Below are 72,089 nucleotides of genomic sequence, written 5' to 3'. Positions count from 1 at the left end.
CTAGTGCAAAAGTGTCCAGGCCTGTCTATTAGCCAATAACTTCTTTGTGAGAGAGATTTACAAACTATCAATTACTTCTGGAAAAATAGCCCCCCTTGATTTAAGTAATTTTTTATTCTTCACGTTTTATGACACAAAAAGTAGCCAAGAGACAACTTGGTCTTGCAACATTGCTTTCATTGTGGGAGAAAAAGCATACTTGTTTAAATTCAGGATTATGAAACTTATTTATTTTTATAACATGGGATGTGTCAGGCTTAATCTATCTTGAGTGTTGGAAGTCTGATTGCAAAAAGACTCTGCTTTCTTCAGCCCACATAACTTTTCACTTTGAGCCAAGTAGTTCTACAGTAGAGTTGATTCCTCACTCCCCAAGCACCATTTAAATGTTCAGTGTAAAGCAGGAGACTGACCTATTTTCACAAGCATTTCTTCTTTCTGGGATCTCACATTTGTTTTTAGATTTTCTTTTCCTTGGTATGATCATTCCCAAGTATGTCAGTTCAGGTCCCTGGGAAGGACACCAAGATGGTGTTAGAATGGTGAGCAATTTATGGAGCAGACTGCCTGTGAGACAGGAAGAAAGAAGAAGAGGAACAGGTCAGACAAGATCCGGGTCACAGTGTATGTATGGAATCCATTAAAAAGAGGGAGAAGGAGAACTGATCTATTGGGAAGAGCTTCAGACTATGGTATAACAATGGGAAAGTCTAGACCAGTTCAACAGGGGAATCCAGATACAAGGATTGCCCTGCAATGATTAGAAGTAACCAAATCCAATGCTTCACTGCACTATACAATGTCTGGGAGCTTCCCAATGACAGAGTATACTTGGATAAAATGTTGGGGCAAATTTGAAGATGGTTGGCAATTATCACCTAAGTCTTCTCCTCAGAGAAGGTTTTCTGAAGGTAGATCTGAACCATTCACCTCCATAGATTCTGAGGTTCATCACTTGGATGCAGCTGATACCCTCATGCAGGTTTGAGTGCCATCTCTTTCTTGGCTTCCATCCAGCTCTTCCTGAGTGGAAATTTATCAGGGTACAGTTATTGTGATAAATGAAGTCCTCTTCATGGCACACTTACACAACTGATGCTAAATACCTCCCTCTTCCATCATTCGTACTTCACATTGTCTATTTCAACACCTCAGATGGCCTCACTGGCTTACTTGGTGGTGGGACTCATCTTTATTTCAAGAGAAATTGCTAACCATAATCTTCTTGACCCAGGGTTTCTGTATGTAACCTTTCAAAGCCACAATTGGTTACAAGAATATCAAGGGACACCCAAGTGGATCACCTTGATTCCATACATATTTCTCTCTGCTCCATTTAGTAACAGTCCTTCCTCTTTCTACAGAACAAGGTTAATGGTATTGTCCACTTGATGACCCCTCTGCTAGCTTGCTGTTCTCTGTACAAAGGAAGTCCAAATTGCCTCAGAGGTAGCTATATGTTTCTGTTCATTGAATCCTTGCTATGTCTTTTGTAACAAATGTGTCTCCTATGGGGACCAGGACCTTTAACCCTTTAGATCCCACAATTGTAAGGATAGTATCCATTTTTTGTTACTATGAAAGAGTACCACAAACAGAGTAATTTATGAACAATAGAAATTCATTTGTAAACAATAGTTGAGGACACAGAGGAGATGTGTAGAGAGAACAACAATACAAGGGGCATGCAGTAAAAAGATTTTAAGCAAGCCAACTGTGAAGAAAATTGAAAGATGGAAAGAAATAGTAGAATTTTGAGAAAATCCATAGGTCAAAGTAAAGAGGTACAATTAACATGATTTTGTGACTTTGTGTTAATACACTTTTTATGCATTAATATATGATTTGTTGTTTGGGGGACAAGGAGTTTTGCTTTGGAATATATAAATAAAAATATCTTACTAGGAAAAAAAAAGGAATTCATTTGGCTCAGTATTCTGGAGGCTGGGAAGTCTAAGAACAAAGGGCTGCACCTGGTGAGGTCTTCCTGCTTCATAGAACATGCTGGAAGTCAAAAGAGGATAAGAGAGCAAGAGATTGAATTCAAAGCCTCAAGCTCTTCTATAATCAGCATTGATCAATTCATAAGGGCGGAACTCTCATGACCAAAACACTTCACACTAGGTCCTACCTCCTGGCTCTGATACAGCAGGTAGTAAGTTCTCAATGCATGCTTTTGAGGGGATCCATCAAAACCATAGCAGACTGGAAACACAAAGTACTCTGATGGGTCACTGGTAGTCTTGTCAGCTAACTTCATCACCTCATTCCTCATGGTGAGTTCTCTCATACAGAGAAATTTCATTAACACTAGAGTTGACAAACCAGGTATTTGGTCTCACACCTGTGAGAGGTGCATGCACACCCATGTATCATCATGTCACTGGCATTACTTTGCTGTTAGAGGAAAATGTCTCCACCATTGTCTTGAAGCCTTGCTGTAAGATTGGTTTCAGTTGGTGAAATGTGGCTTTCCACAGAGCACTGGGAATCTCAGCCAGGATATCACATGATTTTATTCTTAAAGACCAGGCAGCCATAGTTGAGAGTCAAAACACACATGAACCGCACATTGTAGACCTCAATGGGCCTGGCTTGATGTGACCTTATGGCCACTCTTGGGAAGCGTTGCCTCTGAGTGTTTCTTCAGAGCTTTCATTGAAATGAGCTTTCTCACCATTTAATGGTTCCTGAATGAATAGAAACCCACAGTGCCTCCAACTTCATCCTTGAAAAATGGCTTGATAAATACCATGAAATTTTTGAAATTCCCATGACCAGGTGGCACTGGAGAACGTTTGGACGTCCTGTTGCTGATCATGACTGTACCAGACAGTGCCTCAATTGACTGGGTTTCATGAAAATGGTGTAGAACAAAGATGCCAGTAAGTTTGAGCCTGCTGATTAGTGGGCCTAGAGCAGTGGTGCTCAGGTGTATGATAAAACATCTGTGGTGGGGCCATGTGGATTTGAAATTGGCTTTCAAATGGCTTGTGACTGACATGGTGCAGCCAGCAGACCCTTATATGTAAAGACATCTTGATATATGGAGAAGTTTCAGGGAAATGTTCAGAATCAGGTTGCTATGGTCAAGGGGGCAAGCTCTGTGGGATAGAAGCCTGGTTGGTGAATTCTCCTAACACCCTGAGTCAGCAAACGTGACAGAACTCCCTATAGCACTGTGACCCATTTGAACTCCTTTTATTTCATGAAGCAAATAGGAAACTCCCAGTGAATAAACAAGAAACACCACAAAAGTGGAGGATGACCAAAGGGCCTCACAGTCCACATGGGGAGACACTTAGCCCCCAGTGGCCACAGTTTACCTACAAAGAGAGAATTCAGCACTTCTGCCTCATGTTCATTGGAAAATCAGAAACCATGTCCTCCAGGTCACATAGATGCAGACCCAGCTTTGATGGTCTCACTACAAAGGAAGCTAAAGCTCCTGACAACAACATATATTTCAAGAGCCCAACCTCAGAGGCAGTTTCTCAAGAAGTCCTTAGGCCAGCAGAGCTCCATGTTTGTGGAGTGTTTATCCTGTCCCTTATTTATGGAAACTCCTCTACCATTTCCAAGGTTGGGAACTCCTGAGCATTTTCCATTTCACATACGTATTCACAGATTTTCTAAGTCTTCTCCTCGAATTTTATCTTACTTGGGGCAAAAGTAATGTCAAGGCATTGTTCTGGATGAAGGTGGGAAGATTTTTGTGTAGCACATATTTGCATACACATTGGATTCATTTTCCTATTTTCCATTCCAAATACTGAATCCCTGACACTAACCCATACCCTACTAGACTCTGACTACGAATCCTGATATGATGGAGGAAAATAACCCAAACAGAATAGAAATACAAGCAGTTCAGAGGAGGCATGGTGTATAGTTAGACATGCCTTTTGCATTATAAAGAGTAGGTGTTAGGAATGTAGTCTAATGTAATAGTTCTCCATGTGTTTTTAAAGTTAACAAATATGTGAATTTCTGTCTCCCTTTCTCTGTAGCCTATTCAGCACATGTATTTTTACATGCAAATGTAGAATCCTACCTGGTTTCCCAGCTACATTCTTGTGAGGTGGCTGACTTGGCAGATACAAACTGTGAGAAGAGATCACTCCTCCTAAATGCCATTGAAACTGAAAATTCAACCTATGGGTGAGCTTCCTACTTGAACAAATTGATACATAAATCCCTGTTCAGTAAAATAAATATTTTTGGATCTGTGGATGATATATATTTCATGATGAATTTCAATTTGCGTATATATTTCTACTTTTTAATGTCTCTGTGTGTGTTTTGTGTGTATATATACATATATATATATATATATATATATATATATATATATGTATATATACACACACACACTCTCCAGATTTTTCAAAATATAAAATATGTGTGTCTTATTTTATACTCCCTAAATTCATGTTCATGTATGTGGATTTATAATCAACTTTTCACAAGATTATTCTCAGAAATATTCATCCACCTGAAATACATATTTGTTTCCTAGTACTGAAAACTAACTTCAGTAAATGGTGGATAGAAATCCTAACATTTCTACAGTAATTGACCCTGTTTAACATCAATGCAAGTAGACTCCTATGGGACATGATGTGTATTTTGACATTCATTTTTATTCAACACTGATACATTACTATTTCTTCAGTTGATGCTCATCATAGGATATATATTTCATCTTCAAGTTCACAAATTTCTTGGCATTTGGTTCACTTTCAATCACTTCCTGCTTCACAACACATGTACTGCTGTATATTTCTGGACTGGTATTTTCATGAGACTTCTTTGCAAACACATTATTTTCGATTTCCATAATCACTTTTGAAGCAAAACTCACACACCCTTCATGGTAAACAATAACCCTAATATTACCATTAGATGTATAACTCGTTGGAATGAATGATTGTGTATCAATATAAGATTTCCTATATATTTTCAGATATCAATTCAATCCATTTTTTAAATCGAAACCAGTTATATTATTTATTCACAGTATGGTCTGTTCATGCATTATCTCTATATTCATAGACCCAGGGTACACGTATTTGTGCCCCCAAATGCTAATTTATATGTCTTCAACATATTGCTCCCAGAAAATGGTGAAAGATATACTCATGTCACCTCATCTACATAAATATTTTATCACAATGATATTCTGGACACAAAATGCAAAGGTCACACTTATGATTGTACCAAAGCCTAATTGGAAAGTGAGCATGGATTACTAAAATCATCCTTTTCCAGGTTTCCTAATGCTCTTAAATGTCAATCCTATTGGTGACTACACATTTGTTTCTTCCTAAGATTCTATATTCAACCTCAACCCTGTTGAAAATGTCTAATCCTATTACTCACTTTATACTTTGCCTGATTTCCTAATGTCTATATTCATATCTGCTTTCCTACATATTTTTCCCAGTTCATCATTGTGACTGACTCTTCACATGTGCTGACATTTACATTCACTCTCTAACTGACATTCTATTGCTAAAATCTTTTGGTCCAAATTTTATACTCACTCTTCTTTCTATACCTACTTACTAGCTTCCTAATCCTACCTACTATCCCTTTTTGACTGGATGTTCTCTTCTACATTCAATCATCCAAGGTACAAGGTCCTATGCCATTGTATATCAATTTATCTGAGACAACTGTGCAGAATGTAATTCAAAGTTAAGTATCCCAATCAAGGGCCCAATGCCTTTCTGAGCTTCAAATCTTACTTAGATTTCTGTTTTCATGCAAATATCTCACCTATATATTATTATAAATATTGCAGGTTCCCAATACCATTCTTCATCCAGCAGAATGATTCCTAACCCAAATTGAACATGATCTTACCCCTAACCATACACTGTTCCATCAATCCAACTTTACAGAAGAGCAGGGACAGAGTTGATCTTACAATACAGGAATTAAGAAGATCTTCCATCTGCTGAGAACCTCAAAGGTCCATGCAGAAATCATCCCTGGAGAAGATGTAGGCAGCTATGAAGGACCTGAGAGAGCAAAAGTCATCTTCCATAGCAAACAACCTGGTCCGGATGAAGTGATGTGTCTGAATGAGCCTCTCTCTTCTTAATGTAGACAAGATGGACCAAACCAGGCCTGTGTGGAGAGCTGTTCCTGGGTGCTTATGGTGGATATACCATTCTAACTTGTGAAAGTGTCACAGGAAGCAGGGGCAGCCTCCATCTCATGGGACCCATGGAAGCAACTGTTAGGACAATGTGGTTGCCAAGGCAGTGACCTCATTCAGCTCCTGAGGGAAGTGACCTCACCTCACTTCCTTGGTGATGGAACTCTCTGAACTTGAGATCCAGGAAGCCAGGCACTCAGAGCCAGTCCCAGTGCCAGTCCCAGTGGGCTCACTTGTTTGGATTTACCAAGGACAGAGTCAGTCTTTCTTGGTACCTACTGATGTGAGGATGGCCAAATGCCAGGAAATCTCCGAAGAGGGGACTTTCCTGAGAAAGCAGGTAGTGAGTGGCTCACACACTGGCTCCTGACACCTTCACAGAACTGGCGAAAGAGGCCAGATCTGAGACAGGACAGGTAATTTCAGGGGAACATAGTATGGCCCCCCCAGTCAGAGGACACTCCTTGTAGTCACAGACTTACTTGGGGGAAGGAGGTGTCTTTGTGTGTGTGGGTGTGACTTTGTGGTTTTGTCTCATGTTCTGAGAATAGGTAGGAAAGGCAGGTTGTTTGGTTTGGAGTGGACTGTTTCTAGTAAATCTTTTCACAAGGTGAGTGTTTCTATGTTTGTGTATCCCACTGTGGTTGTAAACATTAGAAAAGATAATGTATCAATGGATGTGTCCTGTCTAGTAGAAATCTTCCCATCATTCATCCTGCCCAATTTATGAATGAACTGTGGCTTGCCTTATGGATGGGCAGCACCTACTATCTTCCTAAGTTCCTGTTTTCTTCCTGAATTCTGGCCACTCTCCAGAATAGGCTCATGGTTTCGTGTCCAAGATATGTACCATTTCCAAGATTGGTGACATGGGCATGTACTGGATAGGTGAAGGGAATGGTGAGCATCTCAGAAAACTCAGATGTCAGTGTGATCATTAAAGTCTCAGTGGAGAAACCCTGCTTTGGTCCTTTTGCTTAACTATTGTTCTATTGCCCTAATGTCAGGAAATACTTTGCCTCAGAGCAGCCCTTTGTGAAGCCTGAAGAAAACAGTTTTCAAATGGAAATGAATGGGCATCACCTGTGGCTCTTTGCTTAATTGCTTTGCAAAGGGATGTGTCTGAATCAGCCTCTTGGCCCTGTGTGAGGCTGTGCCTTAGATTGTCAGTGTCAGCACCTGATGGATCTAAAGAAAGATCCCATGTGTGCATCCAAAGCCAAAATACCAAAAAAGCAGTCATTGAGGATGAAGTGTCTCGCCTTCCTCTGTAAGGTTCCTGACCTCAGTGAATTGAGAATAGGGATCCTTTGGGTCAAGTGAGTTCTTCAGAACCCTGCAGAGGCTAGCCCATAGGTGCTTGGGTTTTCTCATGACTCCAATTCACACAAAGAATCTATACCCTACAGTCAGTAGGCCTCAAAATGGACAAGCTGAGCAGTATTAATGGCAGGCCTATTTGATCAGTCCTGGTTCACAGGACGGGTGTCCAGGCCACCCTGACATTAGGCAAATGACTGGCAAGGGAGCTAATTGTGGACACTGTGTTGGGCTGCGCTTCTCATGGAAACCTCCAGGCAGAGGTTATGAGACATGTCTATATGGAAGAAGATGAGGGCCATGTGGCAGTGTTTTGGTTTGAATTTGATCATTTGTGTGGCGGTTGGAATAGATGACTGGGTCCACCTGGGCTTGAACTCTAGTGTGATTCCCCTTGGAGACTGAGATCTGGAAGTGACCTCAGAGAATTATTGCCATGAATTGTGTTAAGATTTAAGGAGGCAACGCATGAGAGTCGCCCTTGAAAACTGAGATCTAGGTCCAGGATGGCTTTTCACAGAGCACTGGGAATCTCAGCTAGGATATCACATGATTTTATTCTTAAAGACCTGGCAGCCATAGTTGAGAGTCAAAATACACATGGATCTCACATTGTAGACCTAAATGGGCCTGGCTTCATGTGACCATTTGGCCACTCTTTGGGAAGCCTTGTTTGTGAGAGTTCTCCAGAGCTTTCAATGAAATGAGCTTTCTCACCATTTAATGGTTCCTGAATGAATGGAACCCACAGGGACTCCAACTTCATCCTTTAAAATTGGCTAGATAAATACCATGAAATTTTTGAAGTTCCCATGACCAGGTGGCACTGGAGAACCTTTGGATATCCTATTGCTGATCATGAGTGTACCAGACAGTGCCTTGATTGAATGGGTTTCATGAAAATGGTGTAAAACAGAGATGCCAGTAAGTTGGAGCCTGCTGAGTAGTGGACCTAGAGCAGTAGTGTGCAGGTGTGTGATAAAACATCTGTGGTGGGGCCATATGGATCTGCCATTGGCTTCCAAATGGCTTGTGACTGACATGGTGCAGCCAGCAGACCCTTATATGTAAAGGCATCTTGTTATATTTAGAGGTTTCAGGGCAATATTCAGAATCAGTTTGCTATGGTCAAGGGGGAAAGCTCTGTAGGATAAAAACCTGGTTGGTGCATTCTCCTAGGACCATGAGTCAGCACACATGACAGAACTCCTTCCAGCACTGTGTTTCAGTTGAACTCCTTGTATTTCATGAAGCAGATAGTAAACTCCCAGTGAAGCAGCAAGAAACACCACAAAAAGTGTAGAATGTCCAAATGGATTCACATTTCACACGGAAAGACACTTAGCCCCCAGTGGCCACAGTTTACCTACAAAGAGTGGATTCAGCACTTCTGCCTCATGTTGATGGAAAAATCAGAAACCATGTTCTTCAGGACACATAGATGCAGACCCAGCTTTGATGGTCTCACTACAAAGGAAGCTAAAGCTCCTGACAACAACATATATTTCAAATGCCCAACCTCAGAGGCAGTTTCTCAAGAAGTCTTTAGGCCAGCAGGGCTCCATGTTTGCGGAGAGTTTACCCTGTTCCTTACTTATGGAAACTCCTCTACCACATCCAAGGTTGTGAACTCCTGAGCATTTTCCATTCCACATATATATTCACAGCTTTTCTAACTCTTCTCCTTGAATTGTGTCTTTCTTGTCAAGGTATTGTTCTGGATGAGAGTGGGAAGATTTTTGTGTAGCAGATAATTGCATACACATTGGATTCATTTTCCTATTTCCTGTTCGAAATACTGAATCCCTGACACTAACCCATATTCTTGTAGACTCTGAGTATGAATCCTAATATGATGGAGAAAAATAACCCAAACAGAATAGAAATACAAGCAGTTCGGAGGAGGCATGGTGTATAGTTGGACTTGCCTTCTGCATTATAAAGTTTAGGTGTTCTAAATCTAGTCCAATTTAATAGAAATAGTTCTCCATGTGTTTTGAAAGTTAACAAATATGTGAATTCCTGTCTCCCTTTCTCTGTAGCCTATTCAGCACATGTATTTTTACATGCACATATAGAATCCTACCTGGTATCCCAAGTATATTCTTGTGAAGTGGCTGACTTGTCAGATACAAATTGTGAGAAGAGATCACTCCTCCTAAATGCTGTTGGAACTGAAAATCAACCTACAGGTGAGCTTCCTACTTGAACAACATGATACATAAATCCATGTTCAGTAAAATAAATATTTTTGGTTCTGTTAATGATATATATTTCATGATGAATTTCAATTGGCATATATATTTCTACTTTTTAATGTCTGTGTTTGTGTTTTGTGTGTGTGTGTGTGTGCGTATATATATACACACACATACACTATATATATATATATATATATATATATATATATATATACACACACACACACACACACACACACACACACTCCAGATTTTTCAAAATATGAAATATATGTGTCTTATTATACACTCCCTAAATTCATTCATGTTTATGTATGTGGATTTATTATCAACTTTTCACAAGAGTGTTCTCGGAAATATTCATCCACCTGAAATACATATTTGTTTTCTAGCAGTGAAAACTAACTTCAGTGAATGGTGCATTGAAATTCTTATATTTCCACAGTAACTGACCTAGTTTAACATCAATGCTAGTAGATTCCTATGGGACATGATGTCCATTTTGACATTTATTTTTATTCAACACTGGTACATTACTATTTCTTCAGTTGATGCACATCATAAGATGTATATTTCATCCACAAGTTCACAAATTTCCAGGCATTTGGTTCACTTTCAATCACTTCCTGCTTCACAACACATGTACTGCTGTATATTTCTGGACTGGTATTTTCATGAGACTTCTTTGCAAACACATTATTTTCGATTTCCATAATCACTTTTGAAGCAAAACTCACACACCCTTCATGGTAAACAATAACCCTAATATTACCATTAGATGTATAACTCGTTGGAATGAATGATTGTGTATCAATATAAGATTTCCTATATATTTTCAGATATCAATTCAATCCATTTTTTAAATCGAAACCAGTTATATTATTTATTCACAGTATGGTCTGTTCATGCATTATCTCTATATTCATAGACCCAGGGTACACGTATTTGTGCCCCCAAATGCTAATTTATATGTCTTCAACATATTGCTCCCAGAAAATGGTGAAAGATATACTCATGTCACCTCATCTACATAAATATTTTATCACAATGATATTCTGGACACAAAATGCAAAGGTCACACTTATGATTGTACCAAAGCCTAATTGGAAAGTGAGCATGGATTACTAAAATCATCCTTTTCCAGGTTTCCTAATGCTCTTAAATGTCAATCCTATTGGTGACTACACATTTGTTTCTTCCTAAGATTCTATATTCAACCTCAACCCTGTTGAAAATGTCTAATCCTATTACTCACTTTATACTTTGCCTGATTTCCTAATGTCTATATTCATATCTGCTTTCCTACATATTTTTCCCAGTTCATCATTGTGACTGACTCTTCACATGTGCTGACATTTACATTCACTCTCTAACTGACATTCTATTGCTAAAATCTTTTGGTCCAAATTTTATACTCACTCTTCTTTCTATACCTACTTACTAGCTTCCTAATCCTACCTACTATCCCTTTTTGACTGGATGTTCTCTTCTACATTCAATCATCCAAGGTACAAGGTCCTATGCCATTGTATATCAATTTATCTGAGACAACTGTGCAGAATGTAATTCAAAGTTAAGTATCCCAATCAAGGGCCCAATGCCTTTCTGAGCTTCAAATCTTACTTAGATTTCTGTTTTCATGCAAATATCTCACCTATATATTATTATAAATATTGCAGGTTCCCAATACCATTCTTCATCCAGCAGAATGATTCCTAACCCAAATTGAACATGATCTTACCCCTAACCATACACTGTTCCATCAATCCAACTTTACAGAAGAGCAGGGACAGAGTTGATCTTACAATACAGGAATTAAGAAGATCTTCCATCTGCTGAGAACCTCAAAGGTCCATGCAGAAATCATCCCTGGAGAAGATGTAGGCAGCTATGAAGGACCTGAGAGAGCAAAAGTCATCTTCCATAGCAAACAACCTGGTCCGGATGAAGTGATGTGTCTGAATGAGCCTCTCTCTTCTTAATGTAGACAAGATGGACCAAACCAGGCCTGTGTGGAGAGCTGTTCCTGGGTGCTTATGGTGGATATACCATTCTAACTTGTGAAAGTGTCACAGGAAGCAGGGGCAGCCTCCATCTCATGGGACCCATGGAAGCAACTGTTAGGACAATGTGGTTGCCAAGGCAGTGACCTCATTCAGCTCCTGAGGGAAGTGACCTCACCTCACTTCCTTGGTGATGGAACTCTCTGAACTTGAGATCCAGGAAGCCAGGCACTCAGAGCCAGTCCCAGTGCCAGTCCCAGTGGGCTCACTTGTTTGGATTTACCAAGGACAGAGTCAGTCTTTCTTGGTACCTACTGATGTGAGGATGGCCAAATGCCAGGAAATCTCCGAAGAGGGGACTTTCCTGAGAAAGCAGGTAGTGAGTGGCTCACACACTGGCTCCTGACACCTTCACAGAACTGGCGAAAGAGGCCAGATCTGAGACAGGACAGGTAATTTCAGGGGAACATAGTATGCCCCCCCCAGTCAGAGGACACTCCTTGTAGTCACAGACTTACTTGGGGGAAGGAGGTGTCTTTGTGTGTGTGGGTGTGACTTTGTGGTTTTGTCTCATGTTCTGAGAATAGGTAGGAAAGGCAGGTTGTTTGGTTTGGAGTGGACTGTTTCTAGTAAATCTTTTCACAAGGTGAGTGTTTCTATGTTTGTGTATCCCACTGTGGTTGTAAACATTAGAAAAGATAATGTATCAATGGATGTGTCCTGTCTAGTAGAAATCTTCCCATCATTCATCCTGCCCAATTTATGAATGAACTGTGGCTTGCCTTATGGATGGGCAGCACCTACTATCTTCCTAAGTTCCTGTTTTCTTCCTGAATTCTGGCCACTCTCCAGAATAGGCTCATGGTTTCGTGTCCAAGATATGTACCATTTCCAAGATTGGTGACATGGGCATGTACTGGATAGGTGAAGGGAATGGTGAGCATCTCAGAAAACTCAGATGTCAGTGTGATCATTAAAGTCTCAGTGGAGAAACCCTGCTTTGGTCCTTTTGCTTAACTATTGTTCTATTGCCCTAATGTCAGGAAATACTTTGCCTCAGAGCAGCCCTTTGTGAAGCCTGAAGAAAACAGTTTTCAAATGGAAATGAATGGGCATCACCTGTGGCTCTTTGCTTAATTGCTTTGCAAAGGGATGTGTCTGAATCAGCCTCTTGGCCCTGTGTGAGGCTGTGCCTTAGATTGTCAGTGTCAGCACCTGATGGATCTAAAGAAAGATCCCATGTGTGCATCCAAAGCCAAAATACCAAAAAAGCAGTCATTGAGGATGAAGTGTCTCGCCTTCCTCTGTAAGGTTCCTGACCTCAGTGAATTGAGAATAGGGATCCTTTGGGTCAAGTGAGTTCTTCAGAACCCTGCAGAGGCTAGCCCATAGGTGCTTGGGTTTTCTCATGACTCCAATTCACACAAAGAATCTATACCCTACAGTCAGTAGGCCTCAAAATGGACAAGCTGAGCAGTATTAATGGCAGGCCTATTTGATCAGTCCTGGTTCACAGGACGGGTGTCCAGGCCACCCTGACATTAGGCAAATGACTGGCAAGGGAGCTAATTGTGGACACTGTGTTGGGCTGCGCTTCTCATGGAAACCTCCAGGCAGAGGTTATGAGACATGTCTATATGGAAGAAGATGAGGGCCATGTGGCAGTGTTTTGGTTTGAATTTGATCATTTGTGTGGCGGTTGGAATAGATGACTGGGTCCACCTGGGCTTGAACTCTAGTGTGATTCCCCTTGGAGACTGAGATCTGGAAGTGACCTCAGAGAATTATTGCCATGAATTGTGTTAAGATTTAAGGAGGCAACGCATGAGAGTCGCCCTTGAAAACTGAGATCTAGGTCCAGGATGGCTTTTCACAGAGCACTGGGAATCTCAGCTAGGATATCACATGATTTTATTCTTAAAGACCTGGCAGCCATAGTTGAGAGTCAAAATACACATGGATCTCACATTGTAGACCTAAATGGGCCTGGCTTCATGTGACCATTTGGCCACTCTTTGGGAAGCCTTGTTTGTGAGAGTTCTCCAGAGCTTTCAATGAAATGAGCTTTCTCACCATTTAATGGTTCCTGAATGAATGGAACCCACAGGGACTCCAACTTCATCCTTTAAAATTGGCTAGATAAATACCATGAAATTTTTGAAGTTCCCATGACCAGGTGGCACTGGAGAACCTTTGGATATCCTATTGCTGATCATGAGTGTACCAGACAGTGCCTTGATTGAATGGGTTTCATGAAAATGGTGTAAAACAGAGATGCCAGTAAGTTGGAGCCTGCTGAGTAGTGGACCTAGAGCAGTAGTGTGCAGGTGTGTGATAAAACATCTGTGGTGGGGCCATATGGATCTGCCATTGGCTTCCAAATGGCTTGTGACTGACATGGTGCAGCCAGCAGACCCTTATATGTAAAGGCATCTTGTTATATTTAGAGGTTTCAGGGCAATATTCAGAATCAGTTTGCTATGGTCAAGGGGGAAAGCTCTGTAGGATAAAAACCTGGTTGGTGCATTCTCCTAGGACCATGAGTCAGCACACATGACAGAACTCCTTCCAGCACTGTGTTTCAGTTGAACTCCTTGTATTTCATGAAGCAGATAGTAAACTCCCAGTGAAGCAGCAAGAAACACCACAAAAAGTGTAGAATGTCCAAATGGATTCACATTTCACACGGAAAGACACTTAGCCCCCAGTGGCCACAGTTTACCTACAAAGAGTGGATTCAGCACTTCTGCCTCATGTTGATGGAAAAATCAGAAACCATGTTCTTCAGGACACATAGATGCAGACCCAGCTTTGATGGTCTCACTACAAAGGAAGCTAAAGCTCCTGACAACAACATATATTTCAAATGCCCAACCTCAGAGGCAGTTTCTCAAGAAGTCTTTAGGCCAGCAGGGCTCCATGTTTGCGGAGAGTTTACCCTGTTCCTTACTTATGGAAACTCCTCTACCACATCCAAGGTTGTGAACTCCTGAGCATTTTCCATTCCACATATATATTCACAGCTTTTCTAACTCTTCTCCTTGAATTGTGTCTTTCTTGTCAAGGTATTGTTCTGGATGAGAGTGGGAAGATTTTTGTGTAGCAGATAATTGCATACACATTGGATTCATTTTCCTATTTCCTGTTCGAAATACTGAATCCCTGACACTAACCCATATTCTTGTAGACTCTGAGTATGAATCCTAATATGATGGAGAAAAATAACCCAAACAGAATAGAAATACAAGCAGTTCGGAGGAGGCATGGTGTATAGTTGGACTTGCCTTCTGCATTATAAAGTTTAGGTGTTCTAAATCTAGTCCAATTTAATAGAAATAGTTCTCCATGTGTTTTGAAAGTTAACAAATATGTGAATTCCTGTCTCCCTTTCTCTGTAGCCTATTCAGCACATGTATTTTTACATGCACATATAGAATCCTACCTGGTATCCCAAGTATATTCTTGTGAAGTGGCTGACTTGTCAGATACAAATTGTGAGAAGAGATCACTCCTCCTAAATGCTGTTGGAACTGAAAATCAACCTACAGGTGAGCTTCCTACTTGAACAACATGATACATAAATCCATGTTCAGTAAAATAAATATTTTTGGTTCTGTTAATGATATATATTTCATGATGAATTTCAATTGGCATATATATTTCTACTTTTTAATGTCTGTGTTTGTGTTTTGTGTGTGTGTGTGTGTGCGTATATATATACACACACATACACTATATATATATATATATATATATATATATATATATATATATATATATACACACACACACACACACACACACACACACACTCCAGATTTTTCAAAATATGAAATATATGTGTCTTATTATACACTCCCTAAATTCATTCATGTTTATGTATGTGGATTTATTATCAACTTTTCACAAGAGTGTTCTCGGAAATATTCATCCACCTGAAATACATATTTGTTTTCTAGCAGTGAAAACTAACTTCAGTGAATGGTGCATTGAAATTCTTATATTTCCACAGTAACTGACCTAGTTTAACATCAATGCTAGTAGATTCCTATGGGACATGATGTCCATTTTGACATTTATTTTTATTCAACACTGGTACATTACTATTTCTTCAGTTGATGCACATCATAAGATGTATATTTCATCCACAAGTTCACAAATTTCCAGGCATTTGGTTCACTTTCAATCACTTCCTGCTTCACAACACATGTACTGCTGTATATTTCTGGACTGGTATTTTCATGAGACTTCTTTGCAAACACATTATTTTCGATTTCCATAATCACTTTTGAAGCAAAACTCACACACCCTTCATGGTAAACAATAACCCTAATATTACCATTAGATGTATAACTCGTTGGAATGAATGATTGTGTATCAATATAAGATTTCCTATATATTTTCAGATATCAATTCAATCCATTTTTTAAATCGAAACCAGTTATATTATTTATTCACAGTATGGTCTGTTCATGCATTATCTCTATATTCATAGACCCAGGGTACACGTATTTGTGCCCCCAAATGCTAATTTATATGTCTTCAACATATTGCTCCCAGAAAATGGTGAAAGATATACTCATGTCACCTCATCTACATAAATATTTTATCACAATGATATTCTGGACACAAAATGCAAAGGTCACACTTATGATTGTACCAAAGCCTAATTGGAAAGTGAGCATGGATTACTAAAATCATCCTTTTCCAGGTTTCCTAATGCTCTTAAATGTCAATCCTATTGGTGACTACACATTTGTTTCTTCCTAAGATTCTATATTCAACCTCAACCCTGTTGAAAATGTCTAATCCTATCACTCACTTTATACTTTGCCTGATTTCCTAATGTCTCTATTGATATCTGCTTTCCCACATATTTTTCCCAGTTCATCATTGTGACTGACTCTTCACATGGGTTGACTTTACATTCACTCTCTAACCGACACCCAATTTCTAAATACCTTTTGCTCCAAGTTTTATACTCACTCTTCTTTCTAAACCTACTGACTCTCTTCCTTATCCTACCTACTATCCCTTTTTTACAGGGAGCAGTAGAGGCCCCACCCTCCCCTGCTGCTTGCTGGCTTAGGATCTATCTTGTCCCCTGAGAGCCTGTGTATGACATACCACCTCACACCTACCCTCATTGATGATATCACATGGCCAACAGGAAGAGTCACCAAAGATTTGGGAACAATTGGAACTTGCCTCCTTTTTTTGGTAAAAATTTCAGATAGTATAGTCTCTTTAGCAAATTACCTGTTAGTTCCTCAAAATGACAAACATGGAGTTACCCTATGGGCCAGCAATTCTACTTCCAGAAATCAGTACAAGAAAAAAAAAAGAAGAAGAAAGAAAGAAAAGAAAAACGTACATCAGCACAAAAGCTTGTGTTAATGGCAATAGTCAAAGAGCAGGAAGTTGTGAGTGTGTCAATGAAATGTGGCATATCCATACCATGCAAGATCATTTGACAATGGAAATAAATGAAATCGTGATGCTTGCTATATTGTGAAAGAAAACATTATGTGCAGTAAATGAAGCAGCCATGAAGAGCACATGTTATATGATTACATGACTAAATTTATATGAAGTGTCCAGAACAGTCACATCTACAGAGATTGGAAGCAGACTGATAATTTTCCTAGACCACAGGTAGGAGGGAGGGGATGGATTGTGTTGGTGGGAAGAATGGAAAGCTACTAATAATGGGGACAGGGCTTCGTTTGTTGTTGAAGAAGATGCCAATATTGATTTGGGTGATGATGTACAACCTTGGGCATATATTGAAAATTGTTCAGTTGCACCTTTTAAATGAGTAAGTGGTATATAACATGAATTGTACCTTCAAAAAAACTGTCAAAAATTGAATTGCATGTAAAAAGAATGGTATCTTGATATGAGAAAATCTAGGGACTGAGATGATTTTCACTAAGGTAAAAATAAGAGCATCTGGGCATGGTGGTAATTACAGCAGCTGGGGGGACTGAGGCAAGAGGACCATGAGTTTAAAGCCAGCCTCAGAAAAGTGAGGTACTAAGCAACTCAGTGAGGCTCTGTCTCTAAATAAAATACAAAATAGGGCTGGGGATGTGGCTCAGTGGTAGTGCCTCTGAGTTCAATACCTGGTACCTGCCCCACCCCAAAAAGCAAAACTATCTCCCAATTCAGTAATTATTTATTTACAAAGAGTAACCAGTCCAGCAAATGATAGTTACCTATAGAACAGATAAGGGGGAGAAGTTATTTTTTAATGTCTTTCCCCACCCCTTTTCATCTCTAGTGGTTAGGATGGTGCATGACAAATATAAGATCCTCAATAATTGTTTGCTGACTTAAATTTTATTAGAAACAAGAAATCAGGAGTGTACAGAGGAGACTTGACTTGCTCTGAGCCACTCACAAGAACAGGAACAGAGACTGGAATATTCTCCCTGCTTTCTGACCTCTTTCAGGGTACTCATGGCTGGGTCTACACAAATGTGGTGGTAACTGTGTCCACTTTATGATTTGTATATAGCCCTTGCTGTTCTGCTACTGTAACTTATTTTTTTAATGGGCATATTTCTTTCTCTTCTTCTCTCCCTGCTCCTCCCTAATCGATCCAGGTCCCTAATCCCAGGGGAAACAGGATTATCTTTCTTCCCATCGAGGGCAGAGTTATCTGTCCCTGAGTACAAACCCACCATAGGAACTAAGTCATCCAGACTTTGGAGATGGCACCAGAAGATCTCAGAAATGACTTTCTCCCAAATTAACAAGTGAATGTTGACTGCACTGGAGAACTCTTGGAATGTACCTTTAAATCACCTCCTTAAAACTCCCTGTTCCTGCTGATAGAAAGAATCACAGCCTTTGGGACAGAAGTCCCTTGTGTTTCTCCTCTGCTAGCAAAGCAATGAAACTTCTTTTTCCTTTTTCTCAAAACTATGTACTCATTATTGGATTGGCATTAGGGACAAGGACCAAGCTTTCAGCAACATGGTCAGAGTTCAAACATAATCCTTGGTCTCTAAGAAACTTTTCTTTGTTTTTGTTTTGGCTCAGAATCTCACCAGCAAAAAGAAGGGTGGAAAAAACCAGAAGGAAGGCCATCCCTCATGTCCCTAGTAGATAACAAACCACTTTTAATCTGCTCAATGGGGATTGGCTGGGGGACACCATCCAGAGCAGATTGTTCCTCTTGCTACATTCTGTGGCATAGTGGCAACTGGGTGGGTAGGACTAGGAGGTGAGACTCACAGGGCTGGACGGATCCGTCCAGGTGTTGTCAATCATAATTAACTTACCTTCCTAAGACAAGTCACACCTGCGATGAATTGCGTCCCCATTTGATTTGTATGAAAGTACAGAGGATGGAGTCCTGACCATGCTGGATTCTCCTTTGTGTGCCAATAAAATTTTGTTATCTCACTAGTTTTGAAGTTGGGTATTCTTTTACTTGCAATCCAAATCATCCAAAGAGGGGTGAAAGAGGTGAAAAATGACAATTTTGCATTCTAATACTAAAAGGCACAATGTCGATTTTATAGCAAAAGCGTGTGGCATTAAATTTTGGATAGAAATGGTGAAACCCTCACAGAAGGTCCTGCCTTCTAGGAGAAAGGGAACCCTCCCTTTCCTCAGGCCCCCCAACCCAGATAAAAGGGAAGAGGAAGAAAGCAAACATGGTCTCCAAGGGCAACCAAAGAAGAAAAGGAGAAGCACCTCAGGAGAGGCCCTTCCTGGAGTGCTGGCTCACGGGAGAAACGGAAGTGTAAGAGGGCCACAGAGATGTCAGACTCCCCCTCCTAGGACTGCCCCTTGGGCTCACCACGTCCTGAAGACTCCCTCTGGGACCTGCAGAAGTGAATGGAGTCATTGCTCCTCCTTGGCTTTCCCAGTTTTGGAGTTGGTGGGTGGTGGATATGGGTGGTATGGAGATGAGGGTAAAGAGAGACCAGCTGGAAGTCAGGACATGCCTTGTCAGAGTGAGAAGACTACATGAACCCACTGTTCATGGGGGCAGTGAGGAGCTCAACACCCCCCCACCCACCGTGGAGGGCCCTCAACCTCTCCCCAGAAGGGGAGAGAATCCTGGATGTTGTGCCCAGTTTCATGAGGGAGCAGAGACCAAGTGGTCAATGCAACTCCAGCTGAGCCCATCCCTCCTTCTCCTGCTCAAAGTCTGTAGAAAATGAGGTGTGAACCCTCTACGAGGTGTGAACCATCTACGAGGTGTGAACCCTCAATGGCAACACAGAAAAGGAGAAGGAAACAAGATCCAACAGAACAGAGCCAAACAGGACAGAGCCAAGGGGAGTCTAGATCTGCCAAGTGCAGAGGAGATACAACCCAGGGAGCGAGCCGTGTATGTGAACTTGACCCAAATGTGCAAGCAAAACACAAACACAGTGTGAAAGAAATTTTAAGTGTACATAATTAAAATGATTCAGTAAGAATATAAATTTGATTTTTAAAAGTCTCAAAGATCAACTGAATAAACCAAAGAAAATAATAACTAGTGAATGAGATGGAGAGAAGTCAGATGTAAGTAAATAACTTGAGGATCAATAAGCCCATCTCCAGGTAAGATAGAAAGGGCAAGCCATGAAGCAGACCCTGCTGAACAGCTAACTACTGATTAAAAAGGGAAAGAAAGTCACTATAAACACAGAAGTAAAAAGAGATGATAGCAATCCAACAGAAAATAATAGATATGGATGACAAAAGGTTAATCCACATTCTTGAAGATGAGGACCCAGCAAATGGAAAGGTATTCAAAATAACACACAACGAATGTCCTGAGCCAATAAAGAGCACATTGTGTTAAAAAAAAACAGAAGATACAGATTGATCCATGGCCATACATGTCCTTGTTAAGTCTCTTAATTGCAGAATAATAAGAAGTATCCTCTAGGAATCCAGGAGGACGAGGAAGAGCTGTAGTTTGGATTGGTTTGTCCTCCACAGTTTCATTCCTGGCAGCTTGGTCCCCAGGGTGGTGGCACTGAGGAGGGAAGACCTTGAGGAGTTTGATGGGGCCTAGTGCAAGGTGGCTACGTCATGGGGGGCTCAGCCTTAGGAATGGATTAACGTAGTTCCTTTGGAACCCAGTTCGTTTCTGTGATAGCAGGATGTTATAAGAAGAGCAAGCCTGGTCCAAATCTCTCTGTGGCCTCCTGCCTCACCATATGACTCCTTATGTACATGTTCCCACCATTGTGATGTTGTTCAGCATGAACCAAAGCAATGGGGCCACCCAATCTTGAACTTCCTGTCTACAAAACTGTGAGCTAAATAAATTTTCTTTCTTTATAGAGTTCCTAACCTTGGGCACTTTGTTATAGCAACAGAAAACAGACTAAGACAGCAAGTCATCCAAAATTAGAGCAGGGGACTGGCTACTCTGATTTTTCCCCAAGCAACTTTTCCTGCCAAACGATAAGGGAGTTAAATCTACCTAATCTTAGTTGAGAGGATAGAGGACCAAGGAGCAATGTGGCCACACTTGATATTATTCCCATGTAGTAATAATGGTAATAGACTTGTACCCTCAGTTTTGGGAGAACTGATAGATTCAATATGTGCTATCACTTGTTGAAACCAATAGAGAAGTTAGGAATGGCAGAGAGCTGGTTAAGAAGGCCTGGGTGTGATGTGGAATCCTTTCAAATGCAGAAGTAAGGATAAACAACCAAGGGGTGATGGCTACAACAAAATGAAGTAAAATTTAAAACACTCGACAACTTCAAACTTCTATGAGTAACTCAACTTGGAGGATGAGGGAAACACAGTATGAAGGAATTAGCTCATGACAGCAGGGTTAACCAACACTGTCCAAAATTAAACCTTACTGTTTAAAAAATGACTAAAACTGCTTATTTTCACTTGTCTCTGGCCTTATTCAGTGACATCATTCCAGAAATGACACACATTTTTGGTCAAGTCATTTCCACAGAGTCAGTAACTCTTCATTTCTCACACTAGGATTTTTGTTCTATTAAATCTAAGTAGAATCGTATTTTATATGGACATAAATGTATGATGGAGGCATCATCTTTGAGAGGAAGCCATGTTCATCCCCTCCACGGTCTTGTGTGAATATGGAAAGAGAGAATTCTGTCATGGTCACCTGAGGTTCCTGATGGAATTTTCTATTTTCTTTGTATTGTTCTTCATGTCAAGAATATCCTATTATTATTTGCCACTGTGATGAAAATAAAGTTAATTTTTTAAAAATTAAAGACTTTATTTATTTCATTTCTTTTTTTTTAGGTAAGCTTTAGCTTCACAGCAAAACTGAGGTCCTGGTAACATTTGTGTGCAGGCTTATCCTTTAGTTGGCTTGTTACTTGCAGTTTTGGGGGTCAAACCCAGGGCCTTGATAATGCTGGGAAAGCACTCTACCACTGAGCTACACCCTGTGCCCAAGTGGAGATAGAAGTTTTCAGGTCCTTTAGGTAGATACCAAGTAGCATAGTTGGTGGAGCATCGTATCCTAGGAGGGGTTGGGATCCTAGGTGACCACTGCAACTTGCACTCCCCCCAGCAGGGTAAGAGAAGCTTGAATCCTCGAAGCATGTGGTATTGTCAGTGTTCTGGATTTTGGCCAATCTAATAGGGGTGTAGTGGGATCTCGCTGTCATTTTAATTTGCATTTCCCAGTGAAAAATGAGGTGGAATATTATCTCATGAGCTGCTTTGCCATCTGTACGTCTCTCTCTGGCAAGGTGTCGGGTAAGATCTCGGGCCCATTTTTAATTGGATGATTTGTTATGGTTGAGTTTTAAAAGTTCTTTTGTAGATTCTGAATGATAATCTACCAGATGTGTCTTCTACAAATAATGTCTCCCAGTTTGTGGCCTGGCTTCTCATTCTCTTGATGATTTTTAAAAACGATGGGTTTTGATTCAAAGACAGGCAAACTGGTCAATGGAACAAGATTAGAGTCCAGAAAGAGGAACAACGTTTGATGACTGCTATGATCATTCAGTGAGAAAGTTGACATTTCATTTCAGTGGAAAAAGAATTGCTTATCAAAACTGGTATCATTGTTCATTTGGGAAAAACCAGGTGAATTTCACATAACACGGTATATACAAGGTTATACAGATCTCAGAGGGAAGCAAGAATATTAAAAGTTAAAAATTAGAAATATTAGAAGAAAGTGTAGGAAATTGGTAAGGTTTGGTGCCATATTTTATTTTTAAAAAATTTCCAGATTTATTAAAGTATAATTGACATATAAAAATTGCATTTACTGTGTACAATGAGATGTTTGATATATGTATACATTATGAAATGATTATCACAATGAAGCTAATTGGTATCTGTCAGTTCAAAGGATCCTAGTGTGTGTGTGTGTGTGTGTGTGCATTTTTGTGCATATGTGTGTGCCGTGAGGACACTAAAGATCTTAGCGATTTTTAAGTGGGCATTATTAAAAAGGAGTTTAGAAAATAGATGGATTTTTGCTGGGCGCAGTGGTGCAGCCTGTAATGCCAGTGGCTTGGGAGGCTGAGATAGGAGGATCGGGAGTTCAAAGCCAGCCTGAGCAATTTATGGAGGCTGTAAGCAACCTAGCAAGAATCTGTCTCTAAATAAAATATAAAAAGAGGTGGAGATGTGGCTCAGTGGATGAATGCTCCTGGGTTCAATCCCCAGTACCAAAAAAATAAATAAAATAAAATAAAAATAGATGGATTTTAAAATCAAATGCATTTAATTTCAGAAAATCACAAAGATTAGGTAAGTCATAAAAGTAAAAGAGAAAAGTAAAAATGAGGACCATATATACAAGTATGATAAAAAGATTGTTAATATTTTTTACATTTAAAAAATTTCCTTAAAAAAAGAGAAAAATAATTTTCTATAAACCAGGCATGTGGTGTATGCTTGTAATCCCAGCAGCTCAGAAGATGGAGGCAGGAGGATTGCAAGTTCTAAGCCAGCCTTAGCAATTTAGTGAGGCCCTGTCTTAAAAAAAATTAAAAGGGCTGGGCATGTGGCTTCATGGTTAAGTGCCTTGGGTCCAATCCGGGGTGGGGGTGGGGCGGCAGGAGAGGGGCAGTTCTTATAAATGAGTCAGAAATCAATTAACCACTCAGTAGAAAAATGGACGCAGGATATTAAGCAAGCACATTATAAGAATAGTGCAAATGTCAAAAAACTCAGTCTTCCTAGAGAATAGGAAAATGCAAATAGATGCCAGAGATATCATCAGGCATCCTTGATACCACAAAAATGGAAAGCATGAAGAAATGAGATTCTCCACAAGGGAAAGAGAAAATTGTTTAAATATGTTGAAAATTAATTTTTTAAATGTACATAATATTTGGCCCAGACATCCCAATTTTAAGATGCTATACTACAAAAATAACAGTATAAGCACATAAGAATGTATCACAAAGAATCCAGCATGCAAATATAACACTTCCAAAAAGAAAAAAAAAGAAAAAAAATGAGGGTAAAAGATCATTGACAAAATAATTGAATAAATTTTTCCATAAATAAAATTTTTTCTAGATCTATAATAAAACTGAAATGTATTTAAAAGTATGTTTGCACTGTATTTGTGATGAAGAATAAATTGATCCTAGGAAAATCCACATTTTCATCATACATTATCAAACACTGGGGACATATAGCAAATGCTACAATCTTCAAAGGGATGATCAGAAGTTATAATTAAAGATACAGAATAAGAATGGTTTGGATCTATCAATAACACTTGAAGCAAGAAGGTAATAAAATTGTGAAGAAAAAATAATTGAAAGACTAGAAAACTATACAACCCAAAGCATCTATCAAACATGAGGGCAGAAACATTTTGGATATGTATGGTCTTAAAAAGATCTAGTTCCATTTTTAAAAAAAAAAAAAACCTACTGTGTGTGAGAGGAATATGAGACACACAGATTCCAATGCAAAAGAAAGGTAAGAGGAAGCAGGAAACAGAAAAAAAAATTCTTAAGAAACTGTAACCATGAATTGATAAAAATCGTACTCCAACTTATAGCTCAAAGTCATATTACTTGTGTGGTCCAAAACACTTAAACTGAGTATTTACCTTAAAATGTCCAAAGACTAGTTGTGTCCTGTGTTTCTAACAGAAGCAAAGGCAAATTCTCTTTCAAAGAAAACACTTTCTTCTTAGATATCAACGAATCCCCACAAATACTTTTTCAAGACAACAAATGGCTCCCAGTCAGCTATCACCAAGTATCCAAGGAAAATACTGGGTACCCAGAAGCAGTAGAAGCAGTGAGTCAATATAGACAGATGAGGAGAGACCTCATGTGTTGGGATTAAGCCAGCAGAAACAGAAAACAAATATATCATATATACTATTTTTAAAGAAATGTAAAACATAATAATCTGCAAGAAAAGGGACAGGAGATTTTAAAAAGTGGTTGTGTTGGAGACCTGAGTCTGGAAATAACTTAGATATATTACAGTGAGAGATTGGAAAACAAAATCTACAAAGGGGAGAAGAAAGGGCGGAAGAAATGGACTGATGTGTAGGAAGATTGTTTTCTAGCTATTTGGGAGATGACTTTAATTTTTTTTTCTAAAGCCACTGCAAGCATAGTAATCAACACGGAAGATGTCTCGACGTGGGGAAAGACTACAGCAGTGCTGAAGGGGCGCTGGCAGATGAGTCTAGAACTTCACCTCACCTCCACCAGGTGAAGCCCTAAAGAAGCCCTTGATCTAAAGCAAAATCTCGGTTAGCTCTTTACAGGCTGATCCAAGGCAGGACTCCTAGAGCTGGTGTCCAGCAACACTACCAGCTCTGAAAACCTCCTGTGGACAACCGAGATTTTTGCTGACTTGTCAAAGCAACATTCAGTCTAATGAATTTACAGATAGAGACATAATAAAATCCTCCATACAGGTTTAGAAAAATGAATGGAAGAGCCATTCCAACAAGATTTGAAGTGGAAAAGACTAAGGGGCCCAACTGAAGGTCAACACTCCACATCCCTTTATTGCTCTCCACAGTGATTATAATCTGACATACTGTGTATTTTATTTGGATTATTGTGTTTGGGCTCAGGGTACAGATTTTTTAAAAACAGGAATTGGCAAATAAGTGTTATCAAGAAGACTTGGACACTGTTTCATGGGAACATTTAATGTCCTGTCAAAACCCACATAATATAGAGATTCTCCAAAAAGAGCACAGTTATTTGGGAGTAGCAGATTTTGCAATGGGAATACATGAGCCATAGGAAGCTATAAGCATATTCAAGGAGGTTTAGAAAAAAGGTGAAGATTCAAAGGCAAGATGAAGAGAACTGTTTTTATTAGTACATTTGGATTAAGCATGAGAGTGGGATTCATTGTGATGTTCATGCATGCACATAATAATTTGATCAATTTCACTTTCTAGTCCCAGCCCTCTCTGTCCCTCCCCACCCCCAGAGCCCCTTCCTCAATTCTATGGGTCTCCCATCTGTTTCCATGGGATCCCTTTTCAAAAATATTTTTCTCTCTAGCTTCCATATATGAGAGAGGACACTCATTCAACTCTTGACTTTCTGGGTCTGGCTTATTTCATTCAATGGTTCCATTCATTTTTCTGCAAATGACATAATTTCAGTCTTCTTTAAGACTGAATTAAACCCCATTGTGTATACCTATCACATTTTCCTTATCCATGAAATAGGATAATTTTATAAATTACTTTGATCCTGGCTGTAAGGATTGCTAACAAGAGTGGCATCTACCCAAGGTTGAACAGGCAGCTGCTGGACAGATACCCTCAAGCAGAGCCTTACAGTATGAGGTTGTGGTGGTCTTTGTGCAAGATGGTGGTTCTGAAAGGTTCTTGTGACAGTTCTTGTTGAGATCACAGGTGGGTGACATTCCCTCCTTCACCACCCTCTGGGCTTTATCATGCATTTAGGTTAAGGTTTGACAAAAGAGTCACAGTTTAACAATAAAAAGGATGGGTGGAAAGGGAAGACAGGTTTTAACATTTTAAGGACCTTAAAAAGAATTACCCTTAATATGATTACATATAGACCCCAAGACTAGTTGTGGATGGAAGGAAGTGGATTCAGTGGAAAGAACTTTGAGATCATTAAAGCCCTCAGAAAAACAGCCCTTTGGGCAGGCGGGACCCACCCACTATATGTTCCCATAAAGGGAGCTCTTTGGGCTCTGCGGGTCTCTGTGCCACAGCATGAGCAGGTAACTTGGTAACTGTTGGAACGTTCCTTTCTAAGACACTTTCTTGTTTTCATTGGGTATATCATAATGTTCTGCCCGCACTGAGTACTTCTCGGTGTGTATTTTCTAGCCAGTTATATCTTCCATTTTTTGTGACCATGATGACTTTGGTTTTCCTTGACAGCATTGGAAAGTACCTGTGTGCCCTACTCCAACCCCAAGACCCCAGGATTATTTGTCTGAGAGTCAGTAATTACGACCCTGCTCTATTTTCACATTATTTACTTTAGCTCAGGGGTCTGCAAACCTCTAGACCGAATCTGTTCCATGGCCTGTTTCTGTGCAGGCCCTGAAGACAGAATTTTTTAAAATGTTTTTAAAGGATTGTTTTAGAAATAAAGAACTTGGTGATACTGATGTTAAGGGGTCCCCCGAAGCCTGAAGTATCGCTATCTGGCCATTTACACAGAAGGTTTGAGGACATCCCTGGTTGGGTGCCCACCTCCCTAGACACCTGTAGAGATTTAAGTGTCTTCTGAGTTCTTTTAAGTCTGACATGGGGTCAGTGTTTCTCTGTCCCTATTTTCCCATTTCTTGCACTGGTATTTACCACACTTTCTCCCTTTGTTCTCTTTCAGCTGGTGGAACATTATTCTTACAAGCCAGATGGTTTGTTAAGAGTTCTTACAGTTCCATGTCAAAAAATTGGCACACAGATGGGTGAGTTCCCCGGAACCAGGGATATCTGACTTTCAGATATGGGTCATAATCAACCATGTTTCAGATTTGGTTTATTCCAGGCTCCTATTGGATGAGGCCTGGTTCTTACTGAGTGATTAGACGTGCCGTCAGAGTGCTCCCATTTTAGAAACCATGGATTTAAAAGACAGCCAGTCCCTTTAACTTAAAAAAAATTCATTCATTTTAATTGCATCAGTGTGAAAGCTAGTGAAAGAGGATAAAAAGAAATGGGTGCAGAGGTCTGTAGTCTTCTCAAGAATCAGTGTGGTGCAGACACATTGATGGTGTGGGGTGGAGGAGGGGACAATGGCAGTGGGTATGTGTACAGAGGAAGCCTTCCACACTCTTTCTAACCAGGAGATGTTACTTTTGTAGCTCATCAACAAGGACCGACTGCTCATCCTGTGGTAAGTGCCACTAGACATGCTTCTGGCAGCAAAGCAAATGTTTATTAGCACAAATGCAAAGCAGAGTTTAGCTAATAAGAGTAGTGTTCATTGTTTTGATTGTACTTCACAACATACCCCTTGATGAACTGGGATTTCTGTTGAGTGTTGGTACAACCAACCTATTATCAGTGCTAGGCTAGACAAGTTTTCCTAAGTTCTTGGTTGGGTTAAATTCTCTCTATTTATTATCTATTTATTTATTTATTTTTGGTACCAGAGATGGAACCAGGACATTTAACCATTGAACCAGAATCCTAACCCTTTTCAAAACTATTTTGTATTTTTTTAAAGAGAGAGAGAGAATTTTTTAATATTTATCTTTTAGTTTTCGGTGAACACAACATCTTTATTTTATTTTTATGTGGTGCTGAGGATCCAACCCAGTACCCTATGCATGCCAGGGGAGTGTGCTACCGCTTGAGCCACATCCCCAGCCCCACTATTTTGTATTTTGAAACAGGGTCTTGCTAAGTTGCTTAGGGCCTCACTGAATTCCTGAGGCTGGCTTTAAAATTGTGATTCTCCTGCCTCAGCCTCCCAAGCTGCTGGGATTGTAGGCATATAGCACATACCCAGCTAAATTCTCCCTATTTTCTAAAAGTATCTAAAATAAGGAAGAAACCCCCATGTTAAATCAGAAATAGGCCCTCTGTCAGATTTGAGAAATGGACACATTTCATTTAAGTTCAGCCTTGAACTCTGGATTAACACATATGCAGGGCCATATGTGTAATCCACAGGGCCACATGTATAGCAGGGTGACTTGGCAGGTAGATAAGATGTCTCCCAAGTGATAAATTGATATCAGGGAATTAGATCTTTCCGAGTAAACTGGTTAAACAAAAGCTTAGAGGAAGGAGAACTGGGAGGTGGATGATTGATGAGATTTCAAAAGAAGTTCCTGGAGAAAGAGGGAGACTGTGAGTGTGGCCCAGAGCTCTTGTCCTGGCTCATGTCCACAGGAGGTGAGAACAAGGCTTCTTTTCCTCTCCATCAGAGTTTTCTCAGTGTGTGCCTGAAGCCTCTGAAGAGAAACCCTGCCTTTCTTCTCCTTCTAGACTGCTAGGAGCTGACTTATATTCAAGGCAGGAATTGATTTTCTCATTCCTTTGGGGTACATCAGTGTGGACTTTCTGTGCCCTCTAATGCCACCAGGCAAGTGGGCCTTCTGTACCTCACTTTGTGCCTGATACCCCACCCCTCACCCCCAAAAGCCAGATCCAAAGAAAGCCACATCGAAATGTATGTTCTGCCAGGGGCGATTGCCACTTGGGATCTGAGACTTTGTTGCAACCAAGGAGGCTGCTCAGGGGTGGAAAAGATTTCCCTAATATTTTTCTAGTTCCTTCTGCCCAAGTAGTAACCTCTATAGGAAGCATTTCAAGTGGCCAAGAGTCAACCTCACCCGCAGGGTAGGGAGGGACTCAGCCGAGCTCTTCAGGCATTAGTCTCCTTTTCAAAGTCATGATGTTGTATCCAGTTGAAGTCAGTGACCGCCGTCCTGTGGCAGCCACACTCACAAAGTGCAGTCGTTGTCAGTGGGACATCACGTGTCCAGGGCTTCATAGAGTCCAGGGCAGGCCCTGCCCGGGACAGGCTGCCTTCCCCCAGCTCCAGGCCCAGGTCCCCTCACGTCCTTGGCCACCTCCCCGACACAAGATTTGCCAGATGGCCAAGGGAAGGGGCATGGTCCACGTCTCCAAGCCCCACCCCTTTTCATTCATCATTCCACTTATCCTGGCCTAAGGCCTACGTGCTACCTCACAGTCCCCAGCTGATGCCTCATCCCAGAAAGGAACACTTTCACCATGTACCTTGACCAGAGCATCCTGTGTTTACCTTAATTCTATGGCTTACAGGCAGATGGCTCAGGGTTCGACCAGGGAAGCATGACCAATAGGAGATATATGTACACACACAGAGAGCACACTTGTGACATACATGTACACATATATTCACACATGCATACATGTGCACACATATACCTATCTGTATGCATATGTGGTATGTACACACACTAACTACATAGATTTATACCTGTATACACATATATATGTGTTATATATAACATGGGCTCCACATGTATAGTGATGTATAGTAATGTGCATATCCATACACACTCATAATTTATCACTGTACACACAGATGTATCACATGAACTTACCTTACAAAATCATGGGGGCAGGCTTAGCAAGTCCAATATCCATGGGGCAGGTTATTAGGAAAGGAAGGTCTGAAGCAGGTTGGAACCTCGGAGGCATGTCCAAAGCTGTTTTCCCCTAGCAAAATCAGTCAGTGTCTCTAGGCTACCCTTTCTCTTTCTTGGGAAACCTATATTCTCTTCCTAGGGACCCTCAACTGATTATGTCAGGCTCACCCAGGATAATCTTCTTAACATAAATTAACTGTTTAGGTGTGGTGATTAAGTCTGCAGAACTCTTTCACTACAGTGCTGAGACTATTGTTTGATTCAATGACTATAGCTCAGGGTAACCAAGTTGTCATTTCAAAAACCCATCACCATGAAAAACCAATAAAACAGTCCTGTGAGATGACAAACCTCTGTCATTTTCTAATTAGGCTTAAGCCAGCTAAGGTCCCTCACAATAGCTAAGGAAATACCTAGAAAATAAGATTTAGTATACCTTTTTAGACTACAGAGAATGTCTAAAGAAAGTTTAAGAATCTGTAAATATGACTACATAAAAATAGAGCAATATACACATGATAAGAGCCATAATTTTGCCAAAAGAGAAATGTAAAAACTGGGAATAAGTATTATAAATAGTAACAATGACATGTATAGAATATTTATTTCCTTAATATATAAAAAGATTCTATAAATCAATAAGGGAAGTATTCAACTATCTAAGAGGATAATGGGCAGGGAATTTCAGTCAGTAATTGAGAGTAAAGTAAACATATATAGTTTTTAATATATTAACTGTTGCTCAAGTTTATAATAAGAGAAATGCAAGTTAAAACTATGGCATACATTTAAAACTATGGTTATACAGTTATGGGAGCAGGCTAAGCAAGTCCAATGTCCAGGAGGCAGGTTGTCAGTAAGGGAGGATCACGAGTAGGATGGAACCTCATGATCCTGTCCAAAACTGTTGCCTGTATGAAACTGAGACTGGTCCAAATCTAAAAGCTTAGTATGTTGTGTCTCAAGGGTGTAGTGAATTACACTACACTTTATAAGAGAAAAAATGAAAGGATACAATCTACAAGAAAGGCAATTTTGTGACATCTATGGAAATTAGAAGTACATAAAACAATCATATCACAGTTGTATATATATGAAAGTGCTCATTCTAATGCTGAAAATTGTCAAATTCCTGTAATAATTTAAATGTCTTTCAATGGGAAATAAATGTTATCAGTTAAGTAAAATTGCTACTGTGAGAGAAGCTGAAATGTAGAATTATTTCCAAAATACAATGTTAACTGTTAAAAAGCAAAGTCATAGATAAATAGATAGATAGACAGATAGATAGTATTGACATAGTGTGAAATATTCTAGAAGAATACAGAAAATGCTGGTAATGCTTCAAGTTTTCATAGATGCCAAAATTATCAGTAGATAATTGGTAAGGGAGCAGGATTATATTATTTAAAATAAGGATTAAATATTTTAATGATTCATCAGGAATAATCTAGAAGAATTTATACTTATGTTCTCAAAAATGGATGAGGAACTTTCCATTGTTTAACTGTTCATGATTAAAGAATGGTGACAATTATGTCAAGTAGCCCATCTGTTATACTCAGGAGTAAACAACTTTTAACTTGTTAATTTGCTTAACATTAACAATTGTTTTTAACAATTCAGATAAAAAATATGTGTTGAAACTTAAAGTAACTCTAGCATCCATACAGCTAATGAAAAGTATGCTTTGATTTTCAAATGATTAGAGAATTTGAAATGAAATCAAGAGTCAGATGCATTTTAAACTTGTCTTTAAAAATTAGTATCACGTTTGTATTTACTTATTTTTAATTTATTTTTTAGTTATAGGTGGACACAATGTCTTTATTTTACTTTATGTGGTGCTGAGGATCAAACCCAGTATCTCATGCATGCTAGGTGAGCGCTCTACCTCTGAACCACAACCCCAGCCCATATGTTTATATTTATATAACTGAATTTAACTAAAGAATATAAGTCCTGGGAGTCCTTACATAGAATCATATCCCTCTTGTCATTAGTCCTGGAATTATGTTTGTCTTTTTTAACATAAGCACAAAACTGTATCCATCCTCTAACCCCAATATTATCCATAATTATAATGCACTAATAAAAACATTGATAAAAATGTATCCTATTAAGAAAAATGAGCAGAATTTGACCATCAGCCTTAAAGACCCGAAGGTGGCTTTTCAGTTTTGCATTTCAAAGACACATTTCCTAAGATGATTAGACTGAGATGTGTCCCCAAATTTCTCATTAAAACCCACTTTTTTTCCTGTTTTACTCAACACATACATAGGTAATTGAGATATTTAAAAACATTTCTCTAAATACTCATTTCCTAGGGCCCCACAGAGAGAACAGGAAGACAGAAATTCTCCAGGCACATCTTTTGACTTGGCAGTGCCAAGCCAGCAGGCTACATCACCGAGAAAGGGTGTCCATGTGATTTTAAAGGGACAGATTTTACACCTTTACTGTCACATAAGATTCCTTGTGCAGATCACGTGTGCTTTTGTGCATCTGAAACAACCCTAATACTGACCCACAACCTGGAATGACTGTGGTCATTCCACTGGAGACTACTGGTAGCCACGCATGGTTTACTGCAGCCAGTAGCTCTGAAGTTGACTGGCTGCCATCACAATTATGTGCTCACCTATATGACCACAGCTGCCTCACTTGAAAACACCTTTCAGGAACCTGACAGTAAAAATCAGGATCGAGATAATAAACCGGAGGACACTTACGGTACTGGGAAACCAGGAAACTCGGAATTAGCTTATCTCTCTGTGCCATAAGAGCATTCTTTTTTTTCCCTACTCTTGTTCACTTCCAAATTCCAAGCACTTAAATAAAAAAAAATTGTCAAAAATATTTTCTATTTACAGTTAAACCTAAACTATATAATATCAGGGACCATAATTTATAATCAAACGTGACTTTTAAATTATTTCTATGGAATAGGCTATCATCACCTGAATTGATGAGATTTAAAAATTTCCAGTTTCTCTTTGGAAAGTCAGAAGCTCAGGTAGCTGGTGCCACCTAGTGGTGCCCAACAGCTGTGTTCTCTTTTTTGAGTGTTGGCAAAACTGGGTAAAAGGAACTGTCTGCATTTCCTTTAGGCCTTGTTGTTCTCTATGGAGAAAAGATGATAGTATTAATCAAGGCAGAGTAGATTCCCCAAACAAAAAGCAGAAAGAAGGTGGAGAGGAATAGTAATGCTTACCAGCCATATGTTTTTTCACTAAAATTAACATTTCATTAAATGTTACGCAATAATAGATACCTTCATAATTCATCATTATGACTTTGTGTTTACTACGTACAGAGGCCTCAGATTGTTCTCGTCAGCTGAGTTTTCACTTCCGAGGTTTAAGCTGTTGTTGTGTTTCTACCAGATGGCCTATTGACCCCTTAGGGAAAGGTGGAACTTGGATTTGTATCATCTTCATCATAAAATGGACATTGCTTTCTTGCCTGACTCAGTGGGAACCCCCCATTTCTGCCACAGAATGTTCTGTCAAGTGCAGTGCCATCTTTTGTTCAAAACGGATCAGGCTCCAGAAAGCAGGGGTGCTGAGGATGAAGGCATCCAGATAGGAGAAAGCAGACATAGTTAATGGAGGGACTCGGGGCTCTCTGTGACTGAACTCTGAGACCTCCTTGTCACAGGGTGGTCTGTGTGGGGCAGCATAGAATCAAGCCCTGAGCCACCTTTGCTGAAAATATGGAGGCCAAATTTCCAGAGGAGAGCCCCAGTCTATTTCCTTGTCCATAATAAGCCTTGAAAGACAAGGAGTATGTAACACATGGCCTATCTGAGTCTGAGGTACTCACGTGCAGGACTTTAGATTCCCTGGGTCAATCAGTACTAATTCCTACTTAGTCCTTATACACTGTATTCTTTCCAGTATTTTTTTAAACAACTTCACCTCTGTTTTAAGACTATTTCCGCAGGATTTCTATGTTAGGTATTTGCACTGTGATTTAGTTGTAACAAGTCTTTTTGAGGTCCCCTTGCTCTGGAGAACATTCTACCAGGGGGAGGCTGAAGCCTCAGGATAGTGTCCTGAGTGAGCAGAAGACAGTAGTTCTTAAGGCAAGGATTCATGGTCCCTTACTCCCTGGTGGCCTATCCTGGGGCATCTTTTAACTCTGTGTCTGTTCGAGTTTTGCCTTGGGATCTAGAATTTTCATATAGGGAAAATCAAAGTATTCGAAATTATAGTAAATGTTAACCTGAAAAACAACTTTTAAAAAAGTATTCCAGCTTAGAGTTTGTTTAAGGGAGGGAACTCAGCAGGAAGGATGGAGAACAGGGTAATTGTATTATAAATTGGAAGTGAAATCATATACAATGTTTAAAAGAGGCAGATTGTCATTTGGAATAATCTGTACCTACTCCCCTCTATTAAAGTCTGGAGAGAAAACTCGTTTTAGCATCAATATTAGGTTACACTTGGCACCTCCCATTTATAAGGAGTAATTTTCTTTCATCCACCTGCCCACCCATCCATCCATTCACGTGCTTGTTTAACACATTTTTATTGAGCACCTATCATGCATATGGCAGACACTCATGCAGGCAATGAATAGTATACCTTGGGGAACTTTTGTCATTTTTGATATGTCATAGTTCTTTTAAACATTTAAATAAGAATGCTGAAATGATGCATGAGAACATAGATCTAATGATATCCCTCTGACAGATAAGACCTCATGTCCTTTAGCCTCACCACTGCGGGAGGCCATGCCCTCAGCAGGAGAGGAGGACATCAGGATGCACCGAGATGCACAGCCAGGTGGCCCTGTGGTACATTATGACCGCACTGTTACACGTTGGTTTCTGAGCCTATAACTAATAAGGCAGATGAGGATTTAGTATGTCCTGTAAGATAAGTGACGGTGGAATGTTAAGCTTAAGTGTCTCTCTTTTTCTTTAAATTTCTCCCAAATCTGGTGTTATCTCATTTCTTCCTGGCCAGTGTTTGGGATAAATAAAGTTGCTACTCAGTTCATACCAATGGGGAGTAGGGAGGGATTTGGATTGTGGATTTTCTGTGAACTAAATTTAGTAGCAATCACCTTGATTTTTTTTTAAAGAGAGAGAGAGAATTTTTAATATTAATTTTTTAGTTTCCGGTGGACACAACATCTTTTTTATTTGTATGTGGTGCTGAGGATCGAACCCAGCGCCCCATGCATGCCAGGCAAGCGTGCTACCACTTGAGCCACATCCCCAGCCCAATCACCTTGATTTATCTTAAAGGTGAATATGGGTCAGGAAATTCAGGATAAATGTGTTCAAGAAGGAGAGTCCTTAGGAATATAAGGAGTAGATTTTTCCCCCATTTATTTCATGATGCAAATTGGTGTTAATCAAATGCATATTATTCAAGTTTGTAATGACCCGCAAAGCTTTGCTTCAGATGGGCTTCTGTTACCTTCCTTCAGGTAATCAAAAAACATTCCTCATCTCACAGGATCCATAGCTTTGCGATGGCCCAGGTTGGTGGCAGCCAGACTTTGGGACCTGTAGCTCCTGGCTAGGGCTATCTGCCAGCATCGACTCAGATGGTGCTAGATGTCCCTTGCGGCCACAGAAGCAGGTGGCAATAAAATGTACCTGCACGCTTTGGACTTAGGAAGTAGATGGTAGCAGCTGGTGGGTATTGACTTTTCCTTTTAAAATAACTTCCATGTAAAATAAGATCAGAGAGACAGAGTTAGAGCAGGAAAATGAATCCAAGGGGAACATGAAAATCCTCAGCATCTTTTGGTAGGTGGGAAACTGATGTGAAAAGCCACAGAAGTGGAGAGGGAATTCTAGCTGAACGGAGGGGATAGTCTCCCCACATCCTCTGAGACCCCAGCCGGACCTGAGCTGCATGTACTCCTTCCACGATCCAAACAGTCACTGGAAGAATGAGATAACCCTTTTTATTTTCCTTTTCGTTCTTCTGAATTCTTTCCTTTGTCTTCCCTGCATAAGTTCAACTGTGATTATTGGAAAATAAAAAATACTCAGACCTATCTGAGTGTGTGTCAGTGAAAAAAGTGACATGGGGTCATCTGTGTGCTTCAGGCCTCCCCATCCCCCAGGACTCGGCCAGAGAGCGCTGCGTCCTTCAACCCTAATGAGCCAGAACGAGGACACTGGGCTGTGGAGAGAGGTGAGAAACACATTTTTATTCTCTGGACATTCACAGAGCAAAGTGTATGGGCACTTGTAAGTGGGTAGAGTTGGCTCCAAAGTTCAGTGCATGGTCTGTAGTTGTGAGACGATTGTCTCGTGGTAGCAGCGATGTCATGTGTCCGTGAGCAGGACCGGCCTGTTGAATGAGATAGTGTGCTACCATCAAGACCCTCTCCATAAACTGGCTGTGTGGACAACATCCATGAGTCTTCTTCCGAATGTCTCCCCTTGGAATTTGGCATCTACTCTATTTGCAGTTCTGAGAGGGTCATGTTCTTGGAAAGCCCTGTGTGTCCACTGTTAGTTTTGAAGAAGGTCTAGTCAGAGGTATGGGCATGGAAGAGATGTGTGGGTCACTCGTATTCCAGGTGTGTGGAGGGAAACTAACTCTATGAGGCCGTGAGGAGACACAGTTCCTGGAGATACCCCCATCATGGCATGGCCTCAGAAGTGGGGCCTTTGGAGGGTTTCCTTGGGTCCTCTAGGTATCTATCTCCAAGTTTCTCTTTTTGTTAATGAACTTGGAGTCTGTTTAATGCTATAAAAACACCTTAAGGCAGTGCTTTAGAATAATGAGAACCAGTTATATCTCATTTAATTAACTTTTGTAGGTCGGGATTTGGACCTGCCCCATGGGGTAGACTCAGGCTGGACCCTGCAGGTGGTCCAGGAAAAGGCCAGGGCAGCCCGTCTCTGTCTCCCCCATGTACTAACTAGAGGTCCTCTTGGTTTGGTCCCTGTGAGTGGGCTACTCTGGACTGTCTCACAACACAGTGGGCTCAGAACACCTCGCATGTCACCTCAAGACTTCAGGAATGAGGTTTCCCACAGACGAGGCAGAAGTCGTACGTCCTTGAAAGTCACACACATCACTTCTCCTGCGCTCTATTGGTTGACACAGCTGTAAAGGCCACCAAGGAGCGGTGACCTAGGCTGCACCTCTCAGCAGGAAAAATGTCCCATCACTATCAGACCTAATTTAAAGCCACCACAGCCCACTGTTCCATCTGGGGTTGAGGACCCTTTCCTGATGCCTCCCGGCCCTGCCTTCAGTTCTCTGTCACACCCTACGTTCCCACAGCGACCAAAGGGGTGACCCTCACAGGGAATCCCACCTCAGGGTTGTGTTTCCGGACTGTGTTGCAGGTCCCCAGATAGAAGCCATGACCATGGACACAGAGGTGTACGAGAGCCCCTATGCGGACTCCGAGGAGATCAGGCCCAAGGAGGTCTACCTGGACCGAAACCTGCTCACTCTAGAGGACAAGGAACTGGGCTCTGGTAACTTCGGGATGGTGAAAAAGGGCTACTACCAAATGAAAAAGTAAGTAGCGGTGCTCCATTATACTATCATCCTCCCCCCATGAGCAAACGTTCTAGAAACTTCTAAGAATACATCTATGATATTCGTTTAGTCCTGAACTTAAGATCCAGCCTGACATGGCTGAGTTCTTTATACATCATAAAGTTTGTTTATTTCCGGTATTCTTATAATGAGAGCATCCATTATGTGTACTAACTATGGGTGTAGGAACTATTTCAGTTTTAGTACATACGCCTTATAGAAAAATCGGGGAATGGAAATAAGCAAATGTGCGAGAACAGCATATTCATACCCAAACACGACCACTCTTAAAGTACACTTAGTTGTGTGTATTTTTTTGAAGTTTAATATGCACCTGTATACACACATGAATTATCTTATTTAAATAAAACAACAGTAAGGCATTCTCGCTTATTTGGGGGGATTTTATAATGTGTCTCAATTTTCTTACCTAGAAAATTCTTAATTCCAAATACCATTAGGACAATTTGTATTTTTTTTCTTTCTGGTATAATTGAAAATCACAATGTACCATAAATCAGTTAAAATTCCTACATTACTAAAATGACTTTGCATCTTACTTGATCTTTAGAAGGAATCCCACATAGAATGTCCTGTAAAAATACTGATTTCTAAAGTCCTTTGAGACAAACCCTCTCTTCAGATAGGTAAAAACACTAATACAGGTTTGATAGGGTTCATTGTTTCATTCTATTTGCAATGGAAGAAATTTTGGTAAAAATGATGTTTTCTTGAGTAGGTAATTTGTATGATTCAAAGATCAGAAATATAGATGAGGACTAGGGCTGAAGCTTGGTTAGCATATGAGAGGCCCTGGGTTTATCCCCAGCAATGTAAATGAAAAAAGAAAAACATATAGGCAAAAGCACACACAGAAACCCTTGCTTCTGAGGCTGCCCCTCCATATGTGTATGTATATTCATGTGAATTTACCATATGTGTGTACATATGCATAGCATATGTGTATGCGGTATATATATATACACACACACATTGTCCACGATGCTTATTTTTATATATGTATATATTCATGATCTTTTTTTAAACTGAATATTAATTCTCATGTATTTAGGCACACATTTTTTCAACTTGTTATAGTTGGCCATATTTAAATTCCTTGCTTAATTAAGTATTAACATAGACATAGGTACATAATTTCCACTAGAGAGTGTGGGGAGGGAAGAGGCTCTCTAGGTTAATTTGGGGCAAATAACATCTTCACCATACTGAGTCTTCTAGTCAGTAAGCACAGCCACCCTTCCATGAATAATGAATAATCACAGTTTTGTTTCCTCCTGTCCAATCCTTGTGTTTGTGTGTGTCTTATGTATTAATCAGGAACCGTAAAGCAATGCTTGATAAAAGGGGCCTGGCCACTGATCCAACAGAGAAAACTTCCTATATTTTACCATTAGGAATGATGTTAGCTATAGGTTTTAGCTGCTCTCTATCAGAATAAAGAAGTGTTCTCTTATTCCTGCACTTCTCAGAGTTTTCTCTAAGAATGAATGTATGCCGAATTATACTGAACACTGTCCCTCCACTGAGATCACCATATGGCCTGTCTCCTTTATTGTGTTTATATGGTGGATGACACTGATTGGCTTTCAAAAGTTAAAAGCACCTTGAATTCCTGGAATAAACTCTCCTTGTTCGTTATTTGTTCATTATATATTTTCATAAGTTACTGAACTTAGTGTATTAATATTTCTCTTAGAATTTTTACATCTGTGTTCATGAAGGATCTCAGTCAATTTGTTTTCTTTTCTCATAATTATCTGATTTTTGGCCTCAGAGTAATGCTGGCCTCAAAATGAGTTGGGGAGTTTTTTTCATCTAATATTTTTCTGGAAGAGTTTGTTGTTTCTTTCTTATACATTTGCAAGAGTTGAAAGATTTTCACTTCTTAATTTCGACCCCTGCCTCACACCATACACAAAACCAGTTCCCAATGGGTGGTAGACCCAAATGTGAAAAGCAAAATAATCAGCTGTGTAGAGAAGGCATAAAGGGGTAACTCCATGTCCTCAGGAGGGTCCAGGGAGTTTTCTGGGGTGCTGTAATGTTCTGAACCCGTCTGTGTGAAAGCAACCACCATGGTCAACTACTGACATTCACCAAAGTCACAAGTGCTTTTCTCTCTAGTGTGTCAGAATGAGTCTCCTGTTCTTTTTTTGATCTATTTTATTGGATAGTTCTCTTTTTATTCTTCAGTTTGGGGGCTCAACAAGATACTTCCCATACTCCTGGGAATTGTATCACAGAGAGGTGCAGTTTTTCAAATCACGTACAATTAAGTTCTATTATTTTATTGAGGCCTCACTATATTAGAATATTTTCAAGAGTTCAACATGATCTAGGTGGTGCTTTTTGTTAGAATATTTTAAAAAATCTTAATTTTTGCAAAATAAGTTGAAGCTTGCTTAAAATTAACAAATTTCAGATGGAAAAAGAAATATTTTTTTCCACCTATGAGCTTTAACAATGTATGTTTCATAATTCTGCACTGAGAAATTCATTTTCCATTGCTATTAAAGGAATCTTATGATCACATAATCTTGATTGGTAAATCACAAGATGTTACAGAAATCCATGTATGTCATGGTTGGTTTTATGTAGATGCTCTTTAAATATTTTACCATTTAGGGGTTTTGCTTTGTTTAGGGCATTCTTTAGCATGGTCCCCTACCATTATTTGTAAGTAATGTGGTGTTACTCTCTTCATCTATAAAATAAAAGAGCATGGTTAGAAGACTAGGCATTCATCACATGGCATTATAAGATGCACTCTGTTACAGATTTTTTTTTTTTCTACCAGAGTTTGAACTCAGCGGCTCTCAACCACTGGGCTACATCCCCAGACCTTTTTTAACATTTTCTTCTGAGACAGGGTCTTGCTAAGTTGCTTAGTGTCTCACTAAGTTGCTGAGGCTGGCTTTGAACTCGCAGTCTTCCTGCCTCAACCTCCCAAGCCACTGGGATGACAGGCATGAGCCACCATGCCTGGCTGTTGTAGGTATTTGCATAACATCACTTCTGCATAGGAATCATGCTTCATGGAAGGTAGTTTTGTAGACAGGAGTCATTCTGGAAAATTTCCAACAGGTTAAGCCCTGTTTTTCAGAGTGGTGAAAACAGTGGCTGTGAAAATCCTGAAAAATGAGGCAAATGACCCCGCCCTGAAGAAGGAACTGTTAGCAGAAGCAAATGTCATGCAGCAGCTCGACAACCCCTACATCGTGCGCATGATCAGCATCTGTGAAGCCTAGTCCTGGATGCTGGTCATGGAGATGGCAGAGCTTGGTTCGATCAACAAGTATCTGCAGCAGAACAGGTATGGCAATGGGCCCAGAGGCCAAGATGCTGTACCTGGAGGGACAGGGCCCCTGCTGACCCCAGAGCAGCCTGAGTTCTATGGGGAAACCTCGCCCTTTGCACCTTCCCATGGTAGTCGATGCTCAGAAACCTAGAGAGAGGAGGCACAGTCTCTGGGTCCAGTTACTTAGAGATAATCTGTAATCCACCCATTTTTGTTCTCCTTTAATTATTCTCTACCCACACTTCCAGTTCAGCAATAGAATCAGCCCCTCAGATGATTTGGAAAAGAAGTCTGCCCTCACTGGGCAGAACATGACCACACCTTTAAGCTACCTTCCTTGCAATTCAAAGCATGCTGTGAAAATCAAACCTATTGAATATCAGGAAAATGGAGTTCCATCTGGAAGTGTTGTTATGTTAACAAGGTTGCCTCTGCTGCCTCTGTGTAAGATTAGGGAATGAAGAGTCTCATCTTCGGTGTGCAGGAGGACTGAGGGTAACTATCCATGGTTCCTAATAGCAGCCTTGTGGTTTTCAGGCACGTCAAGGATAAGAACATCATAGAGCTGGTTCATCAGGTTTCCATGGGAATGAAATATTTGGAGGAGTGCAATTTTGTGCACAGAGATCTGGCTGCAAGAAACGTATTGCTGGTCACTCAACATTATGCCAAGATCTTGGCCAACTGGAAAGTGTAACAGGATTTGTCGCCAAGTTATTGGGACAAGTGTCACAGAAGGATTGACTCTTTAAGTTCCTAGAAATGTCCAGGGTTCTCATAAATAGAGAAGGTGCCCTGAACGGTTAATGAGTGAGTGGCAGAACACAGGGGACAGGGTGGCTCCAGACACAGGTTAGGGGGGTGCTGTGGAATCTTCCCTGAGCTGCACCACCTACAGTAATCAGAAAAGTCCCTCTAGAGGACAATGCCCACACATTCACCCTTTTTCTGAGAGGCAGTACGTGACTCCAGGAGGTGGCAAGGGGATGGCGGATGTCAGTTATCTTGGGAATAGAAGCAGGCACTGGTTGAACTTGCCTGCCCTAGGGAGAGTATTTGTGACTAGCACCTGCTCCCACACAGCCCCCTCCTTGTGCCATTGCTCATAAAGCAGCTGCCCACTGGGGTGCAGGTAGGACCTGAGCAACCTGAGACAGGTGTCAGCAGGAGCCCATCTGAAGGCCCAGGGGAAACAGCAAAGTAAAGTGCAGTCTGGAAGGAAGGGCACCAGGACACATGGCAGAAGGAAGAGCCTTGTAAAGCAGGCATCAAGTTGGAATGCCATGGCTAATAGAAGAGAGGACAGCCAGTTGGGAACAAGTACTAAAGGAAGACATGGAGAAATACACATCAGAATATGAATGCCGTCCTCAGTATCTACTGCTGCTGCATGAAAGACCACTACAAACTCAGTGCAGGGAAAGACCAACCAGCACCCATTTACTGATACTAAACTGGTTGGGTTCAGTGGGGACAGGGTGTTTCTGCCCCGCCCAGTGACTCAGTTTACTAAAGGAGCTGGGGATCCAACTCCATTGTGCTCATTCGTACAGCTAGAGACTGACTGACCACAGCCTGTGGCCTGGGACCTCCACTGGGCTGTGGGCCAGCAAACTTCTGTGTAGTGCCTCCTTGTGGCCCTTGGGCTTCCTTGCAGCATAGTGCCTACAGGAAGCAGGGTCACTTTTCCCTGCTTCTGTTGGTCACTGCAGCCATAGCTCACCCAGATTCAAGGGACAGGATGGACAGATTCCCATGATTGGGAATGTTGACAGGTTTTCTATTTTGTTTTCCCTGCAGAGTCTGTTTCTTGTAAGTTACTTTTCTTTTCTGTTTTGATTCGTTCTCTTTTAATCTTTGAAGCATTCTGCAAAGACCTAGTAACCTGCTTGTGCTTGGATGGGTCCCTTGAGAGGAAGAGCAACATACAACTGGTGGTCGATTTTAAAACTGCCACAGATATTAGATATTAATGTACAGTTGAGGAGCAAACCAGCAGATCTCTGAGAATCAGAGAAGGAGAAAAAGGAGGACACTCAGAAGTAAGGACCCTGTTAGAAACAGTGAGAAAGGACCCAACACCACTGAAAAGATAGAGATAGGGAGGCTTTTTAAGAAAATTTATATTTATTCTAATAATCGAGTTCAGGAGGCCATAAAGTTGGCAAAATAAAACATAAAAGAATCAAGAGTTAAGTCAGATCACAGAGAAATTATAGGAATGGAAGCACATGAGCTCCCCAGTGCCTGGGGAGCCACACATGGCAGCCTGCTCCGGGTGGTGTCACAGCTGTATTCACAGTTCCCTAGATCCACAGCTCCCCACAAGGGCAAACATAAGCACTCAGTGTTGTGCACTCTAGCAGGATCGGATCTGTAACAGCAAATCCCTGGAAACCATCTTGTGTCCTCTTAGTAGGAATCTGGCTCCGTGAGTCCTGACAGCTTCTTAGGAAGCACACACTGCAACTTTCAGAAGTAACATTATTTTGCACGTGTCAATCTAGAGCTGTGTCCAAGATGCATGGTTAAGTAGGGAAATTAAAAGTAAGGTACAGAATACACATGCCCTAGTTTTATTACCAAAAAATACATATTACCCGCTTATGCTTGTATCTAGCTTGTTCTTGAAAGATACATCAGATCCTATCAAAGTTGCTTGTATCTGTAGAGAAGCTGGAGCTAGTAATGGAGAGAGACTGACTTTTCAGCATGTTTAGGATGTGTTAAAGGTTTACCTGGTTATTGGTTCAAAATTCAAAATGAACTTGAATTAGCACACCTGACTACATGGTTCACAACATTGAAAATCAGAAAATGTAAAAATAATGCATCACACGATTAAGACAGCAGTATAGTTGGTTGTGTAATTTTGAGAAGTCTAAGGGTATCCTACCATCTCCATAGTGACATCCCCAGATTGCTACTGCTGACCTACATCAGTGAAATGAAATCAGTTTTCACTGAGATCATGTCCCTCTCACCACCCCAGGGAGATTTTGTTCATATGAAAGGGAACATCAGGGAGTGATAACAAGACTCAAAAGTGTGCCATACTAATCCCAAACCCTCCAGGGCTTCCCTATGCACAGTTTTGATCTTCTTAATACTACTGGATTTTTTTTTTTAATTAGGAAGTTTAAAGCATTTAATTTCCATTTTTTAAATGGCACTGCAAATATCCTATGCTAAAATAATTAGCATTGGCTTAAAACTACATACCAACACGTAGTTGTAGTTGAATATGCTTGTGAGCAGCCCGGTGTTGGCATGCAACCTTGACCTGACCCTCAGGCTTAGCTGGTCCATTGCCAACTTCATGTTCTGTGAAGCCGTGTGCAGCCAAGAGGTGAAAGAAAAAGACAAGAAAAGAGAAAAAGGAGTGAGCAGTTTGACAGTTTGACCCAACCAATTCTTAAAAATATATATTTAAATCTAAAATTAGTACTTAAAGTTTTAAGATTTCATAGGATTTTAAAAATTCATTTCAGAGCTAAGGACATGGTAGAGTGCTTACCTGGCATTCATGAAGGCCTACCATCAATCCCCAATATCACCCCAAAAAAATTGTCTTTTCATTCCAAATATATACACACATACACACACATGCACAGAGCATTGTGTGAGTCATACTCTTCTCCATTTTAAAAATTGTGTTAAAATGCATGTAACATAAAATTTACCACTTAACCATTTTTAAGTGCATTGTTTGCTCATGTGCTCATGTTGTACAACTTACCTTCAGAACTCTCTACATCTTAAAACTGAAACTGTATCCATTAAACTACTTCCCACTCTCCCCTGTACATCTACTGAATATGACTTCTCTAGGTCCTTCTGAGTAAGCAGGATCATACCATATTTCCTATGTGGCAACTGTCCTATTTTGTTTAATGTGAAGCTCGTGGGTTTCTCCCGTGCTGTAGCAGGCATCAGAATCTCCTTCCTTTTAATAGATGAATATCTGTGCAGATGACATTTGGTTCATCCACCTGTCTGCTGATGGTCACTTGGCTTGTGTCCAGGTTTCCGATAATAGGGATAAAACCCTGGTTCACATGGCTTTTCTCTCCATCTGCTTTGTGTTCAGGCCCAGACCCACGGGAAGTGGCCCGTGAAGTGGTATGCCCCCGAATGCATCAAGTACTACAAGTTCTCCAGCAAAAGTGACGTGTGGAGTTTCGGCGTGCTGATGTGGGAAGCCTTCTCTTATGGGCAGAAGCCCTATTGAGTGAGTCATCCATGTCTACACACTTCCTTCATAAACTATGTGGCTTATAGAAAGGATAAGCACCAGATTATCTGCCCAAGAACCTGACAATCATGAACTCTGGGCACCCTGAGTCTCTTCTTACCTTTTGACAGTGGTTATTAACATGACCTCAGTTTACACGGACCTGAAATGAATGGTGTATTTTCTTCATGGTGTGTCACACATATAGATATGCATAAAATATCCAGACCATGTTTTACTAGAGCTAAAATATAAACAATGACTATTGACAGTAACAAATTTACAGTTCGTTTACACTTCTCAGATTTTTTTAATCAAAGTGTAATATCAAAAAGTACACAGATCCTAAAATTCAGCTCAATGAGTTTTCACAAATGAAGCACACATGAAATCAGCCCCCAGATGAGGAAATAGAGCAGAAATCCAGAATATTCTCATGTTCTAATCAGCTTTTTGTGGTTATTGTTTTGTTTTTGTCGCTGTGATTAAAATACCTGACAAGAACAACATAGAGGAGGGAAATTTTATTTGGGGATCACCATTTCTGAGGTTTCAGTCCATAGATAGCTGACTCCATAGCTCTGAGCCCAAGGTGATACAGAACATCATGGCAGAAGAGCATGATGAAAGAAAGCAGCTCAGAACATGGGAATCAGGGAGCAAAGAGAAAGAGAGAGAGTTCTGCTACCAGGGACAAAATATAAACCTCAAAGGCACACCCCCAGTGACCTATCTCCTAAGTACACCCTTCCTGCCTACAGTTATACCTAAGCAATCCCTATTGGTGAATTAATTAGGACTCTCATAACCTAATCATTGCACCTCTGACAGTTCTTGCATTGTCTCACACATGAGCTTTTGGGGGATACATTGTATCTAATCCATAACACCCCATTCCCTGTTCCCCACATATAGCTGTTCCCCCAATCTGTGTACCGGATCTAACTTCTAACCTCATAAATGATATGCCCCTGGCTTGTGACTTATATAACTGACACCACACAGCCCATAATCTTTGGTGTCTTGGGCAGTGAGGTGGTTATTTGGGTTTGTTGGTTAACCGTGTTTCAAAAGCTCCTATGTATTTTGCATGTCTTAGGGGATGAAAGGAAGTGAAGTTACTGCCATGCTGGAGAAAGGAGAGTGGATGGGGTGCCCTCAAGGGTGTCCCAGAGAGATGTACGACCTGATGAACCTGTGCTGTACCTACGAGTGAGTACCCAATACTGCTAGCACCTTACCCAAGAGCTATGGAGGATGATGGCATCACTTGGCATGAACAGGAAGCACAAAATCTTCCTTGTCATGCATCAAGATATGCCCTTTTCTAAACAACAATAGGGGAGGGCCAGGAACTGTCCTCTTTAAGATACAGTCAGATGTCCCTTAGCGAAATGAACATGTTCTAGGAATGCATTGCTGGGTGACTTTTGTCTTTGTGCTAATAACATAGAATGTGTTTACACATACAGATGTCTACAGTGTCACTAGGAGGTATGATCTTGTGGACCACTAGGTGGCGTAAGGGATCCTCGCTTCTGCAATGTTGGCTGCCCCATCTGAGAGCACCCCTGGTTCTACAATGTATTAGGAGATTCTCCTGATCACAAATGGGTTCAGTGTCAGGGGTCCAGCAGAACATGGCTCAGGGTCAGCACATAACATTCGCAGGCTACCTAGCACAGGCAGAGTCAAAAGTCAATCCCTAATTCTGGGTGCAATGCATTTTCCTTCCCTGATTACCTCCCACACAGCCCCTGAGCAGAATTCAGGTGCATTCAAAAAGCTTTAATGGCACCCGGGAGCCACAGGGCATGTTCTCTAAGAGCAATCTGTGGGCCTAGAGGCCATGGTTTGAAGGGCTATTAGCTTCTCAGGAACTGCTGTTGAAATGTTTGCTATTCCAAAGATATTGGAAGTACCATTTATTTTGATGCCATTTGACAAAACTACCCATCTTGGTTTTGCAGAAACCGCTCTTATAATAGAGACTCTTGGTTCTTCGGCATGTTCTGTGGTTGTTCCCGTGTGTCTAGACTGAACGAGGTGGAACTGCAGCTGTCTCGGGTCAAAATGGTTAAATGAGGACAGTTGTATACCACTTAACCTCAAGTTCTAGTTTACCTACTGGGCAACTTTAACCACTTGCATTATAGTGAAAAGTATTGCAGAATGAGAAAAATAACTTCTAAGCAAGGATAGTCTCAAGGTTGTAAGAAACACAGTAATCCCTCAATGTCAGGGGTTCCCCATTCACAGGTACAGCCAACTGCAGATCAGATTTCTATAGATGGAAAATATCACGTCTGCACTGAACATGTACAGACTTCTTTATCTTATTGTTATTCCTTAAACAATAAAGTCCGACTATTCCCATAGTAAATACAATTTACATCATATTAAATATTGTAAGTAATTTAGAGGCAATTTAAAACATACAGGAGGACATGCCTAGGTTATATGCAAATACTATACTATTTTGTAGAAGGGATTCAAGCATCCTTGGACTTTGGTGTTCTTGGGGGTCCTGGAACCAATTCCATGTGGTCGGACTGTACTCCTAAGGGTTCCATGACCTCTGCTCCTGTTACGGAAAGCAGAGATAGCTGTAAATGTTTTTTTTTTTAAACCAATTCTTATTAGTCTTTTTATTCTTTGCTAATAAAATTGAAACTTCCATTTGATCCAATAAAACTTTTAATAACCTTTCTTTAGAAATTTATTTTTATATGTTCTAAGTAAAATAATTACTGAATAGTGAAAAATATATTCTCAAATCCACTATTCTTTTTTTTATTTGTTGTTCAAAACATTACAAAGCTCATGACATATCATCTTCCATACATTTGATTCAAGTGGGTTATGAACTCCCATTTTTTACTCTGTGGTGGAACCAATTAGTGCGTTCCGCTGTTAACCGGAAAGCTGGTGGTTCGTGCCCACCCAGGGATGCCAGCGAGCTCCGTAAATGTCTTTGTAGAGATCAAGATTGCAAAAAACCTTAACCCGTAGTTTGCTTACTTCAGCACCTCACTGGCTCAAAGAAAGGCCTTGCCCTGTTAAGATTTGCAATAGAGAATGCTTGGGTCTTTGTCTCAGCCATGAAAAGAGGGAAATTTTGCTGGTCCTTGTGATGCTCTCCTGTTATCCCAGCAGCTAGGAGGCTGAGGCAGGAGAGAGCAAATTCAAAGCCAGCCCCAGCAACTTAACAAGGATCTAACTACACAAATTAGCGATATCTGCCTTTGAAAGGGTAGGAGGGAGGCTGGGGATGTGATTCAGTGGTTAAGCACCCCTGGGTTCAATCCTGGGCACCAAATAAATGGGGGAAGTTTCAGTAAGAACCCATATAACATCCCCTATCAGAAAACTGATACATGTTCAGCAGGAATGTGGGGAGGAGAGTTGCAGCTATGTCCATGGTTTTGGACTTAAGAAAATCAAGTCAGACACTACCTACCTGCACCACCTTCACCTGTGAGGTATCTTCAGACATGTTGCTGGCATCACCAGGAAATTCCAAGAACTTAGGGTATAAAAGATTCTGAGTTCTAGTAAAAATTTTTCTCTAACTTCAAAGTGGACATGAATCCCCCGGGGATCTTGTAAAAACGTAGATTTGAGTTCCGCAGGTTTGGAGTGGGATCAGATGGGATCTATTTCTCATGGGCTGGGGATCACCCAGTGATGGGCGCAAAGACCACAGGGGACCACCAGGGGGCGCAGCTGCTTGAATCTGGGCCTGCGAAGGCCCCAGATTGGAAAATGCTTTTCACAGGCACCTTGACCCCCACCTGGTCTCTTCCCCTTCCAGGGTGGACAAAAGGCCCGGGTTTGTAGCAGTGGAGCTGCGGCTGCGCAATTACCACTATGAGGTGGAAAGGCCATTTCCAGCCCTTCCATCTCCAGCTGCTGGGGGAGAGAGCCGCCCCCAGGGGGACATGCTGGTGACTTCCTAAGCAAAACCTGTCCTAGGACTCACCAACCGCCAAGCCAACGGGGTCTCACAAGAAGACAGAGGACATGTGGACTGGAGGGGCTTCCAGACTGGTTCGTGTCCTTTGTCTGGGTGGATTTTTGTGCCAACAGATTCTAGGATGTTTCTAAATTCCTTTTATGTCATTCCCGTTCTTGGGGTCTTTGGGGTTGCAGAAAGCCCTGGAGACCTGAGGGCAGGGCCCCATGGCTCCAACCCAGTTAGCACTGACTTTGCAAATGAAGGAAGGGGAGGGAAGGGCAGAGGAAGCCGACTTCCCCTAAAACAGGACACTGACAGCCCAAGACGGATCCTTGGCCAGAGAAAAGCTGTCCAGATGAGAAAGTGCTTGCTGTGAAGCCTAAAAAAAAAAAAAAAAAAAAAAAAAAAAAAAAAAAAAAAAAAAGTTCAGCCAGAACAATCTCTAAGCATGTAGCCAATTAATGAAATAATACACCAATCACTAACAATAATAAGCCTAGGTATGGCTTTTGCTCTCTGTTATGGGACAGAAGCATCATCTAGATGAGAAATGAGGACTGTGGGGGTACATCAGCTGAGGTTACATCTTCTGAAGTCCTCTCCCCTGCAGGTTGTCTTAAAAATTGTTATTCTGTGCTTTTATGGAGACTAGTGAATAAAGTTCCGCGTGGAAATTGCATAGTGGTGTCAGGCTGCCCTCATCCCGTGTCCCATCAGGGACAGCATAGTGATAAGGCTGCTATCTACTGAGAATGGGCCAAGCTTCAAGATGAAGTTTACCCTCTACAGAGGGGCTGCAGCCAGAATTCCATCTTTTATTTTTTTAAAAAATCCTGTTTTCTGTTGCTATAACTGAACAGCTGAGACTGAGAAATTTATAAAGAAAAATTTATCTCTCACACTTCTAGAAGCTGGGAAGCCCAATTGTTAAGGTGCTAGCACATGGCAGGAGGCTTCTTGCTGCATCATAACACAGCAAAGGCATCACGTGAAGAGAGAGCCATGCCAGTTGGAGTCACTCTTATGAAGCCACTAATCCCATATAATCCCCATCCTCTTGGCCCATTCTAATCCCAATCACCTCTCAAGGTCCCACCTCCAAATACCATTAACATGTGAATTTGGGGATTAAATTTCCAGTACATGAACTTCAGGGGACATAGTCACACCAGAGCAGACGACAACATGGTGGCCAAAGCCATCAAAAGAGGAGTTTCTAAAAGAGAGTATCAGTCATATAAAACCAAAGACTTTGATCCTCACCACAGATAGGGCTTATTTGTGACTAAGTGTGACCTTAGGTTAAAGATGTAAGACCTGAGAATTCTGTTAGTCTTTGAATCCTGGACATAATGTTTGATCTTATATAAATCATCACCCACTAATACCAGTCTTGTGGCCCTTTAAAGTTAAAAAGCTATTTATCCGGTATTTCAATGTCTGTAGATATGCATAATCTTGGACACATCTTCACATCTAAGGCATTTTAAAGCATACACATATCCATGGAGGGCAGAGGAAGCCCTTTTCCTAACTTGAGGTATGAAGGAAAGTAGCCATCAATACCTTTGCTTATCCCCCCCCCCAAAAAAAAAAGATATGAGCTGCTGTGTTAGGAAATTTTTAGGAACCAGCCACACTTTTTGGAATTGTGCTACCTGACCATTCATTTATTTCATTGAAGAGAGGATCCCCATGTGCTGAAATCACTGAGAAGATCCTCAGAGCACATTTACAGTCTCTGAAATTACAAAGATCAGTGAGGAAGGTCTCTGTTGGTCAAGCCATTGATAAATTTGGATCATGACAGGGAGGGTTGGATGTGCTGGATTTGGTAAAGTGATGAGTACTTCAGAGATGGACGCTCTGCCATTGAACTCTTGAGTCACTTCTCCCTAAGTGTGTCTTTAATAAAGGCCACCTGCTCCTAGGAACGTGGATGCCCATGTGTAGCAAACAGGTGCTGTACTTCTTGTCTTTTTTTCTAGTGTGAATTTCTGACATCTTTGGCTATACTCCTCCCAGGAGTATAGAATGTGCCTGGGGAACTGGGATATAGGAGACTTGCTCTCTGTAGAAGGTCATGTGTTCCTCTGTCCTGAGACTATCCAGTGCCTCTCCCCTGGGAGAACATGTTCCTGTGTGCACAAGGTCCACTGTGGCCAGCCAGTGAAGTTAAATCTGTGTCCAACCATCAGGAATAATTTTCCTTTCCCCTGGGGTCACAAATAGAGAAAGGCAACCTCATTGAAGAATTTAGACTGTGAAAAGGGTTAAATTCGGAAAGTGGGGGAAAGATCTCCAAGTCCTTCTAGAACTTCTATCCTGAGCTGTGTTTCCATTTACAGGCTACCCCTCTGAATGTTCTAACCCTCTATTTCCCAGGGAGCCGGGCTCACTCCATGTGCCGGACACCTTCTGGTCCTTCTTAGTAGGTACTGACTCCCCAGGCCACCCTGGCTGCATCCCATTGACTGTGGATGCCATGGATACCTCACCCCCCAGCACAACCGAATGTCTCTAATGCAGAAACAAACCTCCATCCAGTGCTTAGGTTATTGCCTGTGGTTTCACCTAAGCATGTTCTCTGCACACTCTCATCACCCAGTTGCTGGACGGTGACTTCACATGGTCATCAGCCCCAGTGACTGCAAATCCACTTGTATTTTCATTTGCAGAGGTGACTGCTGGATATTCAATTCCCCCAAACTCCCAAAGAGTTCACTCCACCAGCATTTTGCTTTCTTCTTTTTTTTTTCAGAAGAGCTACATTTTGTCACCAGATATTTGTAACCATGATTTTTTTTAAATAAAAATTTAGAATTTGCTTTGTGATGACTTTCATGGAAGTTATTGGGATGTGATTGGCTACGCTGCCAGAGAGCATCAATTAGCATTGTTAGATGTGCAGCATGTTTTGTAAAATGTTGGGTCCCCTGCCATGTAAGCCAGGGACGGGGGCCTCTGGGAACTCCTGCCACACAGGAGGAGGCCTGACAAGGAGGACCCTGTCCCACCAGAGTATGTCTGTCCTTTCTTCATGAACTGTGAATCTGCTCAGTGGGGACTTGACAGCCCACACCAAACCAAGGAGAACCAAAAATCACCAACAAGGCCAAAGCAGAAGTGTAGAGCATGAGCTTCATCTTTCTCTATGAAGACAGCCTCAGAGTATTGGGTAGAAGAGTCCTGATCTCCTATTATAAAGGACATCTCTTTCTCTCTCTCTCACACACACACACATACACACACACACACACACACACATGCAAAATACATACATGCATACATATACAAATAGACTGCTTTTACATACATGCATTCACTTACATTTACAAAGCCTGAATACACATGCACATGTATATGTGTGTGCCCATGTATGTGCACACATGTACACAGTATGCACATGTACTGCATGAACACATATGAATGTATGCAGCATGCACAAGCAAATGTGTGAACATACATTCACATGCACATACTCAGACTCTCACATATATGCACATGTGGAGGCAGATGCATGGCACATATGGCACAAGTATCATATAAACATAGGCATCACACTCCAAATGCTTGATGCATCTGTGTGCACATATACACAGCGCAGCCATATGTGAGCCATGGAATCCAGGCATGTCACAGGAACATGCACACATCCTCATCACACACACTGAACCTTGCTTCAAATAACCACTTAAAAATCAGTGGGACACCCATCCTGCCCAGGGACACAGACCGGCATCTGTGTTGACACACTCCCCTGCTTTTCTTGGTCAAGTATTGGTGGGACCCCATGCCATAAGCTTCCTTCTATGGCCCACTGAGGTCCTCTGCTCCTGTCCAGTCCAGGGAGAGGTTAGGAGGGAATTATGGTGTTGGTGGCCCAGACCCTCTTGGAAACGGGAGAAGGGAATGACACAAAGAGGCAATGGCCCTGGGGCTGCTCTTGAATGCAGAATGTGTGGATAGAGCACCTCCATTGCTGGCCTGGGCAGGTCAGGTAAACTGAGCCTCTGAGCGCCACAGTTGAGGCAAGGTGTGCCTACTCTGGCACTCGCAGATGCCAGGCCCAGTGACCTCAGATGCCAGTGGCTGCCATGGTGTGTGCCCACACCATTGGCTACCTGCTGGCAGGAATTGTGTGGACACTGGCCTAGGGCTTTGAGCCTTCACCCCAGGGGAGCAGGGGGGCCCTTGTCACGAGGTGGTCATTTCTCCTGACAGCGAAGGATGGCTTCAGAGCTCACTTAAGCTCAAGCACAGAGGCTCTGGACTCATGCTCCCCTTCTGGAGATGGGGAGGGGGCTTCAGAACAGGTTGGTAAGTGTGTTCTCATTTGGGGAAGGAAGAAAGCGTTTTGAAAGCACCAAAACAAGTTTGGGGGTTTTGAATTCTCCTTTTTTCCTTCTGGGTGAACATAGCCTTGTTCTTCCTTTGCCTGGGCATTGGCTTTGGCCTCAGGCTGGAGATTCGTCCTTGCTCTAGGGAAAGCCCATCTTACTGAATCCTTGTTTGTGTGAGTCTGGGGTTCTGTCTCCAGGGCCTCCCTGCTCATTCCTTCTCTATGCCCTGACTCTGCAGCATATCACAAAGTGTCTGCCAGGGACTGTGGATCTGGGGGGCAGAGGTAGGCCATGCAAGTGTTTCCTTGATATAATGACTTTGAACATGCCATAGAGAATATTCCCAGTGAAGCACTGCAGCTCCCATGGGCCTACAGAAAGCTCTGAGGAGTGAGGACTGTGACCAAGGCCATTTCATGAACTGTTTTCTAGCTCACCATTTTCCAGCCTTTGTCCTCTGAGCCACTCGTGTGCTGCATGCCCATCAGCATGATGGACAGAGGGCTTCTGGTGCACTAGGAGGTAGAACCGTAAGGACACAGTGAGTGAAAATCCAGTCCTTTCCTGTCGGTTCTCAGGTGGTGGTGACACAAGGTGTCAGCTTTCTGTTGCTTGACTAAATACCTCAGAAAAACCACTTAGAAGGAGCAAAGGCTTATTTGGCTCACAGCTTCAGAAGTCTGAGTCCATGGTTGCTTGGTCTTGTGCCTTTGGGGCTGGGGTAAGGGAAGGCATCATGCTGGAAGCATGTGACAGAGGAAATTCCTCACCTCAAACACCTGGATGCAAAGACAGAGAGAGGCAGAGGCTGAGGTCCCAGTGTCCCCTCCAAGGACACGCCCCCAATTACCTAACTTCCTCCCACTAGGTCCCATCTCTTGAAGGTGCCACCACCTCCCAGGCCGGGGACCAAGCCTCCAACCCATGGTCCTTGGGGGACACTTCTGATCCCAATTATAGCACATCATCTATCCTCCCTCTCTCCCCTTCTCTCTCTCTCTCTCTCTCTCTCTCTCTCTCTCTCTTACTCAATCTCTCTCTCTCTCTTTCTATCTCTCTCCTCCCTCCCTACCCGTAGGACTCATAATCAATGATTCATTCAAGGATAAAGAAACAGTACCATTTGGACACAGAAAGGGGCCCCAGGGGACCTGATCTTTAAAGGCCACTTACTATTTTGTGATTTTGAAAAATTAAGCTATGGGAAGAGAGAACAGTTTTCCAAAGCTGCCACTACCAAATCCAAGAAGGATCTACCAGGATGCCCAGCACATCCCGAGCTAACCATCCAACCCTTCCTACACTGACCACAGGCCTGTCCCCACCGGTCACTGTCCTCTATGGGTCATTAGACAAGCAAGTGAAGAAGCCCACACAATATTTAACTGGGGACATTTCCAGCAGCTATTTTTTTTTTTAGCTAAGCATGATTGCACCGAACCCATGAGTCACAAGCCTTTGCAGCTTCTCCATCTTGGAGAACTTTCAATGACTCGGTTTTCCACACCTGTCATCAAGCTGGGGAACAAGGAGTGGAAAATGTAGGCTGTTCATCAACAACTCTTCCTCATTCAGAAAAAATAAATAAAGAGCCGATGTCTGGTGCTGTTTCTTCTGTCTAACTCGTATCAGGTGACATAAATTTCCATAAACCACAAGGTTGACGAAGCTGGTTGGAACACAACATGACAAAGACCTCACGGCCTTGAACAGCTGTTGAAATTCTTCTGCCCCTGACATAGGACAGAGGAAAATCCTCTGCCTCAGGAGGTGGGCAAAAGGTAAGGAAATGGCCAAACCGTCACTTATCAAATCACTTTGCTAAATCAGAGTTGGCTGTGCCAGAAAGAAAGTGAATTCCATGGGAGTTGGTGAGACAACAGCATAGGGAACTAATTTTTAATTTCATAACGAAGCCAGAGGTTCTAGAAGGACATCTAAGAAGCGGGGGGCTCCTCTGGCTTCACAACCTGCTTGGCATGCTCCTGGGGGTGCTAGGCAGCCCTCTGCACGGTGGCATGCAGGTGGCCAATTCAGAGCAGCTCAGCATTCCGTGATGTTTTTAAGAATGCCGTAATAGCATTCACATTTGCACAATACAGCTCATGAAGCCCATTTAGGTGTATCTTATATTTTAAATCTAGAAACAACCATCTTTCTGGGATAACTGTTGTTATTAACTCCTTGTTTTGCAAAAGAAAAGTCACAGATTAAAAAATAATAGCAAGTAGGGGGGAAAAGAGGCCAACCCAGATTTCTGGTCCTCAGGCCTGGTGAGCCATTAGAATAAGTCAGAGCCTTGAATGTTGGTGCTCAGGCCTTGTCCCTGAGAAGCCAGCATAATTTTTTTTTAGTTCAGGGTCCAGTAGCCCAGGCATTGACAGGCTCACATGGCCATCATTTGTCAGGTCCCGAACTTCGAGGACCTGGAGGGAGCCACATGGGACCCTGGTTCATGGAGTTGAGGGTCAGAGGCAGATCTGAGTTCTGATATGGGGGTTTCTGCCTTAGACTGAGGCCAAGTGCTATTAACCTGGTGAATCAAGTGCTAGGTCATTGAATGCTCACCAGAGTTGCCCTTGAAGGTGCCCCAGAATTCCAAACTGGCTAAGTGATGAGTAACCTAGACTTGTCTCCACTGATAGAAAAGCCCAACACTGTTGATTCTACCGTTAAATCTGATCACCTTTCTGTAGTTCCAACATTCCACGTGAGAACAGGCAATCGATAGTAGGGAAAGGTCAGGCCCATTACCCGCTATATTGGCTCAGCACATTGGGGAACAGAGCTGGGACCTTGGCCTTATTCATCACTCCTCTGTTGGCAGAGTTGAGCACACAGGGGTCTGGGGTGTCAGGTTGGACCTGAGCAGGGCATCAGGAGGCCATGGTCAGCCTGCGATGATGTTCCAGAAGAATCTCAGGTGGACAGTAGTTCAGACCTTTCATGGGAAAGATTCTAGGAGATTCCAGTTCAAATGTCGTAACAGTGACAGAAGGGGGGAGCTGTGATTGGACGTAGGTGGTGGGGAGAAGAGACAGAAGTCCCCAAAATGGGCGGAATCTCCTGCTGGGGACATGCTCCATGGGCTGCAGCAGAGGCATCCTTGGGCAGCTTCCTGAATGTTCAACCAAAAGCAACACTCAGGTAGTTTTAGCCTGAAGCAACTCACTCAAAAAACATGCCCATTTGTTTCCAGGGCTAGGCCCAATATGGCATGTGCCCATCACATGTGACCTTCATGTCTCAAAGCCAGGCAGTAAATCAAGTGGGTGGTGGGCTTTGTTGCCCTGGATGGTTGGCAGGGACTTAGCTCCACATGGAAGCAACTGTTTCTACACACATATATGCCACAAGTCTGAATGTTCTCCAACTCACCTTTCATTTTCTCTTAAAAGTCCCCGTGGCTGAGCTGGGGATGTAGCTCAGTGGTAGAGAAGTGGCCTAGCATGCATGAGGACCTGAGTTCCAGCCCCAGCCAGTTAAAATTAAAAAGTTCCTGTGGCTAATTCCAATACTAGACATGGGGAAGTTGGAGAGAGAAAAGATGGCAGGTGGAATTTATTACTTTTGGAAACTTTATTCGAAAAATGTGACTGTCTGATGAGGTCCTCTTCATGCTAGGAGCCTATGGAAACACCAGACCCTGAGGATTATATGGTAGTAGCTCTCCATGGAATCCATTGTGCCAATGAGCAGTATGATGGAGAAAAACTGGGTGTCAGAGAGAGTGGGTTTTACATGGGAATGGTATAGAAGAAGAAGGAGAAGAAAAAGAGAAAGGGAGGAATGGAGAGAGGAAGAGGGGGAAGGAGTGATAGAGAAAAGGAAGAAGGGGAGGGAGCTGTAGTTCGACAAAGGTGGTGTCCAGAAGAGATAGAAGTGCCCAAAATGAGAGGAATCGCCTGCTGGGGACATGCTCCATGGGCTGCGGCAGAAGCACCATAGTCTCTGCAGTTTGTGGTTGAGCTGTGTGGTCATGTGACTATGTGGATATGTGATCCTGGAAGGGGAAGCTGAGAGCCTTCATCTGAACATCTGCAGCTGTACTGTGACCTACCTGCAGTTGTCAATCGGTCAGGGCACAACAGAGCTGCTGGGGATGAGCCCAAGCTGTCCCTGAGGTTCTCCCAGTCCTAAAGGGGCATTCGGGGTCCCAGAGTCCTCAGTTCAGCCAGCAAGAAGTTCACCCACTTTGCAGCATCACGTCATAGGTCAGGCTTCCTGGGGCAGGCTGGGAGTCCTGACGGAGTTGGGGTTGTCTAGATGTGTCCAAGTGGGTACATATCACTCACCCAGGACAGTCCTTCTGGACTGTGTTGATTCTAGAACCCTCATAGGGTTATCTGAGGCTGCCATTCAACTTTTTCCATCCAGTCCTGACAGAGTGGATGCAGGGGCCCTCCCTAATGAATCCCTGCCAGACACTCTTCCCAGAGTCTGCTGCTCAGAGGACCAGCCTACCACAAGGGTCTCTCCAGCCCTTTGGAGGTGAACCTAATGCAGCAGCACCTACTGTGTGCTGTACCCTGTGTGTTTTGGTGCATACCACGTGTGTGTCTCAGTAGGAATCGACTGCTCTGGGGTCGGGGGCATGAACCCTAATTGACACTGATAGCTACAGCCCAGTGTCCCTGGGATGCTAACATTAGTCTGTGAAGGCTCCTGGCCCCTCCCCTCCTACTCCTTAATTCAAAAACCCAAGTCTCGTCCCCACTGAGCCCAAGCCAGCAGCAGGCAGGGAGTGGGCAGGGTAGCAGGCAGCATATATCAATCAGGTTCTGCTCACAGTTGAGCCCCTATGCCCAGTGCAGCTCCTAGTTCAAAGTTCTGTGGTATATAAATGGAGGTGGGGGCATGGGTGGCAAGGGAAGGCTGTCCCCGCACCCTGGTCCTGGGAATGGCAGCTCTGTGAGGCCACTTAGGGATGAACAGTGTGGCTCCTGCCCTGCTGTTCCCACCTGCATGGCCCCCGCCTCCAGAGTGGCTGGCCCAGCACCACAGCTCCTGCTGTCCCCTCCCTCTGCTCTCAAGGCTCAGTGGAGTGAGGCTGGGAAACGCTGACCTGCAGAAGCGCCTGGCTGGGGTAATTTCTAGACTTCCCTCTCCCTCTCATTCCTTAGCTAGAATTTTAAAATTCAAAGCAAATTTTATTGAATTAAAAAAAAAAAAACAAATATTACACTTCTCATCATGTGTCCAGAGCCATGTGCACCTCCGGTGTAACCTCCAAGGTGACCGTGGGCAAAGTCCCCAGTGGTTCCATGTGGAAAATAAAAAGCCTCCATGACCCAAGTTGGGGGCGGGGGCAGCAGGAGACCCTTCTCAAGGCAGGAAGGAGATGGGCTTCGTCGGTGCTACTCTTCATGTGCCCACTAGGTGGCAGCCGACACTCGGGCGAGAGCAGGTCCCACTGCTCAGGAGCAGGAAATGAAGCTGAGATCTCTTTGGTAGCCTTTTTTTTTTTTTTTTTTTTTTTTTTTTTTTTTTTTTTTTTTACAAAACAGTAAAAGACAGCAACTGCATGCACTATTGAGAAATCACATTGCAATAAGTGGAGAAATGAAGTATTGAGTTATATGCAAAGTAAGAGGTTGGCACATGATTGCTGTATTCAGGGAAACAGTTTCTAATCTTTGATAAGAAAGTACTGGCCAGTGAAGGGATTTAAATGGGTGCCCTCACTCTTTTAAAGATGCACTTGGCACATTTGCATGTCTGCTAGTTTAACATTAAGATGTGGTCATTTGGAGGTCTGGTCACCAGAGATGGGAGGCAGGAGGAAGTTATCCAGGCTAATTGGCCTTCAGACCATGGGAATGCTCAGCTCTCTTAACAGGAGCATGAACACTCCAGGCTTTGATTAAGGGAAAGTGTGAAAACAAAATCATGACCTCATGCATTACTTAATGGAGATGAGTTGGAGGATTCAGCCACACAGAATGAGAGTCCAAGGAATCCCTAGACGAGTGTGGGTGGAGAGCATGGATCCTGTAACCACTTTCCCAGAGCTCCCCTTCAACTCCACCAGGAACTCCCAGAGCTACCCCAGGCCATGGCAGGTCAGCTCATGCCTCTCCTTGATTTCTAGATGTGAGTCAAAGCCAAAGAGGAGCCACATTCTGGACACATTCAAGAAAACCCTTGAGAAATGGCAAAAAGAGTGGCACTTCTAGGTGAAAGGCATCTATTTCCACACCCGTATTCCCTTGCCTCCTCCCAGGTAACTGACAGTCAGGCCTAAGCACAGTGCCAATCAGAGGACAGGGGTTTTCTCAGGCACAGCGGTGAGGCCCAGCGTGTCTTTCAACGTTTCAAGCAACCACCAGGGTTGTGCTGGGCCGTTTCCCACACTTGCCCTCAGAGACTCCAGTCTGACTCTACTGAATTTGGATAATGCTCCACATCAGTGACCATGCATGGGCTGTTTCTCTGACTGTCGGGTTTGGATCCAGGGGTGGGCACGGGAGCTGCTCCACACAGCTGCCCTAGTGATGCGCTCGCAGAATTCCTCCTGTCCTCGTGACCATGTGCTCTGCTGGTCTTGAAGGCTTAGCTCCACAGGGAGGGCGCTTCTACCAGGAGACACAACAATGACCCTGAAGACTAGAAGTTAGGATGATACCAGGCCATTTGGATCCCTCTTGCCTCTGAGTCTGCAGGCTAAGCAGGGAGTTACAGTGTTGTCTTGGGGGGTTGATCCAACTACCAATGAGAAATTAACCTACAACCCATGATAGAAGTCGGGAAGGGTAGGTCTGGAGATTCCCTAAGGCATCTCCCAGTAGCACCATGCTCTGGGATTAAGGTCCATGACAGTGAATGGCCGAGACTACCAGGAAGGAAAGTGTTGGTCATTCCCCAGGCATAGAGAATCACCATGGGCTGAGGTGCTTGCAGACAGCACAGGGAACATAGGTAGTGGAAGAAGGTGTTAGGAACATCAGCGATGACGAGAGACCATTCTCAGAACTGGGGACTGCAGGGGTCATGAGCATCTCCTGTTTTGTTTAGAGTACTACACTGATGTGCATATAACTTGTAGTAAGCAAACATTTTTGTTATTTTTCCTTTTTATTATTTTTTTCTATTATGTAACACACAATTCCTTGACTGTATACCAGCATTTAAGTCCTGATAACTTTCCAGCACACTATTTGAAATGATGGGACATCAGGGAGAAGAGTGGAAATCGCTCTAGGATTTCTCCATCTCTTGACAAAAGACGTCAATAAGTTTTGGATTGTGTGATGTTAGACTGAATGAGGACTTTGGTATTGTGGGCTTGGAGATTGATTATCATTTAAGGACAGGGATAGAGGTGTCAAATTGACAAAGGGTGGACTCGTGCTGGTTATTTGTATGTGTCAGCCCTACTGGACAAGGGAGGTATCTAGACAGGTAGGAGAACGTTATTTCCAGGTGTTTGTGAGGAGAATGTTCCTGGAGGTTGGCATTTTATTTGGTAGACTGAGATCTACTCTCACTGATGCCTCGAAGGTCCAGTCTGTTGACCCTTCAGTCTATTGGATCAGATTATCCAATCTGTTGAGCATCTGAATAGAACAGAGAGGGGGAGGACAGGTGAGGTGGCTCTCTCAGCTGAGCTGGGACATCTTCTCCCCCTTCCTTCAGACACTGAAGAGCTTCTGGTGCTGGGGTCTTTGATTCCAATGGCTCAGTGGCTCTCAGGTCTTTGGACTAGGACTGAATTATACCACTGGCCTCCCTGAGTCCCTGGCTTGCAGATGGCAACTCGAATGATTCCTGCAATGTCTCCTCTCCTACGGCTTTCTTTACACATCCCAGGAGTTGTGTTTCTCTGAAAACCCTGACTATTACTTTGTACATTTGCTGTAGATGAGATGACACACATCCTTCTAGAACAGTCACAAGTTTCCCAAGAACAACTGGATAATTGAACAAATTCAGTGAAACAAAAATGTATTCTTTTGAAGATAAAGCAGCATTGGGGAGTTAATGATTTCACCTTGAACTCTCTTTTTATCATGCTAGGTACATCATGGGAGACCCTGGAGCATGAGATGGGGACACATTTGGCAAAGGAGATTGGGGCAAAGGAAAATACCCAAATTTCATATCTCTCTCTCTCTCTCTCTCTCTCTCTCTCTCTCTCTTCTACTCACATATGCTAGGCAAGTGGTCTACCACCAAGCTACACCCCCAGCCCTGTTCTCTATTTTACACCAGGGGGCTCCTCACACCCAACAGGAAGGTAGGTAGACCATGATTTTGGGTTCCAGAATCCTCAACTCGTGGTTTTAAAAATGCTTTGTTTATTATTTTTGTGACCTTGAGCAAGTTGTTCCATCTCTCTACGCCTTGGTCTCCTTCTTTGCATAGAGGATGGTGAGACTGATAATAACAATACTGACTCTCTAAGCAGTTTTTATTGCACTTTGGCTCCGTGAATAACAAACAGCCTCACCAGCTGCTTCTTCCCCGTGGCCATCCTCCGTGCCTGGGGTCTGGGCTCTTGAGGGTTCTTCGGGAGAACGTCAGTTTCATGGGACCAAGATATGTGAGCTGGAGTCAGTGGACAGAGGGGCTGAGCCCTTCACCTGTGGGAAGACCCTGGCATGGCCACTCTGTGTCTTAGGTGGCTCACACGCCACGCTCACACACATATGTAGTTTGTCATTCAGGTAGGTACCCAGCTGTGGTGGGGCATCTTCCTCACTGGGTCCTGGCCTTCCGGAAGGCCTCAAAAGTTCCAGGCTGGAAGTGAGCACCTCAGACCCAGTTCTTTACTTCCTATTGGCTCACTTTGCAGCCCAGTGAGATGTGAGATAGAGAGTGCATCCACCCAGCCTCCCTTTGGAGTGAAAGACAAATTGCTTCAGGTATCAGGAAGTCTGGCCTTTCTAGCCCAGCAAAACTTTTGAAGGGTCAGTGTCCGTGTGAGAAGGGGGACATCATTCATGACTTTCTTTTTTTTTTTTTTTTTTTTTTTTTTGCAATGCTAGAGATCAACCCAGGACCTTGCACATGCGAAGCACACACTTTACCACTGAGTTACGCCCCAGTCCTGGGTGATGATCTCACTAAGTCGACTTGCTCTGGTCATATTTTGTGTTTGCCATGGAAAGGGACTTGTGTCAGGAGACCACAGCAGTAAAAGAATTATCAAGGGATGACAGTAAAAGGGCAGGAAGAGAAGGTGTATCAGTCAGCTTCTCATGACTGTAGCAGATACTGCAGATACTACAGTACAATAGACTTATGAAGACGAAAGTTTTATTGTGGCACCCTGTTTTGGGGGTGTTAGCTCTGTTGCTTTGGGACTGTGTTGGCATGACACATCGGGAGCAGGTGGTATCGCAAAGATTTTCACCTCTTGTCCAGGAAGCAAAAGAGAGGGAGGAAAGCTGGGTCCCCTATGACCTTTGAAGGCACGACCCCCAAGGACCTTTGCTAGGCCTCAACCATTTAAACTTCCACCACCTCCCTGTAGCACCACCCAAGGACCAAGCCCTTCACCTGTGGGCCTTTGGGGACATTCCAGATCCCAACGGCAACAGTGAGGAGATAGGGAATAAGTCCAGTAGTTCTTCATGTGGTTGGGAGAACTCACACAGTAAAATCTCCAAATTCATTTATACAGAGACACCAAGTATTTGCTGAGCACCCACTCAAGGCTTCTCCAGGCCTATAGCATCAGCAGGGCTTGTGTTCTGCAGCAGACACTGCGCTGGGCCTACAGCGTAGTCACCTGGCATCATCCATAGATGTCACCACTTGGCCTCGGCCTGGCCCTGGGATTTAGCAGTGCTCTGTGGTCACCTGGCCCAGCCCACGTGGCCTACCCTGCAGTGTCTCAGGATCCCATGTGAATGCAGAACCCTTCACCTCCATCCTGAGGAACCTGTGGTGAATTCATGTCCACACTGACAGGGACTCTAAGAGGTGGGTCCTTTAGGTCACGGGGAGTGTCCCCTCAGAGGGGATCATGGAATCCTGGTCTCTTCCTCTTTCTCTTGCTTCCTGGCCACATGGTGAGCAGTGTGGCTCCACTGTGCCCTCTCTGCAATTGCTATCTGGAAACTCCACCAGAGTTCTAAAGGCAATGGGTCCACCTAATCAGGGACTGGAATCTCTAGAACTGCTGGCCACAATTCTCTTTATAAGTTTATTATCTCAGGTATTTGTTAGAGTGGAGGAAAGCTGAATTAGTACTGAGTACCACTTGGACTGAGTACCACGTGGACTCCTGCAGCAGGGCAGAAGACCAGGGTGAGATGGTGGAGATGTTTGGAGGCTCGGGGCAGAAGGCTTGCTGGCCTCACCCTGGCTAGGCCTTGCTGAGGCTCCTGCACATGGCTGAGGACCTACGCCAACCACATGCTCACTACTAGAGAAGCTACATCAGGAGAAAGTTCCAACCTGAGTTTCATTCTTTGCAACCAATTTAGTGGCTTTCAGCTTCAACTCACCATTGATAAATTCCTCTGCAAGAATGAATCTGCCATATATTAGGCTCAAAATCCAGTGGTCTTGGCTCTCAGGCTGTGGCCGGCACCAGCCTATGGCCATCCCCGACTCTACCATTGTCACCAATCAGCAAGTGAAATAAAAATGGGCAAGTTAATTCCCTAAAGCATCTCCACTGCTCTTGTGAGGACAAAACACAGGTGTATATATGAGCTACAAAATCAAAATGTGACTTCCACGATTCCTCATGTGAGTTAAATGCTCTTGTGTAGTTGAAACCAGCACTGCACATACAGTATGATTTATGCTCATCATTTAAAAGTTCAATTTTACTTGGACTCACACTAAAGAACTGAAAAACAGCACAGTGAGTCAGTAAAGAGGTGTTAGATGAAAGGAAAACTCTATTTTTCATATAATTTCATATTATTTTACTTTTTTCCTGCCTTTGGAACCAGGGCCCTACATTTTAACTTTGCACTAAGTTTTGTGCATACAGAGAAGGGTTTTGTCTGAAAGGCCCATCAAACTCATAGCAGAATATGATTTTGAGGTACTTATTTGGGACTTCAAAGGTAAAGTGGAATTTATGAAGTTTCTAGAGAGAGAAAGAAGAGTTAATTTTCAGGAAATGAAGTGACCAGGACCAGAACTGGTGGAGTCAGGTGGGGAGCACTGTGCCCCTTTAGTTGCTGAGCACTGGTGGGGGACTTGTCCAGGTCCTCACTCGTGGTGGCAAGCCTGAGCTGTTGAAGCGGCCCAAGCTCATGTCACATCTCCCTGTGGTCTAGAAACCAAAGGAGAGGGAAGGGACAGTGGCTGGGACCTGGGCTGGGCTGGGCACACCGGGCTCCTTGGGGCCCTCCCAGAGTGTCTCTGCAGAGCTGGCCCTGGAGCCAAGCCAGCTTCCTGGAACCTTCTGAGACACAGCCTGGCTGGGCCTGCATGGCAGGTTGGTGGGCAGCAGTGTGCAAAGACATGCTGGAACACAGTGTCCCCATGACAGCACTGCCCCTGGGCCTGGGCTCTGCAGCCACGTAGGAAGTCCAGGAGGCCAAAGAAGCTGGGAGGCCAGGCTGGTAAGCCACATGCCAGACACATGTAGACACACAGACAGGTAGACACACAGATGCACGCCTACATAGAGACACAGACACACAAACAGGCTCGTGGACATAGACACAGACACACAGAGACACACAACAATTAAACTTTTCTTTGGCTTTGGACATCCATCCAAGGGACAATAGAGCTCAGGAGCTTACCTATGGGGACCTCCTGGTTCCTTACCCAGTGGACCAGGCTCTGAGGCTTGGATTGTGGGGAGCCTGGTCACCCAGTCTCACAACCGCAGGGGAGGCCCCACTGCACGGCAGGCAGAAGCTGCGAGGGTCCACATTGGCTAGAGTGGAAGGGTACCTTGACTCCCATTAGGAACAGCCCACTTTGATTTGCTCATATTGTGTTCCTACAAGTAAGATGTCAGTAGGATACATAGGAAAACATCTGGTTATACCTTTGACATGTTGCCTTTCTCTCTTACTGATTTCTTCATTCTTAGGAATAAAATTCTACCTTCTACAAAAACCTCTTATTTTTTCAGTTCACTGATTCTTTCTTCAATCTTATCTGTTTTCCTAGAGAGCTCATTGATGGAGCTTTTATTAACAATCATCTTCTAAATTTCAGAGTTGTAGAGATATTTTTTGAAACAGTCTCTTTTTATTTCATAGTTTGTCATCGTTAGTTTCTTAATCATGTTTCTCACAATCACCTCTGAAGCTGTAATCTGCATGTTAGCTGTTCCCTTGATCAAGAAGCATTAGGCTTGCTGAATTTGAATGTCGTGTTCCACAGCATTCATTTTGCTCAAACATTGGCGGCTTTTGCCTATCTGCTGTTATCTTTCTGTTTGGAAATCCCTGATCAGCCCTGTTTCGCTCTGTCTTAGTTTTCTCATTTGTAAAATAAGGGATCCAAATAGATGAGTGGTTTTCAATTCTTTTGAGTTTGGGTGAATATTGTCAAATGAAAATTCATACTGTGAGATTTCTCCTCCTAAATATTTATTTTGGCATGGTTCTAGAAACGGAGGACTCTTCATGGCCAATAGACTCATGGTGACTCACTTGCCATCCCGCTCATCAAGAGGAACAGAACTCTCATTAACAGTTTCCAGATAGAATCTTAAAAAAGAAAACTTATACAGACAAAAATCATGTTGCAAGTCACGAGGGAGTGCAGGACTACATTTATTTCATTTAAGTGGACCTACTGATTTCACAGGAGCCATTTCCAGAAAAGACTGGGCTGAGATCCATTGTTGGCCTCTGTGTATAATATAAAAGTAGATGCTATAAATTCATGGCATTCTGCCCATCATAAAAAGAGGAAAAATGAATTTTCTGTTAGACCTCAAGACTGCTCTTTTCTAACCATTGGCAGAGCAAACATCAGGTGGGCAGATGGCTTTGTGACAGGGAGGACAGTTTCTGATCCAGAAATAGGTGAACGCACCAGTGGGAAAATACCTGTTGTTTTAAAAATAGGTGTGTGTGTGTGTGTGTGTGTGTGTGTGTGTTTCCTTGAGTGTGCTTGAGATTTGGCAAAGAAAGGAGGAAGTAGGAGTTTTGAATTGGTTTGTCCTCTTTTATCTGGGGAGAAGAGTATTTGCTTAAGTGGTTTTGCCAGGCTAATTGAATTCTTTCTTTGGAGGAAGACAGTTTTTGACTGAATCAAACGAATAAAAATGATTTTAAGATGCTGCACTCACAACGTTTAGCAAGAGGGTAACCTGGTGCTGCCTGGCTCTGGGAGGCTCCACCCTCCTCATCCTGCCTGTGTCCACTGCCACACTCTGGCCCCTACATCCTTTTGAGTGCACTCTGGAAGAATGCCCGGGTCCCTGGTTTCAAGTGCGAACATGCCTCACTGTCTGGGATAGTCTGGACACTTTGTCTTGACAGACACCACCACCAAGTGGTTCCTGTTTTCCCTCCTGCTGCATCCCAACGACCAGGGCCCGTGGTGCAACTGCTTGGTGGTCCCTTCTAGTGCAGTGCTGGTGGCCTCCATCCCAGGCTCCTGCCTCCAATTACTGCACAGTCCTTACAGGCCCAGGGAAGGCAGCATGGACCAGAGCAGAGAGCAGAGACAGGAAGGCCAAGGAATGTGTTTGATCTTAGGTACAATTAAAGAAAGAAAGATCAAATTGTGAATATGTTTTTTTTTTCCTTTATTAAAATGACCAAAAAATGGTGCAACCTGGCATATGCCAGTGAAGGCTTTCTGATGAACTGATGGTACCCCTGAAATCCAAGGGGTATCTGTAAGGACGTCTTAAGGAGTTACTTGGCAGAGGGTGAGAGCATCCCAGAGAGAACTGTTTGCCCCAATTCCTGGACTAAGGGTGGTGAGGGGCTTCCCTGTTTGAGAAACTGAAGGGCTTTGTGTCTATATTTGATCACATAAGTTAGATGCAAGGCAGGTCCTGGGCACAGAGGTAGGAATTTTGCCTTTGTCTCCAAAACCTTGCAGAGTACGTAAAAGGGGCCAGCAACATGACCAGAAGTGTCCTTGAACCAGTCTGCCTGACTGCTAGGAGGAAAGCCAGTGAGGGACTGGGTGGGTGAAGGGAAGTGTAACACACGCTCATGTGATGTCCCATCTCCAGATTCTAAGAGCACCTACATCCTGTGCCATTGTGAAGATTAAATATATTGATCTACTTGAAAGATGTATCTCAATACACAACCCACAAGAAATGCTCAATACCTGCTCGCTATTGTCAGGTCTTTTTCATGTATGTCCTAGGCAGAGCTGTCCAAACACATAAAATGCAAAGGGTAAGCTGCAGAGTAGTATGCTGTCTAAAACCTCATTTGTGCAAAAATAAATTAAAACAAAAGTACCTTTGTAACTGTATATGCAAAAATATTTCTTGAGCAGTATGTCAAGGAGATGCCTGAGTGTTTGTGTTGATTGCAGCACTATTGGAAAAAACAAGATATGAAATCAGCCTATATGTCCATCAACAGTTGGTTGGATAAGTAGAATGTGGAATGCATACACTATGGGATATTATTTATCCATGAAAAAGAGTGAAATCCTGTTATTTGCAGAACTGTGGATGAACCCAGGAAACTGTGTTAGGTGAAATAAGCTAGCTCAGAAATACAAATACCACATGTTCTCATTCATATGTGGAAGTTAAAAATTATCTGACCCCATAGAAGTAGAGTGTAGAATAGTAGATAGGAGGCTTAGGGAGAGTAGGCAGAAGGGGGTTTAAACAGAAGCAAAATTCAGTTGGATAAAATGAATACATTATAGTGGTCTATGGTACAATAGAGTAACTACAGTTAATATAATTGTATTAGATATTTCGAAATGGCTTGAAGAGGGGATTTTTGCATGTTCCTAGAACAAAGAAATAAATGTTTGGGATGACAAAAATCCTAATTACCTTGATTAATGATTGCACATTGAACACATGTATAGAAATAATCACAATGTTTTCCACAAATGTATATAATTATTATGTTTCAATTAAACACAACTTTTAAATGTAAAAACATGTATCCTGTATGGATACCCCTTGGTCAATAGGGGAAGTGGTCTGGGGCAAAGGGAGTTTATGTTATCTTTTCACATTTTAAAACATAAAAATAACAGCATTTATTGCAATAAGTTTGGGGAACATAGACAATTGTTGTGGCTGAATGAGAAACTTGTTTAGCACTCAAAGTAAGTCCTTTAACAAAAGGAAAGAAGGCTGTAAAGTAAAAAATCTGTGGACTGTCTTTGGTTTCCAGGAAGGAAATAATCTAACATGGGGGAGAGGAGAAAGGAACTTGTCAGTCAGCTTTGCAGCACTGAGACCCAAAATACCTGATGGGAACAACTAAGAGAAGGAAAAAAATATTTTGGCTCATGGTTTCAGTCCAAGATTGTGGGGCTCCAAGGAAGAACCATCATGGCAGAAGGGCATAGCTAAATATAGCTGCTCATCTAATGGCAGCAGGGAAGGAGGGGTGGGGAGAGAGAGAGAGAGAGAGAGAGAGAGAGAGAGAGAGAGAGAGAAACCAGGGACAGAATATACTCCCCAAGGGCATATCTACTTCCTCTAGTAAGACCCTGCTTCCTCCAACCGTACCCTATTTGCACACAGTTACTACCCAGAAGTTCATTCAGTTATTAATGTACTAATTCATCAATGGATAAATCCACTGATGAGTGCAGAGCCCTGATCATTGCCTGGAAACCCCCACCTCTAGATCTTGCTATGTCGGGAATCATGCTTTCAAATCATGAGCTTTTAAGGACATTTCAGATGCAAAGCATCACAGGAAGGCTGCATTTCAGGAGCAGAACAATAAATCTGATTTTGACTAATGTTCACTTTCCTCAATTTTTTTTTCTTTTAAACCAATGAAGAAACTCCCCATCACTAAGAATGTTCTTAACATTTAGCTCTGGAGCGTCCCATTTTGGGGGTTCTGTTGTACATAAAGACTTTGCAGCTCATGTGTTATGCACCTCTCTGACAAGAGTTTTCCACATTGTTTATGCTCAGAAGATTTTGTCCCGTGTGCATAGGGTACTTCAGGAATATCTCATCTCAACTGAGAGCTAGGGAGAGCAGAGATCCCATCAATGTCAGTGCCCACCTGCTACTTACTCAACCAAAAAATTGTACTCCAACTCCAGTTCTTGGCCCCATGCAGCCACTGCCAGGAAATTGGGACCCCTGCTAATGCTGATGCAGAACACCAGGGCCTTCCATCAGGCTTCCTGTGAAAAGAGTAAGCACAGCAAAACACAGGCCCTGCTACCCTCTGCCCTGCAAACCATAAGTACATGCACCTTGCAGACCTAAAATTAAATGGTGAGCAGAATCTAGTTGCAAGGCAATTTGGGGAATAACATTCTTAGCTTCCCAGCTTCTGTACACTGAAAGAACAGAAAGCATATAGGGTTCTCATTTGCCAAAACCTAACAACTCAGGGTGCAGATGCACTGATTTTAAAAAAAGAATCAAATTTACTGTTGATTGGATGGGCGGTAGTCTGTGCACATTCTGAGTCTCGTGGGACCACACCTGTCTCTCCCTTTTGCAAGAGCATCCCTCTCTGATATCTAGCAGTAGTAGCCTATGCCAGGGGTTTTATGAAGGAGAACAATGAGGTCAAGAAATAATCATTTCTCTCAGAAACATCTTTGATAATGGGTAACAACAGGATCTGCCAGTGAATATTAGGGGCTAGAACAAAAGGTTGCCCCTATCACAAGGCAGTGAGAAGGCAGCCCTGCTAATTCACATGTAGACCTATGCCAATGGACATCCTTCATCTCATTTAACCTGCCAGAGATCTGAGATCTGAGGTAGAAGTGGCTTTGTTGATACCAAGGCTAAAATGAGTCCATGTGACAGACGATTTTAGAACAGGTGATCCATGTACAAGCAATTTTTAAGTAAATGAATGATCTGAAATAATTCAGGATAAATAATTCAGGGTCAGCGTGAAATGGGAAGCCCTTGGGCTGTAGGAAGGGGCAGCTAGATGCTGCTGCTCTGTGGGAAGCATCTAGTGGGGCACCCACAGGACTCAACGTCCCCAAGCTCCCATCTCTGCAGAGATCAGGGGGTGGAAAGCCGCCCTTCAGCATGTACAGAGCTGCTAAAATAACAGTACCTTTACTAGTGTTATCACGGAAGCTCAGTAGGGCTGATATTAATGGTCCCTGTGCCATATCTTTAGTTGCGATCATCAGGATTTGAGGACCTTATTTTTTTTCAGTGCACAAGACTTCAGAGGAGACTGTGAGGAACATTTGATATCAATGTCAAGCTTATGGTACTGAGAAAACTGTGTCCCAGAGAACAGCAGCTGCATTTCAGTGGATGGAGACTTTCTGTCAACCAAGACTGTCACTGTTCAGTTAGTAGATAATTTTGGTTCAGAGATTTTGCTCTGTGGCTAATGAAGGGAATGTGATAAGTGGCATTTAGGACACGTGCCACTTAGTACATTCACTGTTAGGAATGCCCCTCTTATCAGCATCTCTGACACTGCACAGACCTATTGCTCTTTCTATTCCCCATTTAGTTCTCTAATGCCATGTCCTTTCAGAAAGCATTGCCCCTAGAAAGACTGAGGCCCCGCGAGGGGTGCAGGACAACTAGACCTGCTTCCTACCCAGAGACACTGTCAGTCCAGTGGGACAACAAGACTTCAAAAGATCAAAGATGAGCACTGAATTCCTGCCGAAGTCAGAGAAGATGCCGTCGAGGTGAATGCATTTCATCCAGAACATGGGAGGTAGCAATGGCTGGAGACTGCAGGGAAGGAATTTATAACCCAAAGGGGCTGAGTCCATCAGCTGTTCAAGGTCACACTGCTGTAACCCACAGTCATTTCCTTGGAGATGGACTTCTTCCCGTCATCGACTCCCCACAGAGGACTGGCTGGGCTTCCCCTGGTGGAGTGGTGTACAGCATGCCCTGGGGAGGGCATTACATGCTGAGACAGAGATGGCAGAGTTTTGTGCATGCTTGTATATTTGCATTTGTGCTTGCAGATGGGTTGTGCCATCAGGGAACAAAGGTAATGAGAAAAGAAGTAAACATTTATTTGGCTTTTCCATGTCTTGCTCTCTTACTGAACACCAAGATGGTGGCTGTAAGAATTCGAGGTGTTCATCTTCATGGAGGACTTTAGAACTTCAGCAGTCTGGTAAGCACTCCAGAAAAGCTAAGTCTGATGGATGATGAAAAGCACCACCATGTACCTTTCCACAGAATAAACATGGAGAGACAATGAGGCCAGACGGGGAGGCTACTAACCCTGAGACCGGCATGGTTTCATCTCAAAGGTTTGCAAAGGTTTGTCTGCTGAGTCTACCCAAGATCTGCCTTTACATCATCCATGGCCACAGGAGCCCTGGGGAGGTGACCCAAGACAGCAGGCGCAAGGAAAGTGAGAGCTCTTGGGTCTTGAAAG

The sequence above is a fragment of the Ictidomys tridecemlineatus genome, chromosome 5 (assembly GCF_052094955.1).
Source record: "Ictidomys tridecemlineatus isolate mIctTri1 chromosome 5, mIctTri1.hap1, whole genome shotgun sequence".
NCBI classification, from domain to species: domain Eukaryota; kingdom Metazoa; phylum Chordata; class Mammalia; order Rodentia; family Sciuridae; genus Ictidomys; species Ictidomys tridecemlineatus.
Note: the sequence above shows the minus strand (reverse complement) of the source record.